Source organism: Arvicanthis niloticus, unplaced genomic scaffold, assembly GCF_011762505.2.
Source record: "Arvicanthis niloticus isolate mArvNil1 unplaced genomic scaffold, mArvNil1.pat.X pat_scaffold_954_arrow_ctg1, whole genome shotgun sequence".
NCBI lineage: Eukaryota > Metazoa > Chordata > Mammalia > Rodentia > Muridae > Arvicanthis > Arvicanthis niloticus.
In genome coordinates, this window is record NW_023046519.1 from 1 (window position 1) to 51,537 (window position 51,537).

At 51.3% G+C, this 51,537-nt stretch overlaps 1 pseudogene across 1 annotated transcript; it reads right to left on the reverse strand.

The window, feature by feature from the left end:
- Positions 1–8,563: 8,563 nt before the first annotated feature.
- Positions 8,564–43,609, reverse strand: LOC117702541 (tenascin-N-like; annotated as a pseudogene). The gene is made up of 12 exons (XR_013070439.1): positions 43,419–43,609; positions 36,702–37,143; positions 35,141–35,515; positions 34,082–34,345; positions 29,577–29,762; positions 28,363–28,452; positions 19,882–20,171; positions 16,597–16,863; positions 15,619–15,883; positions 12,959–13,222; positions 10,749–11,012; positions 8,564–8,847 (listed from the first exon to the last, which is right to left on the reverse strand). The product of XR_013070439.1 is annotated as a tenascin-N-like (transcript).
- Between the last annotated feature and the right edge of the window lie 7,928 nt (positions 43,610–51,537).

A 51,537-nucleotide genomic window follows, 5' to 3' on the forward strand; every position in this document is an offset into this window, starting at 1 on the left:
ATGAAGGACCCCCCCCCCCCCCCCCCCCCCCCCCCCCCCCCCCCCCCCCCCCCCCCCCCCCCCCCACCCCCCCCCCCCCCCCCCCCCCCCCCCCCCCCCCCCCCCCCACCCCCCCCCCCCCCCCCCCCCCACCCCCCCCCCCCCCCCCCCCCCCCCCCCCCCCCCCCCCCCCCCCCCCCCCCCCCCCCCCCCCCAACCCCCACCCCCCCCCCCCCCCCCCCCCCCCCCCCCCCCCCCCCCCCCCCCCCCCCCCCCCCCCCCCCCCCCCCCCCCCCCCCCCCCCCCCCCCCCCCCCCCCCCCCCCCCCCCCCCCCCCCCCCCCCCCCCCCCCCCCCCCCCCCCCCCCCCCCCACCCCCCCCCCCCCCCCCCCCCCCCCCCCCCCCCCCCCCCCCCCCCCCCCCCCCCCCCCCCCCCCCCCCCCCCCCCCCCCCCCCCCCCCCCCCCCCCCCCCCCCCCCCCCCCCCCCCCCCCCCCCCCCCCCCCCCCCCCCCCCCCCCCCCCCCCCCCCCCCCCCCCCCCCCCCCCCCCCCCCCCCCCCCCCACCCCCCCCCCCCCCCCCCCCCCCCCCCCCCCCCCCCCCCCCCCCCCCCCCCCCCCCCCCCCCCCCCCCCCCCCCCCCCCCCACCCCCCCCCCCCCCCCCCCCCCCCCCCCCCCCCCCCCCCCCCCCCCCCCCCCCCCCCCCCCCCCCCCCCCCCCCCCCCCCCCCCACCCCCCCCCCCCCCCCCCCCCCCCCACCCCCCCCCCCCCCCCCCCCCCCCCCCCCCCCCCCCCCCCCCCCCCCCCCCCCCCCCCCCCCCCCCCCCCCCCCCCCCCCCCCCCCCCCCCCCCACCCCCCCCCCCCCCCCCCCCCCCCCCCCCCCCCCCCCCCCCCCCCCCCCCCCCCCCCCCCCCCCCCCCCCCCCCCCCCCCCCCCCCCCCCCCCCCCCCCCCCCCCCCCCCCCCCCCCCCCCCCCCCCCCCCCCCCCCCCCCCCCCCCCCCCCCCCCCCCCCCCCCCCCCCCCCCCCCACCCCCCCCCCCCCCCCCCCCCCCCCCCCCCCCCCCCCCCCCCCCCCCCCCCCCCCCCCCCCCCCCCCCCCCCCCCCCCCCCCCCCCCCCCCCCCCCCCCCCCCCCCCCCCCCCCCCCCCCCCCCCCCCCCCCCCCCCCCCCCCCCCCCCCCCCCCCCCCCCCCCCCCCCCCCCCCCCCCCCCCCCCCCCCCCCCCCCCCCCCCCCCCCCCCCCACCCCCCCCCCCCCCCCCCCCCCCCCCCCCCCCCCCCCCCCCCCCCCCCCCCCCCCCCCCCCCCCCCCCCCCCCCCCCCCCCCCCCCCCCCCCCCCCCCCCCCCCCCCCCCCCCCCCCCCCCCCCCCCCCCCCCCCCCCCCCCCCCCCCCCCCCCCCCCCCCCCCCCCCCCCCCACCCCCCCCCCCCCCCCCCCCCCCCCCCCCCCCCCCCCCCCCCCCCCCCCCCCCCCCCCCCCCCCCCCCCCCCCCCCCACCCCCCCCCCCCCCCCCCCCCCCCCCCCCCCCCCCCCCCCCCCCCCCCCCCCCCCCCCCCCCCCCCCCCCCCCCCCCCCCCCCCCCCCCCCCCCCCCCCCCCCCCCCCCCCCCCCCCCCCCCCCCCCCCCCCCCCCCCCCCCCCCCCCCACCCCCCCCCCCCCCCCCCCCCCCCCCCCCCCCCCCCCCCCCCCCCCCCCCCCCCCCCCCCCCCCCCCCCCCCCCCCCCCCCCCCCCCCCCCCCCCCCCCCCCCCCCCCCCCCCCCCCCCCCCCCCCCCCCCCCCCCCCCCCCCCCCCCCCCCCCCCCCCCCCCCCCCCCCCCCCCCCCCCCCCCCCCCCCCCCCCCCCCCCCCCCCCCCCCCCCCCCCCCCCCCCCCCCCCCCCCCCCCCCCCCCCCCCCCCCCCCCCCCCCCCCCCCCCCCCCCCCCCCCCCCCCCCCCCCCCCCCACCCCCCCCCCCCCCCCCCCCCCCCCCCCCCCCCCCCCCCCCCCCCCCCCCCCCCCCCCCCCCCCCCCCCCCCCCCCCCCCCCCCCCCCCCCCCCCCCCCCCCCCCCCCCCCCCCCCCCCCCCCCCCCCCCCCCCCCCCCCCCCCCCCCCCCCCCCCCCCCCCCCCCCCCCCCCCCCCCCCCCCCCCCCCCCCCCCCCCCCCCCCCCCCCCCCCCCCCCCCCCCCCCCCCCCCCCACCCCCCCCCCCCCCCCCCCCCCCCCCCCCCCCCCCCCCCCCCCCCCCCCCCCCCCCCCCCCCCCCCCCCCCCCCCCCCCCCCCCCCCCCCCCCCCCCCCCCCCCCCCCCCCCCCCCCCCCCCCCCCCCCCCCCCCCCCCCCACCCCCCCCCCCCCCCCCCCCCCCCCCCCCCCCCCCCCCCCCCCCCCCCCCCCCCCCCCCCCCCCCCCCCCCCCCCCCCCCCCCCCCCCCCCCCCCCCCCCCCCCCCCCCCCCCCCCCCCCCCCCCCCCCCCCCCACCCCCCCCCCCCCCCCCCCCCCCCCCCCCCCCCCCCCCCCCCCCCCCCCCCCCCCCCCCCCCCCCCCCCCCCCCCCCCCCCCCCCCCCCCCCCCCCCCCCCCCCCCCCCCCCCCCCCCCCCCCCCCCCCCCCCCCCCCCCCCCCCCCCCCCCCCCCCCCCCCCCCCCCCCCCCCCCCCCCCCCCCCCACCCCCCCCCCCCCCCCCCCCCCCCCCCCCCCCCCCCCCCCCCCCCCCCCCCCCCCCCCCCCCCCCCCCCCCCCCCCCCCCCCCCCCCCCCCCCCCCCCCCCCCCCCCCCCCCCCCCCCCCCCCCCCCCCCCCCCCCCCCCCCCCCCCCCCCACCCCCCCCCCCCCCCCCCCCCCCCCCCCCCCCCCCCCCCCCCCCCCCCCCCCCCCCCCCCACCCCCCCCCCCCCCCCCCCCCCCCCCCCCCCCCCCCCCCCCCCCCCCCCCCCCCCCCCCCCCCCCCCCCCCCCCCCCCCCCCCCCCCCCCCCCCCCCCCCCCCCCCCCCCCCCCCCCCCCCCCCCCCCCCCCCCCCCCCCCCCCCCCCCCCCCCCCCCCCCCCCACCCCCCCCCCCCCCCCCCCCCCCACCCCCCCCCCCCCCCCCCCACCCCCCACCCCCCCCCCCCCCCCCCCCCCCCCCCCCCCCCCCCCCCCCCCCCCCCCCCCCCCCCCCCCCCCCCCCCCCCCCCCCCCCCCCCCCCCCCCCCCCCCCCCCCCCCCCCCCCCCCCCCCCCCCCCCCCCCCCCCCCCCCCCCCCCCCCCCCCCCCCCCCCCCCCACCCCCCCCCCCCCCCCCCCCCCCCCCCCCCCCCCCCCCCCCCCCCCCCCCCACCCCCCCCCCCCCCCCCCCCCCCCCCCCCCCCCCCCCCCCCCCCCCCCCCCCCCCCCCCCCCCCCCCCCCCCCCCCCCCCCCCCCCCCCCCCCCCCCCCCCCCCCCCCCCCCCCCCCCCCCCCCCCCCCCCCCCCCCCCCCCCCCCCCCCCCCCCCCCCCCCCCCCCCCCCCCCCCCCCCCCCCCCCCCCCCCCCCCCCCCCCCCCCCCCCCCCCCCCCCCCCCCCCCCCCCCCCCCCCCCCCCCCCCCCCCCCCCCCCCCCCCCCCCCCCCCCCCCCCCCCCCCCCCCCCCCCCCCCCCCCCCCCCCCCCCCCCCCCCCCCCCCCCCCCCCCCCCCCCCCCCCCCCCCCCCCCCCCCCCCCCCCCCCCCCCCCCCCCCCCCCCCCCCCCCACCCCCCCCCCCCCCCCCCCCCCCCCCCCCCCCCCCCCCCACCCCCCCCCCCCCCCCCCCCCCCCCCCCCCCCCCCCCCCCCCCCCCCCCCCCCCCCCCCCCCCCCCCCCCCCCCCCCCCCCCCCCCCCCCCCCCCCCCCCCCCCCCCCCCCCCCCCCCCCCCCCCCCCCCCCCCCCCCCCCCCCCCCCCCCCCCCCCCCCCCCCCCCCCCCCCCACCCCCCCCCCCCCCCCCCCCCCCCCCCCCCCCCCCCCCCCCCCCCCCCCACCCCCCCCCCCCCCCCCCCCCCCCCCCCCCCCCCCCCCCCCCCCCCCCCCCCCCCCCCCCACCCCCCCCCCCCCCCCCCCCCCCCCCCCCCCCCCCCCCCCCCCCCCCCCCCCCCCCCCCCCCCCCCCCCCCCCCCCCCCCCCCCCCCACCCCCCCCCCCCCCCCCCCCCCCCCCCCCCCCCCCCCCCCCCCCCCCCCCCCCCCCCCCCCCCCCCCCCCCCCCCCCCCCCCCCCCCCCCCCCCCCCCCCCCCCCCCCCCCCCCCCCCCCCCCCCCCCCCCCCCCCCCCCCCCCCCCCCCCCCCCCCCCCCCCCCCCCCCCCCCCCCCCCCCCCCCCCCCCCCCCCCCCCCCCCCCCCCCCCCCCCCCCCCCCCCCCCCCCCCCCCCCCCCCCCCCCCCCCCCCCCCCCCCCCCCCCCCCCCCCCCCCCCCCCCCCCCCCCCCCCCCCCCCCCCCCCCCCCCCCCCCCCCCCCCCCCCCCCCCCCCCCCCCCCCCCCCACCCCCCCCCCCCCCCCCCCCCCCCCCCCCCCCCCACCCCCCCCCCCCCCCCCCCCCCCCCCCCCCCCCCCCCCCCCCCCCCCCCCCCCCCCCCCCCCCCCCCCCCCCCCCCCCCCCCCCCCCCCCCCCCCCCCCCCCCCCCCCCCCCCCCCCCCCCCCCCCCCCCCCCCCCCCCCCCCCCCCCCCCCCCCCCCCCCCCCCCCCCCCCCCCCCCCCCCCCCCCCCCCCCCCCCCCCCCCCCCCCCCCCCCCCCCCCCCCCCCCCCCCCCCCCCCCCCCCCCCCCCCCCCCCCCCCCCCCCCCCCCCCCCCCCCCCCCCCCCCCCCCCCCCCCCCCCCCCCCCCCCCCCCCCCCCCCCCCCCCCCCCCCCCCCCCCCCCCCCCCCCCCCCCCCCCCCCCCCCCCCCCCCCCCCCCCCCCCCCCCCCCCCACCCCCCCCCCCCCCCCCCCCCCCCCCCCCCCCCCCCCACCCCCCCCCCCCCCCCCCCCCCCCCCCCCCCCCCCCCCCCCCCCCCCCCCCCCCCCCCCCCCCCCCCCCCCCCCCCCCCCCCCCCCCCCCCCCCCCCCCCCCCCCCCCCCCCCCCCCCCCCCCCACCCCCCCCCCCCCCCCCCCCCCCCCCCCCCCCCCCCCCCCCCCCCCCCCCCCCCCCCCCCCCCCCCCCCCCCCCCCCCCCCCCCCCCCCCCCCCCCCCCCCCCCCCCCCCCCCCCCCCCCCCCCCCCCCCCCCCCCCCCCCCCCCCCCCCCCCCCCCCCCCCCCCCCCCCCCCCCCCCCCCCCCCCCCCCCCCCCCCCCCCCCCCCCCCCCCCCCCCCCCCCCCCCCCCCCCCCCCCCCCCCCCCCCCCCCCCCCCCCCCCCCACCCCCCCCCCCCCCCCCCCCCCCCCCCCCCCCCCCCCCCCCCCCCCCCCCCCCCCCCCCCCACCCCCCCCCCCCCCCCCCCCCCCCCCCCCCCCCCCCCCCCCCCCCCCCCCCCCCCCCCCCCCCCCCCCCCCCCCCCCCCCCCCCCCCCCCCCCCCCCACCCCCCCCCCCCCCCCCCCCCCCCCCCCCCCCCCCCCCCCCCCCACCCCCCCCCCCCCCCCCCCCCCCCCCCCCCCCCCCCCCCCCCCCCCCCCCCCCCCCCCCCCCCCCCCCCCCCCCCCCCCCCCCCCCCCCCCCCCCCACCCCCCCCCCCCCCCCCCCCCCCCCCCCCCCCCCCCCCCCCCCCCCCCCCCCCCCCCCCCCCCCCACCCCCCCCCCCCCCCCCCCCCCCCCCCCCCCCCCCCCCCCCCCCCCCCCCCCCCCCCCCACCCCCCCCCCCCCCCCCCCCCCCCCCCCCCCCCCCCCCCCCCCCCCCCCCCCCCCCCCCCCCCCCCCCCCCCCCCCCCCCCCCCCCCCCCCCCCCCCCCCCCCCCCCCCCCCCCCCCCCCCCCCCCCCCCCCCCCCCCCCCCCCCCCCCCCCCCCCCCCCCCCCCCCCCCCCCCCCCCCCCCCCCCCCCCCCCCCCCCCCCCCCCCCCCCCCCCCCCCCCCCCCCCCCCCCCCCCCCCCCCCCCCCCCCCCCCCCCCCCCCCCCCCCCCCCCCCCCCCCCCCCCCCCCCCCCCCCCCCCCCCCCCCCCCCCCCCCCCCCCCCCCCCCCCCCCCCCCCCCCCCCCCCCCCCCCCCCCCCCCCCCCCCCCCCCCCCCCCCCCCCCCCCCCCCCCCCCCCCCCCCCCCCCCCCCCCCCCCCCCCCCCCCCCCCCCCCCCCCCCCCCCCCCCCCCCCCCCCCCCCCCCCCCCCCCCCCCCCCCCCCCCCCCCCCCCCCCCCCCCCCCCCCCCCCCCCCCCCCCCCCCCCCCCCCCCCCCCCCCCCCCCCCCCCCCCCCCCCCCCCCCCCCCCCCCCCCCCCCCCCCCCCCCCCCCCCCCCCCCCCCCCCCCCCCCCCCCCCCCCCCCCCCCCCCCCCCCCCCCCCCCCCCCCCCCCCCCCCCCCCCACCCCCCCCCCCCCCCCCCCCCCCCCCCCCCCCCCCCCCCCCCCCCCCCCCCCCCCCCCCCCCCCCCCCCCCCCCCCCCCCCCCCCCCCCCCCCCCCCCCCCCCCCCCCCCCCCCACCCCCCCCCCCCCCCCCCCCCCCCCCCCCCCCCCCCCCCCCCCCCCCCCCCCCCACCCCCCCCCCCCCCCCCCCCCCCCCCCCCCCCCCCCCCCCCCCCCCCCCCCCCCCCCCCCCCCCCCCCCCCCCCCCCCCCCCCCCCCCCCCCCCCCCCCCCCCCCCCCCCCCCCCCCCCCCCCCCCCCCCCCCCCCCCCCCCCCCCCCCCCCCCCCCCCCCCCCCCCCCACCCCCCCCCCCCCCCCCCCCCCCCCCCCCCCCCCCCCCCCCCCCCCCCCCCCCCCCCCCCCCCCCCCCCCCCCCCCCCCCCCCCCCCCCCCCCCCCCCCCCCCCCCCCCCCCCCCCCCCCCACCCCCCCCCCCCCCCCCCCCCCCCCCCCCCCCCCCCCCCCCCCCCCCCCCCCCCCCCCCCCCCCCCCCCCCCCCCCCCCCCCCCCCCCCCCCCCCCCCCCCCCCCCCCCCCCCCCCCCCCCCCCCCCCACCCCCCCCCCCCCCCCCCCCCCCCCCCCCCCCCCCCCCCCCCCCCCCCCCCCCCCCCCCCCCCCCCCCCCCCCCCCCCCCCCCCCCCCCCCCCCCCCCCCCCCCCCCCCCCCCCCCCCCCCACCCCCCCCCCCCCCCCCCCCCCCCCCCCCCCCCCCCCCCCCCCCCCCCCCCCCCCCCCCCCCCCCCCCCCCCCCCCCACCCCCCCCCCCCCCCCCCCCCCCCCCCCCCCCCCCCCCCCCCCCCCCCCCCCCCCCCCCCCCCCCCCCCCCCCCCCCCCCCCCCCCCCCCCCCCCACCCCCCCCCCCCCCCCCCCCCCCCCCCCCCCCCCCCCCCCCCCCCCCCCCCCCCCCCCCCCCCCCCCCCCCCCCCCCCCCCCCCCCCCCCCCCCCCCCCCCCCCCCCCCCCCCCCCCCCCCCCCCCCCCCCCCCCCCCCCCCCCCCCCCCCCCCCCCCACCCCCCCACCCCCCCCCCCCCCCCCCCCCCCCCCCCCCCCCCCCCCCCCCCCCACCCCCCCCCACCCCCCACCCCCCCCCCCCCCACCCCCCCCCCCCCCCCCCCCCCCCCCCCCCCCCCCCCCCCCACCCCCCCCCACCCCCCCCCCCCCCCCCCCCCCCCCCCCCCCCCCCCCAACTGTGGGAGCTATTGGCAACTGATGGGTTCTGAAAAAGGTCTTTAGGAGTGTGGTGGTCAACCACAGATGGCCCCATGCCCATGAGTATATGGGTAGTATAAAGTGGACTCCGTGGGTTATAAAGAAGAAGGAAGAAACAACAACCCAATCTTGGGAGGAGGTGGAGAGAGTGGGGAATGATCACAATACATTGTGTGCATTATGAAATTCTCAAGAATAGATGAAAATATTCTTTTTTTTAAAAGATCCATCCAGAGCAGAACATCTATAGAGACAGACAGCACTTGTCACTTAGGGCTGCAGGGGATGGGGGTGGAAGCTGCTAGTGATGGATAGGAGGCTCCTCTTGCTGGTGATGTCACCAAGTCAGTGGCAGTTATTGTGCAATTCTGGGACTATGTCAAGAAAATACTAAATCCCCTGAACTGGACTCATCAAGACAGTGAATTGTAGTGTGAAAAGGCATCTTGGGAAGGCTGTTCTTGATGAAGAGGAAACACAGATGGAAAAGCTTTAGAATTATCAGCTGTTCTTAGATATAATTAGTCACAGGATCTTTAAAGGAGAAAACACAGTACTCAAGAGGTTTTCTTTTCTAAGAACCAATGTCCTTCTCTGTCCCAAGAGAGCACAGCAGAAGCCATTTGTTTCAATAAAGTATTTGGCTCATAGATCACAGCATATGTTTTTTCTTTTCAAGAGGATCCTTTTGAGACTGACCACAAAGGAAACACACATCTTGATAAACAGTGGGTGGATGTGTCAATCGCCATTAACCTTGAAGAGAAGAAAAAGAAGAGAATATGGGCTCCTTACTTTGTACTAACGTGTTAAATAGCATGGAGGGATGGTGTGGGTGTTATGACAAAAGTGTACCACTCTGGTCTTCTACAATCATTAGTTTCTTCCAGGATCAGAGAAGGAAGAGCAAGTATCCTCCCTAAGGCTTACAATGAAATATGTCACATCCTCAGGCTATGATGTTCATACCTGTGGGAGCCTTGGTGTTGGCCTTCCGGCTGTCCTGGGCCCCCTTCTGGGCCCACACATCCACCTTGTACTCCATGCCTGGCCTCAAGCCCCTCAGGACTGTGTTGCGCTTATCCTTTGGCACAGGGACCTCCTTGGTCTCTCCATCAGGAGAGGTGTAGCGTACCATGTACCTATCGATGTCAGCCTCCACTGGGTCCCAGGAGACACTAAGAGTGGTCTCTGTCACCTGGTCAGTCACCAGGTTTTTGGGGCCATCAATATCTAAAAGAGAAAGAGCTGATCAATAAATACTAGTAACAGGCACCAGAAAATGGGACCATTTGGCCTGAGCTGGGAGAGTTTCCAGTCCTTAAGGTTTCCCCATATTGTGTGTGCATCTTCAGTGCTTCATGGACAGAGATCTTGTCTCCACAGCCAAACTCAGAGCCTCAGAGAGGCAGCACAGGACAGTAGAATGAACACTGTATCCAAAGGGACTGTGTTCTACCTTAAGAGGCAGAGCTGAGAGGCAGGGAGCTTCTTGGGTTCCACTCAGCAGACCAAAAATCTTATTCAAACCCTGCCATCAGTCTGGGTAAGTGGGTAATAACCTGACTATTTTCTCATTTGTACATATGGGCCTAGGCAAATACATTATGAGATACATCAGTATTGTGTGAGTACTTGTGAAATGAAACCCACAAGGTATCAGCCGTGTGACTTATAGAAACTGCTCACTTCACAGAACTGAGGGATTCTAAGACTTGAAATTAAGGTGTTGACTGTGTCCTGCTCTTACCAATTTAGCTAATACTTCTAAGGACTAAGTGAATGTACAAAATAATCATTTGTTGCTAGTCAGCATGTAGAATCCTATCTCAACTTGTGCCTAATAAATTAAAGCTAGAATTGCCAAATGATCCTGTAATTCCACTCTTAGTTATATAACTAAGAAAAGTGTTGGCATATGTATGCAAAAACTTGTACACAGAAGAATGGGAATATAGAGAAGTACTGGCCTAGCATGGATCCAGTTTCTAGGTTTGATCCCCAGCATCACACACACACACACACACACACACACACACACACACACATATATATATATATATTACATATATATACATACATATATGTGTATATGTACACATGTCCTTATAACATTATTTATCACAGACTTTTAAAAGAATAAGTTAAAATAATCCAAATGTCAAACAAGTAGCAAACTGAAAATCAAATGTGCTCACATGTACTATGAAATGCTAATTTACATACTGATACATGTTATAATACAAGAAACCTAAATGAATAAGATCTCTCCAGAGGCCATATAGATGATAAATTCATTATAAACAATGTCCAGAACAGAGAACTGTAGAGCCAGACAGCCATTGTTAGTAGCATTGGAGGTAGTGAGAAGGGAGACTGACTGGCACTGGCTGTGAGTCTGAGCTTGATTCTTTACAGAGGTGAGAATAGACTATAGTAGTAGTTACAGAACTCTGTGCGTAGTCTAAATTAATCAAATCATACATATTAAAGGATGAATTTCAATATGTAAATATCTGCTAATACCGTTGCTCTCACAAAATGTGCAAACAGACATGAGAAGGCCTTACAATTATCAAATGTTATATGAAATAACAATGTACAATTCCCAGAACAAAACACAACACTCAGGAGAGGATTTATCACTAAAAACATAACATTCTTTGCTTGCTCCAAAGTGATCACAGCGAAAGCCATTTTCCTAAAGTACTTACCTCACAGACCCTAACATACATCTCCTTTCTATTTCTTCACTAAGAGAAATATTTTGAGATTAAACACAAAGGGAAAACACAATTGGAAAAACACTGGGCAGAAGTCACCTGTCACTGTTGCTCAGTTCCAACATGAGATCAAACCCAGGGCTCGTTCATGCTGTCCAAGCATTTATTACTGAGTTATATCCACAGTTCATCACAAACCTCTATGAGGCTGAAGTGTAAGGCTGAGCATGAGATCCTTATTAAAAGCCATGTGTCAGAGGCACTTAGAGATGGTGCAAGCTGTACAAAATGATCTGCCACCTTGATTCTCTCGAAATCATTGAGCATCATAGCAGTGAAAGAAACCCAAACATGACTTCCCATAGGTGTAAGATGATAACTGTTACCTTCTCAAGGAACAATGTCAATTACCTGTTGGGGCCTTGGTGCTGGTCTTCCTGCTCTCCCGTGTCCCCTTCTGGGCCCACACGTCGACCTGATACTCCACACCTGGTCTCATGCCTGTCAGGACGGTGCTTGTTTGGTCCTTCCCAATGAGAAATTCCCTGGTCTCGCCATCGACAGAGGTGTAGCGCACCACGTACCTGTCTATGTCAGCCTCTACTGGGTCCCAGGACACGGTGGCAGTGCTCTCTGTCACCTGCTCAGTCACCAGGTTTTTGGGGCTGTCAATATCTAAAAGGAAAAGCTTGATCAATAACCACGAGTAAACTGAGTGTGGTGTCTCATGTCCATAGTCCCGGTACTCAGAAGGCTGATGAATCATAAGATCGTGAATTTGAGATCAGTATAGGCTGCCGCAAAAGACTGTCTGTCTAAACCAGTGATTGTCAACCTGTGGGTCACAATCCCTTCGGGGATTGAACAACCTCTCACAGGAGTTGTCTAAGAACATTGGAAAGCACAGATATCTACATTACAATTCATAACAGGAGCAAAATTAATGTTGTAAAGTAGCACCAAGAATAATTTTAAAGTTGTGGGGATCACCACAACATGAGTAACTATATTAAAAGGTTGCTGCATTAGGAAGGTTGAGAACCACTGGTCTACACACACGCGCGTGCGCATGCACACACACACACACACCACGTGCACACACCAGACATCATTACTCATTAAGTCTGGGCTGAGCACTCATTCCTGTCCTTACAGTTTCTCCTATCTCCTATACTGGTGTTGATTCATGGACAGAGATCTTATCTCAACTAGACTCTTGGAACCTCAAGGAAGTAGCCTAGGACAGTAAAAACATTCCCAGTCCAGTGGCCTTGGAGACTTCAACTTCTAACTAAACCTCCATCTCCTCACCTGTAAAAGTAGATTTTAGATACATGTACAGTAAGATATTGCAGTATTCCATGAGTATTTAATGAGTCAGGCACTGATTCCTACTTTATGGGAATTATAGATATCATGTACTGCACTAGACTGAGGATTCTCACCTATGAATGGAAGCATGGACTTCTGCTTTACCAACAAAACAAATTCTCCTCAGGGCCAAGTAAATGAAAAAATGTGCCCTTACTTTTGCTTGTGGGTATGTAAAAGGGCACAGCCACTTTGGAGATTAGTTTGGCAGGAACTCAAAATTAAATACATAGGATTAACAATTTATTTCTAATACATCCACCTAAGAGAAATGAATGCCCCAGCATTATTATTCATGATGGGAACAAGCCAAATAGCCACCAAGAAAATTAGTAAACAAATATATATATATATATATATATATATATATATATATATCCATACAAAAATATTAATGTTAATAAAATAAATGTCAATATATTATAACATAGATGAACCTGAAAATTATGTTTTGTAGAAATAGTAAATCACAAGATGCCACATACTGTGTTACTCTATGTGTTACAACTGTCCAGAACAGAGAAATCTAGAACAGACGGCTATTGCTACTGACAGAAAGGGAAAGAGGACATGCAACAAATGGTAATGCATGTCATGTTCCTTATTGTGATGACAATATTCTAAATAGTGTTAATTGCTGGGCAACGTTGTCAATATGTGATACTAAGTGCTGAACTGTATATGTTAAAGATTGAATTTTATATATACACACATCTTCATAAGGCTGTTCCTTGTAAATGAAACAGAAACAGGAAAGCCTTGAAATTACCAACTGTTGTAATGTGTGTTATATATGTCCTACAACTCTAGGACTGTCAAAGTGGAACACACAGTATTCAAAAGAGAACCTACTCACTAACAGGACAATAATTTTTCCCGTTCCAAGGTAAGCCCAGCAAATGCCACTTTCCTAAAGCACTTAGCTTCTAGATCCTAAAGCATATGCTTCTTTATGTCATTTTATCTTCAAGATGAAATAATTCAGTGTTTGACAGTGATGGAAATACACAATTCAAAAAACAGTGTGTTGATGTAAACAATCACTAACCTTTGTAAGACCAAAGTATGAGTCCATATTTCTGGATTAAATGTAAAGGTCATGTGGGGGTGGTGTCAGTATTATGACAAAAGTGTGCCACTCTGGTCTTCTACAATCATTAGTTTCTTCCAGGATCAGAGAAGGAAGAGCAAGTATCCTCCCTAAGGCTTACAATGAAATATGTCACATCCTCAGGCTGTGATGTTCATACCTGTGGGAGCCTTGGTGTTGGCCTTCCGGCTGTCCTGGGCCCCCTTCTGGGCCCACACATCCACCTTGTACTCCACGCCTGGCCTCAAGCCCCTCAGGATTGAGTTGCGCTTATCCTTTGGCACAGGGACCTCCTTGGTCTCTCCATCAGGAGAGGTGTAGCGTACCATGTACCTATCGATGTCAGCCTCCACTGGGTCCCAGGAGACACTAAGAGTGGTCTCTGTCACCTGGTCAGTCACCAGGTTTTTGGGGCCATCAATATCTAAAAGAGAAAGAGCTGAACAATAAATACTAGTAACAGGCACCAGAAAATGAGACCATTTGGCCTGAGCTGGGAGAGTTTCCAGTCCTTAAGGTTTCCCCAGATTGTGTGTGCATCTTCAGTGCTTCATGGACAGAGACCTTGTCTCCACAACCAAACTCAGAGCCTCAGAGAGGCAGCACAGGACAGTAGAATGAACACTGCATCCAAAGGGACTGTGTTCTACCTTAAAGAGGCAGAAGCTGAGGGGCCAGGGAGCTGCTTGGTGTCCACTCAGCAGACCAAGAATTTCATCTCAGCTCTGCTGTCATCCAACTGTTATTAGCCAGCTTCAGGCAACTCAGCTGCCTGTCTGTAAGTTCTGCTTCCTCACCTCTAAAGTTGTATATAGACTCTTCTATAGACTTTGAGGTACTAATATTCAACATGTATGTCTGTTTTCATCAGTTAATAGCTTTGTTTTAATACTTGGACAAGTTGCTTTACTGTGTTCTGCATTTGTAAACTTGAAAATTTTTAGGGGTGTGTGTGTGTGTGTGTGTGTGTGTGTGTGTGTGGTGAGCTCTGTCAACTAAGATAAAAACAATGTTTATAGCTTTAGGACCACAGAATATTCATTCTGAGATTCAAAATTTAATAAAAGGCATTCCAGCCCTTGGGGAGATATTAATTTATATCTTGTAGAGGTGTTACATCATAGTGTTACATCCTATGAGTTAATAACATGCTAGGACTCTCCTTAGCACCAAGTAGAATGTACAAACTATTAACTACATTACTATGATGAAGTCAATTCATCGATACTTTATAAATCCAAGAAATTATTGTTCTCCATGCCACATAACAGAAAATAATTGAAAATATATTTTATCAACAAAGCTAGTAATAAACTATTTTTTAAGAAGTTCATTGCAAAAGCCATTTTCCTAAAATAATTTTTTCAAAGGTTTATTTCATATGTTGCTTTAGGCTATGACCTCAAGAAAACTGGTATCTTAACTTCCCACCTAGAAGCCCACAGGTAAGGAGGAATCGATATTTCTAGGATCCTTGGCTGATCAAATATGTCCAGATTATTAAGGAAGGTTGGAGAAGTCAGTGTGTTAAGGACTCAGAAAATGGAATTATTTGAAAAAACTTTGAGTACCTTGGGTGAGGTCCTAAACTTTATCTGTTTCCCTGGGATCCTGATAGAGCTTATTGTGTTTGCTATGGAACAAATGATCTTAGCAGGGTTGATTGGTGATGCCTGAGACACTCTGATTGCTACAGCTCAGCAGAGGGAGAGGGAGACACGGGGCGTGCTAAGCAATCTCCAACACAAAAGGAAGATCCCTGCAAACAAAGGATTGTCCTGACCAAATGTCTTCAGTGCTAAGGTTGAGAATCCCTTTCTAAAGCATGGGGAACACATCAGCATGTGTTTGACATGTGACTAAAATTCTTCATTGGTGAGAAAACGGCAGGCTGCTCTCACAAAGAGCAAGAGAGGCTTCAGTGCTACACACAGACAAAAGAATGGATGTGTGGCTCCCATGAACTAAGCATCTGTTGAAAACTGGTGCTTGGGGTTGCGTCGAGAGCTGTCCTGGAGGACTAGCTAGAGGGGTGCCATGATGCCATCAGAGCAGTTTGGATCCTCAGCTAGCCAACCTTGGTCAACCAGCCACTAGAGGAAGGGTGCTAGGGGATAAGAAGGAAGGAGTGCTAATGGGTCAGGATGGAAAAAAGGATAGTTAGCCATCTGAAGAACAGGACCTAACGTTCAAGGAGGAAAGCATAAGAAGAGTTGAGCCATACCACTTCCCTCAGCAAGCAGTTAGCATGCAAACAGCTAGCTGCAAATGAAGGATGGACCCATACATGGAAATGGACATTTTCATTACTAAAAAATCAACACCAAGGGGACTAGACACCGGCTTGTTTGTAGATAACAAAACACCGCAATTATTTCTGCCTAAAGCATTCACCCGAAGGGCAGAAGCAAGAACAAACTTCTTTGGAAGGGTCTAAACAAGTGCGGAATTTTTAAAAGACAAAGTTGTTTGTGGGTCACCACCGATAAGGCTGGCTCTCTCAGCCTGACAGTTACTTGTGCTTCTCTCATATTTGCTTCTTGCCAAAGTGAGACGTTCGGTTTTAATAAACAAATAAGCTTCACAGGCAAAAGAAGAGGCAAGCGGGGGAGGCTATGAGCAGTGTCAGTCTTTAAAGACCACAATTTGGGGACTACAGGATGAGGCGTGCATTGTAAGAAAGGCGGTACACAATTCTCTGAAGTGCATCATCACTTCTAATCAACAAAATCATGCTGTCTGCCAAAGTCAGAGAGGGGGGAATCAACTTAGCCATCCCATGCACTTAGAAACAACATAGTGCAATGCATGTTCCATCACCTGTGGGAGCCTTGGTGTTGGCCTTCCTGCTCTCCTGGGTCCCCTTCTGGGCCCATACATGGACCTTATACTCCATGCCTGGCCTCAGGCCAGTCAGGACAGTACTGCTCTTCTCCTTAGGCACTGGAACTTCTCTGGTCTCTCCATCAGCAGAGGTGTAGCTCACCATATATCTGTCAATGTTGGCCTGAACAGGGTCCCAGGAGACACTGAGGAGTGTTCTCTGTCACCTGGTCAGTCACCAAGTTTTTCGGGCTGTCAATGTCTGAAAGGTAAATGTTTGAAAAGTCTAAGCTTAACAGTGGAAGCCACACCACCACCACCCTTATCTTGCTTTTTATCTTCCAGAACATTCAGCACAAGGCCAAGTCTCTGCTGGGAGTCAAGGGACAAGCAGTTTCTGAGTCTCAATTTTGAAGTCAGGCTAGCTATACACTTAACATCTTTTCTTGACTTTCGGCTCCCTAAAATGTAGAAGGAACAATATCTTCAACAGTAACATATGGTACATCGAGACAACCAATTAAACACCTGCCACACTGTCAGGGTACCTAATTTATCATTTATCAAGGCTGCTTCCTCGGTGAGCACTCTGAGGTATCGTCACAAGTATTTCCAGAACCAGACCCTCTACACACAACCACTGAGTCTGCTAAAAGCATCAACACTGTGCGATTGTATTTCTCTCAGAGACCTGAGGCTGACTAGGTTAGGCTGGCTGGCCAGTGAGCCCCAGGGATCCACCTGTGTGCCTCCCCAGAGCTGGAATCACAAGTGTTCACTCCCACATACAGCTTTTTGCTAAGGATCCAGACTTAGATTGTACGGCAAGCACTCCACCGGCTGAGCTACGTCGCACGCATCTTAACATTCTAGTTGTAGTCTCTGGTTCAGATCCCAACCTGTGGTACCGTGCACACTCAAATTCATACTTTCATACTCCATTCTAACCATGCATCTCTCTCTCTCTCTGCTTACCTGTGGGAAGCCTTGGTGTTGGCCTTCTTGCTCTCTCGATCGCCTTTCTCCGCCCACACGTAAACTTGGTACTCCACACCTGGACTCAGGCCGGTGAGGACAGTGCTCCTCTGGTCCTTTCTCACTGGAACCTGCTTTGTCTCAACCATCCATGGAAGTGTAGCTTACCACATACCTGTCGATATCAGCCTCTTACTGGGTCCCATGAGACAGACAGAGTGTTCTCTGTCACCCGGTCAGTCACCAGGTTTTCTGGGCTGTCAATTTCTTTAAGGAAGATACAAAGGAAGAGGGTAAGCTTTATTACTTTCTAGTTCCTAAAGAGGCCAAAGGCATGGCCAGAATAATGACTCAGTTAACTCCACAGACAGCTATATGCCAGGGATTGAAAGATCTTAAGGCTTTAAGTAGACAAGTGTTAGGTATTCTAAGAATAAACTGCCAGTATGCCTGGAAGGAAGAGTTCAGACCCATGCCAATGTATGGATCAATTCTATAAACTTTTCTTTCTTTAAAGAAATGGCTTTCATAAGCCATTTATATGTAATTTACCATAAATTCCATAGCACTCTCTTGCAGTTCCCTTACCCTTGTATCTGAAAGTGAGTATATTTCAATAATCTTTTCCCCCATCCCCCGCTCTGTCTATGTTCTTTTGAAATGAAAAATGTCCTGGAAGTAGGAAGCTGTCAGTGCTTTTTCTATTGTGTGTCCAGGGAATGGGGTGAGCTTTAAACTGGTGGTACTGAGGTGTAGGACTCATGAGAAGGAGCCTAGTAGAATCTGAGTACGAATAGGCCAAGCCTGCCTCTGGTTGTCATGGTTCCTCACTTAGGACAAACAGGCATAACTTACGTTTCTGTCTCTGCCCCTCTACAAAGAAGGAAGGAGCTGTCCTTCCTCATAGATGAAACTACTGCATGGTGCATGCTTGTAAGGCTTGCTATATAAGAATGGCATATAAGGTATGGGATATCCCTTTTTCCTCAAAATGTAAGGCCTTAGAGTCAAACAAAACTCTATTATATTCAACAATATTATACAAACAAAAAGGCATTCCTAGATACGATGTCTTTATCACCCTGCTCTAAGAGTCAGCTCCTCGAGAGTGTTCCCAGAAAGAAAGGAGCATCTCAGCCTGCACCACCACAACCGGCCAGGCTAGCAGTGACCTCAGTAAAGCAAGTAGCCCCATGAGACAACTGGCCTTAAGGAGCATTGAGATGCGGACTATACTTTGTCTGCCATGGAAGAATAAAAGGTCTAACTCCTGGGACATTTTAATGTCCAGCCCCATCCTTGTTGTTGTACCACTTCACAGACATGCCTTACCATAAAGGACACTTGAAATTATCAATTGCCCAACCTCATACCTGAGGCCTTTGCACGTGGTGACTTCCCTATTAGCTCCCACCCATCCTTCCAGGCTCTCTTCAAGGATCCCTTCTTAAACACTTTCTGCCTCAAATTGGTTTTTGGTCAGTGTTTTATCACAGCAACAGAAAGCAAACTGGGACACTCGACATGCATCAGTCGCTTTATATGAGTCAACCCACTGGGCTGGACAGTTTCCTGTCAACTCGACATAAGCTAACGTTATCTAAGAGGAGGAACATCAATTAAGAAAATGCCTACGTAAGACTGGGCTGTAGGCAAGCCTGTAGGGCATTTCTTAGTTAGTTACTATTGGAGGAGGACCAGATCACTGTGGGTAGTGCCACCCTGGCCTGGTGGTTCTGGATTCTATAAGAAAGCGGGCTGAACAAGCCATGAGAAGCCAGCCAGTAAGCAGCACTTCTCTGTGTCCACTGCATCAACTCCTGCTCCAGGATCCTACCCTGCTTGAGTTTCCTGCTCTGACTTCCTTTGATGATGAACTGTGATGTGGAAGTATAAATTGAATAAACCTTTTCCTCCCAAATTTGATTTTGACCATGCTGTTTCATATCAGCAAAAGTAACCCTAACTAAAACACTTATGCAACCTTCCCCATATTCCTATAACCAGACACTCCTGAGCCATTTTATAAGCCAGACACTGACCCACCACCACTCAGCTAATAAATGGCAACACTGAAGTTAAATTTTTAAATGGCCAAGGGTCTAAAACTGTATTCCTAATTACTACGCATGCTTCTCTGAAGTTCTCTGTATTCAGTGATTGTATAAACACAATCAGCGGATCCTTTCCCTCTGAGTTCTTATTAAGTGCTGTGAAAGAGCAGGCGGATACCAATTAGACTGTTGTGAATTCAGAGATGACCAATAGAGTGTTCAAATACAAAGATTAGCCATGCTCTGTCCCAGTATGCCTCAGAACATCTGAAGGCCTGAGCTGAGCAGAACAAGCAGATGCAGTTGGAGATCCTTGTGTTTCTAAACATTTAAGAGAAGTATCAGTTCGTTTGGCAAATGATGATGTGGGATGCAAAACCATTTGTATAGTCTGAAAGAGAGCTCCTGATGCATGCATGCAAACTACTTCTATCACCACTATAATCTGAGATAAGCATTCAAATTTATAGTTGGTCCAATGTCTTCAGTTTTCATTTAAAAGTAAAAAAAAAAAAAATTACATTTTACTCTACTCCAAGACAGATGTATATGGAATTCCATCCCAAATAAATATGACTAGTTCTATAAAATAATCTTATAGCTCAGTCTAAGGTTAAATATAAAATAAATCATAAATGTGGACATTTGAAATTTGCTTTGGGATAAAAATCTCAGCATTGAGCAGGGAAAATAGATGCAAAGTTCCACCCTTAACCGAGGAGTTAACCTGCAACTCACATCTGCTGGGAAGTAGGAAATCTATTTCCCGTGGGGTGTCACTAGGTATAACAGTCATACTCATACTCCAAGTAGCCCCTATGCCCAAGGATAAAAGCCAACACAAACAAACTCCATCGTTTTTGTGAGCTTTGTATATATTTTTTAGTTTGTTTTGGCTTTTGATGTTTTGAGTTTTTTGTCTTGTTTTATTACTTTGTGGAGGCTTTTAGGAGAGAGAGAGAGAGCAGAGAGAGAGAGAGAGAGAGAGAGAGAGAGAGAGAATGGGAGTTGAGTGAACAGGGAGGTGAAGTGGTATGGGTCTGAGATTAGTTGGAAAGGGAAAACAATATCATCCAATAAAATCAAAATATATTGTATACAAATTTTTAAAAATAATAAAGGTCTTTTAAAATTGCTTTTGTAAATATTCTCCAACCCACCAATAAAAGAGTCGATGCCAAGTGGCAATGATCTTCACCTTCAAGGCAACTTCCTCCTCACCTGAGGAAACCTACCTACCTCCCATTCTCCCGTTACCCTGTGAGGGCCTTGGTGTCTGCTTTCTTGCTTCCTTGGTTGCCCCTCTCAGCCCATACAAAGACTTTGTAGGCCTCTCCTGGCTTCAGGCCCGTGAGAACGGTGCTGCTCTGGTCCTTGGGCACTGCCTTCTCCTTGGTCTCCCCTTCAGGGGAGATATAGCGCACCACATACTTGTCTATGTCAGCCCTCACTGGATCCCAGGAAACAGATGCTGTGTCTTCCGTCACCTGGTTGTGACCACATTGGTCGGTCCATCGATTTCTTCATACATAAGAAATAAAATTTAGAGAAACCAGTCACCTGGTAAAATCCACAATCACTTTAAAGTCTAGGTCAGTGGTCTTTCCACAATGCAAAGGGGTCTCTCCTTCAACCATAACAGGTGAATATCAAGCCTCTGCTTAACCTGAAACTGAGAATAGGTCCCTGGTAGATTTTTAAAAGATCTGTTCTAGTTTCAGATCACTGACTACATTAGAGGAAACTCCGTTAGGTGCAGCTGATAAACAGACTAATCAATGCTATCACTGACAGTCGTTTCTGTGAAATATCCACTCCTTTAACGTGTCTACCTAAGTACAGGTGGGATGCTCTACATCATTTCCAGGAGACCACTCAGCAACTATTCAAGAACAGTTATCCCTTCTCTTCTCAATTTCCCCGGAATCAAAACAACTGACCTCTTTGTCTATTTATTCCTTTCAAATTAAAGTTTCTTGACAGGGCATTTATCATCAATCTATACAATGTTTCTTTCTTTTTTCTTTCCCAAAATAAATGTGCCAAAAATTTAACTTATTTACCCCACAACAATGTATGTGGCCAGGAATATGATGGCATTCAGTAATTATCAATAAATAAAACAGCCAGGAGTCTTTGTTGAGGTCATTGGTGTTCAGAACAATTTGCCAATGGTATCCTGGACACATACATGCTTCTCAAAAACACACCCTGTACCTGTGGTCTCAGGAAGCCCCTTACCAAATTCTGCCAACACTAAGTCCCTGCCAAGTACAACCAGCAGAGATTCTACTTCAGGAAGTGTAAAATAAGCCCAAGCATCTCTTAGCTTCCTTCAGGGACTTTTGTTTGCTTATTTGGTTGGTTGGTTGGTTGGTTGGTTGGTTGGTTGGTTGGTTGGTTGATTAGTTAGTTGGTTTTGTTTTATGCTTGGGGAGTTAAGAGAGTTCTTTAGAAACAGAATCTTACTATATAGCCCAGCCTGGCTTGAACTCACAATCCTTGTATCTCAGCTTTCTGAATGCTGGGATTAAAAGGAGTAAGAAGAGGAGAAGAAGAAAGAGAGGAGAAGCTAGGTGAAGAAAGAGAGAAAGAGGGGGGAGACAGGGAGGCAGAGGTTCAAGTATCTCCCCCAGTCAAAGATAGATGTTATATCTAGGTTGGACAGTGGGTTACACCTCTGATTGAACAATTCCAAACTTATAAAGCCTATGATTAACATTATTTTAAAAAATGTATAAATGCAAAAAGGAAAAGGGGGCATGGGATAGGGGTTTCGTAAAGGGGGGTTGGGGGGGGAATGGGGAAAGGGGATGCCATCTGAAGTGTAAATAAAATATCTAATAAAAAAAGAAAAAAAAAAGAAAGAAACAAGTATCACCATATATACACATACCTCCCTGCCTGTGGTGGGACATGCCTGTAACTCCTGCACTTAGAAGCAGAAGGAACATGAGTGCAAGATAAACCTGGACTATGCATCAAGTTCAACACAAAACTGAACCCACTGAGTAAAACCTTACCTAAAAAATATAGTAATTTAGTAAACACATAAACAAAACTTTTTTTTTTTTTTTTTTTTTTTTGGTTTTTTCGAGACAGAGTTTCTCTGTGTAGCCCGGCTGTCCTGGAACTCACTCTGTAGACCAGGCTGGCCTCAAACTCAGAAATCTGCCTGCCTCTGCATCCCAAGTGCTGGGATTAAAAGCGTGCGCCAATAAAGAAAACTTTTAAGTGATTCCAATATACATCAAAGAATGAGGACTTCCACGTTAAGTCCAATTATCTCCATTCTATGCATGTTTAATAATGCCCTTAGCCAACATTTATACTTATTAGTTTTTACCTTCTTAAAGTTCCGTCTATAATTTAATCTTTTGTCTAATATGCCCCACTTTTCTGTCCATTTTTCTGTCACTGGAGAATTTTATAAGCAAGCCATCAATACACATTCATCAAGGTCACTGATAAAGATGTCAAACAGAACAATGGTAAGACATGACCCTAGAATGTCCTCTGTATATGGATATACATCTTTTTAACTGAAAAGCCACAGAACAACTTCTTGGTCTAAGGCAGCTAAATTCTTCTCCTCCCTGTGCCCAATCTATTCCTGGTCTCTCAACCAAGGATTTTTCAGAGAGAAGTTACAATTTCACATAGTCCCATTTTTCAACCTTAGCTACAGTGCACCTTTACCAAACATAAGGGCAGTGTTTTATTTTCAAGGAAAGATGAAATGTGTTCCATTACCAGAGGCAGTTCATATTCATTTAGTAAGTCTACTGCCATTTACTAAGCATACACCAAGGGTCATGGTGCTTTCCTTTCATTAGTTACCAAATCTCATGGTAAAAACATAAGGCATTCACCAGGTCCCTCAGAAGTTAGGAAACTAATAAAGTCTTCCCCCTCTTAAAGCATAAGTATATGCTAGGCCCAGATCCATAATAATAAATATTAGCGACTGTCACTCCACTAACAATCTTTGTCTATTTGCAGCTGTTGGAGTGCTAGGCATATCTCACAGGCAAAGGGAGCTCCATGGAATGAGAGAGGGGGGATCTGGATGCAGAATCCTGCAGAACCCCAATGCCAACTTCAGGAGGCTCTAAGAGATTGTTCAGAAGTTATGCACACAACAGAGAGGATTTCCTCTTACCCCTTTCTCCAGTGTCTCTGTGCTTGCTAGGGAGACACCACCCCCCAAAGCTATATAGCTCAGTCTGGGCAACAGTGATGAAAGGTGACCCACCCACATCTACAAAGTTCAGCATCCTAGCAGTGCCTCTTACTCTGGCACCTTGCCCCAGTCAGTACTTAGCCTGTAGCATCTGGCCTCTCTGCATAGGCCAGTGAATGGGTAGGGTCAGAACTGTCTATGTGCACTGAGAGAACCAACCTGGCTAGCCCTGGAACTTGTGTTCCCTTAGCATCAGCCTCAGAACGCTGAAGAGGTTACCTGAACGCTGAGTCGTTACCAAGGAAAACCCTAAGCAAACCCTCTAGAATCATTTGCCTTTCGTTTAAAAAACATTAACTTCATAAGTCACATAATCTAGCTAAAGACACTGTAGTTTTCCATTGGCTTTGCTGTAGAAAACATCCAGTGCGTTGCTGTAATGCTAACAGCTGCCTAGGTGGCTTTGCAAGGACTTGCGGAACACTTTGCTGGCAACACTGACTCTCTGCTCTTCTGTGCACATGTCTGATGGGTGACTGAAATAGGTTGGAGCGTCTTGCTATATCTGCCTTCATTCTGTGTTTGTCTTCTTTTTTGCTTTAACCTTTGAGTCAGATTCTACTCTGCTCTGCATGTAGACATGTTGATCAGTTGAGAGATGCTTTGCCTAAAGTTATAATGCAGGATTAACTTGACCTAGACCTTGCTAAGTCTCTTTTTCTCCTTCAGGATTTAAAAACAACAAACAACAACAACAACAAAAAGACCTATCAGATGATGCCACGTCAAAACATGAAACAATGAAAGAGGAGGCATCTGGATTTCTGAAAGAGCTCCACTTGTTCAGAGAAAAGACAGTAGCACCTCTTTTCTTGGTTGGGGGGGGGGGTTCTCTCTCCCTCATCGGTCTGGTCCTATGTATGTAACTCCTCACCTCCCTAGCCTCCTGAGTGATTTTCAAGTAAAAATTCCTATTTCCTCATCCTTCAGTCACTGAATAAAGCCTTTCTTTCATTGTAGTACCCATCTTCCCAACATTGGATTTTCTTCAGGGTGAGCTTCCAGACCTGAGTTAGGGAACAGTAGAGCCCAAAGCCTAAATAAATAAATAAATAAATAAATAAATAAATCTTGGTTATGAACACCAGGAAAAAAATCAATCTAGATCTATATCTAGAATAGGTCTAGATCTAGAAGTTTAACCACAGAAGTCCATCTAGAGACAGAACCAGCCTAGAACTCAGTGATTTCTGCCTCCTTCCCCAACCCCTTTTCTCTCAACTCATTAGCAGCGTAGACTAGAAGGGGGTAATCCTCACAGAGCTGTGATCCCTGATCATTCACAGGGCGGAACAAAGATAGCAGCCAGATACTGACATCTGAAATAAGAAGTAGACCCCATGGACGGACCCCACACACACAAAATTGCATGAAGCCAGCACTGCCAGACCAAAACCTCCCTGTCTGCCAGAAGGGATGTGGGGAACATTGAGTCGTTTTTCCATGCAACAAAATCTTCCAGTAGCTGCCATGGTGGGCCAAATCCTAGATGAACTACAGCTGTAGCCTCATATACAAAACAGGATCTTCTCCAACCTGGTCCCAGAGTCCTCCTTCAGCTACTACTTCCCGCCTGCTGCACACTGGCCTCTATTGGCCTTGTCCTTTTGTGATATGAGTTCAATAAAGGGATGACTGGAGAGGAGGAGGGAGGAAAATGGTAATTTGTTGACAACTGTGGGTGAAACTAATAGTAAGATCTCTCCCTCATCTTGAATGCCACATAGAAACTTTGACTTAAATATAGTCACTGACAAGAGCCACCACACCCTGTCTCCTTGAAAGCTTTCAGAAGTATTAAAACTAACTAATTCAGAACAACAAACACTGCTCTCTTACTCCAAGTATTCCCAACTCTGCATAAGCCCAAAGCAGGACAGGAAGACAGAAAAACTTCTGGGCATGGGAGAAGGGAAAGGCGCAGTCACCACACACCCCTGTTGTAAGGATTGCCTGCAGGGAGACAATATCGCTTTTCCTGAGAGAGATATGAAACTGGAGAACTGAAGAGTTCAAACAACAAATGAACCATGTTTAAGGACAAAATGTAATGGCCTTTGAGTTCAACCATATCCTATTGTTCATTATCTGTAAACCTGAGGGTTTAAAAAAAAAAAAAAACTCTCAAAAGAGTTGTGAACAGAGTTTACAACCCAAAGGTCGTGATTTTGTTTTGAGCTAAGGTACGGCAATACTTTCTTGGACCTTTTTGACTTAAACTTTTCTTCTCAGCTTTCCCTTAACTCATCTATAAACCTGTAGAATACACTCATAGAACAGCTTATCATCTCATTGAGAGATAAGACAGTTCTTGAATTAAAAAGCAAGTATACTAGAACATTTTGATTCAATGTTTTAATGTTAGATTTTTAGATTTAAAAACAGATCATGTTCTTTGACCAATCTAACCTCAAATTCCTTTGTAGATACAGTTAAATACTTATTATTCTCTGTCTCTTGAGAAGCCTATACCTATCCCTTTTAGTACGTTCTATCCTTTCCCTAATAAAGCTTAGTTTGCTCCATTGTTTTGTCCTCAATTTTTTTTTCTTCAGGATAATTCAAAGTCCTGGTTGTAGCAGAAGGAGCAGAGGTTCTTGGGAGAATGCCTCAAGCTGCATAACTATCAGTGTGGAATTTGATCTCCTGTTTGTTGCCTGTGATAATCCAATCTCTCTTACCTACTGTCAGTGTAGACTCAGTGTTAAGCACATATGTGTTACTTCCCAGAATTTTATAAATGTATTCTTGGCTCTCTATGTTCCACCCACACACCTTTGATTGCTATTTAGCCATGTTGCTAATAGTCAAAGGAACTTGTCCAAGAACCTGGTCAGGGTTTTGTTTTGTTTCTGTCTAGCAGCTGTAACAGCTCAATAAACTCTTTTATTTGGAGACCCTTCAGTTTTAAGAGTTTTGTTTTAACAAGTGCCACTGGTTGACTTGTTAAATGGAAAATAACTGAGCTGCATTTTTCTTTTCCTGTGTGCGTATATGCTGCTCTTAAATCCCAGTACACTTTCTCATCTTGCAAAAAACAAAAATATTTGGAGAAAACAAAAATTTTATCTCCTAAATTAACTCATCGTCTCAACCAGGTCTGGCCTGACCTCAGAAGCTATAGTATCTTTTTCTTTTCTTTATTTTTAGTAGTGCACACACCATAGATTTATTTCAAATCCAGTAAAGTATCTCATCCTGATGTTCAGATATAATTGACAATAAAAACACTTCTCAGATGCTAATAGTCTAGTTGGGATAATATACTTGAAAGGTTAACTACCAATTCAATGTCACATGCAATTAATTGCTGTAAGAACTCAGAGGCTGTGACATTTAATGTGACTATAAAAGGCGTTCGTCAAGAACTACAAGTTTTGTTACCAGGATAAGTTGCAGTGTAGGCCAGTAAGGGTGGATCCTCCCTCCTGATCATGCTTTGGACTTTACATCCCCTTGTCCCTGGGTAACATTAGGAAGAAAAGCTTCACAATTAACCTCATTAGGGTTTAAAATAACACATGAAAAGATGGAGGTATCAGGACTTCTCTGGATCCCATTAAGGGAAAGCATAGCACGCTCCCCTGGTTAAAAGAATGGAAACTGAGTTTCACCTCTTTTCCTGTGTGTTCTAGGTGGAGACTGACATTCTTATGGGCTGAAAAGATCAGAGCATGCTATTGTTTTTCCCCTAAATGTTAATTCACTGGACCCCATGGATCTCCTGACTAAGAGTTTAGCCCACAGGAAAGCTGATTCAGCCCAACATATAAGGTAATGAGAGGAGTAATCACCTATCAGCCTTTGCTAAATCTCTGCCTGTTTTTTGAGTTCAGACTTTAAAAAAAAGAAAAACTTTTCCTTTTTCATTCATTCATTTTCTTTTTTTAAAAATTACTTGTTAATACCAACCAACGTCTGGCATTATGGGCTTTCTCACCATTCCGCTGAAGCGCCTCTCTCCTTCTACCATGCAGCTGCTTGCCAGGGTGCACTGCTGAATATGCCAGCTCTCTTAAACCCGGACTCTCTTCCTCTTCTCCATCCACCTCCTCCCACAGCTGTTGAGGTTTACAGCTGGCCTCCCTACTGATGTTGTTCCTCCAGTTTCCTCCTGAACCCACTTTTAAATTCTGATCCTTCAGTCCAAATCTAATAGTGTTTTTAGTAGGTACTATCAGAAGTGAATTGACTTGTATGATACCCAGTTGGTGTCTGATGGAGAATTGCTAGCTATATGAAGAATAATCCAAACACACACACACACACACACACACACACACAAATGACTAGCTGTTGTGTGTTGTGTTGATTGTGTAAGAGGAGAAAACATATTCATCTCTCAACTGAAGGATCAACTAGAAAGCACTTTGCTTCTGTGGCTAAGCACCAAGGCTTAGAGGTGAGCATCCTTTTTTCAAACCCAGCTTTGCCATTTCCTGGCTGGGTGATCTTGACCTTCACCCTTTCAAGTCTTAGTTTTTGTAAGCCTATGACCAAGAAATAACAGTAGTAGCTCATCCATAGACTGACTGTGAGAACTAAATGACAAAAGGCATGAAAAATGCTGAGGGAATTTGCTGCCTGACATGTAGCAACCTTTCAATTGATCTACAACCTCTCAATCAAGCCAGAGAGAATGCCTTCAGAAGTAAGGGAGGCACTTGCCATTTTCTGACTCACTCAAATGTCTCATCAACCATTTAGGCAGGCTACCCAGTCCGTCTTGTCTGGATCATAAATTAAATTACAACTCTTCATTATAGTTACCCAGCTCTCTAACCCCAGACATTCCGCCTCACTATATCAGCCTAGATAGCTACTTCTAAGACTGGACTGGAAAGAAAAAAAAGCACCCTTTAAGAAAAACTCAAATTTTAAAGATTCCTGTTTTGTGGGCTCAAATTGCCAGCCTCTTCCAGGTCTCAATCTGTGTAGGCAGGAGGTGCACAGTTCAATATGCATTTAAGCCTTCGATGTTTTCAAATTCCATTCTGGTTGATATCTGACAAATGATTGCCGCACAACATCTTATAAGTATTCTCATTAGACAAACTATACCATGACTCCCGTGTGTGGGTCTTAAACATCATCTCCCATTTCAGAACAGACTGCTTGAGTGTGGCCATTAGGAACAAATACATGACATATAGTCTAGCTCTTCTGTCTTTGGAGAATTCAGTTCTGTATGCCTATTAAGTGCCTTGAGGCAACAATGATTCAGTGATTGAAGAAATTAACATCAGAAGAAAGGCATCAGGGATAGTCTCTCCCCTTGACTCCAAGATCCCAAGGAAGGTTTTTCCCAGGACAAGAAAAGAAGTAAAACAGGAGAGATTTGCTTTTGTTCTTTGGCCCCTCAGTATAGATGCCCATCTAGGGAGCTGTAGCACCTCTCCATGGAAATCTTGCAACTGTCACACCGAGACAAGAAAACCTGAAAGTGTGAAGATGATAAACCCTCCATACCTGTCCTGCCATTCAGAATAATTGGCTTTCCCTCCAGATCACCTCTTATGGGCACAACTGTGATTTTATATTCTGTTCCAGGCTGCAGACCTAGAAAAAAAAAAAAAAAGCAGCCAACATGAGTGTGAAGGCAGGTTCCAGACCCCACTCCCACTCAGCTTCTACCTGGGTTCTCTTGTGAAGGGTAAGATTTATGCTAACCCCAAAGCTAAAAATCAAGGCAAGTAGCAAGCCTTGGGATTAGCAGAATCTAGTGTGATGGGGAACAGATGTCAACGAGTCCTTGGGGCTCCTGCCCTTTGTTGGCTATTGAGTATTTATTTCCCAATTTTATTTATAGTCCAAATGTTTTCCAGCTCCTAACAACCAGATTCACTCAAAACTTCTTTCTTATAATAGAAGAAAGAAGAGAATCTGGGCTAAGTCATCTCCCTGTGGAAACAACTTGAGTGGTGTTCCTCATGACACAACTATTCAGACTCCACTAGCAAAATGAAAACAGACAGTCACATCTATGAAGCCTGCACCCTGATTCTCCTCTCCACAACATGAAGAGGAGATCTTTTCTCAAACAGAGCTGAGGAAGTAGGCCGCAGAGTGAGGACACAGAGGATGGACCATGAAGCTAATGAGTCTGAGCATCTTTTGCTTAGATGGCTTCTTATAATGACCTGTGGTATTCATGACTGTACTGTGCTAACAGAAGACCTTGAAAAGTGTAGAAACTTCAAGTATTATGAAACTTAGTCTATCCTTGCATCCCTATTTACTGAGCTCTAAGTCTCAGTAGAGCTAGTTCAATCATCTGAGAATCTGAGATTCCCTATGATACTCACCAAATCAACACATCAACTCTCTTTTATTCTCTCTCTCTCTCTCTCTCTCTCTCTCTCTCTCTCTCTCTCTCTCTCTCGTATCTTCCTCAACCCTATCCCAGCATTCCTCCAAAAGAAGCATGTATACACCAACAAATATAATATACATAGGCCCTCAAAAAATATGCTGACTTGGAAGGACACTTGAGACATATACTGTAAATGAAGTGTCCTGGGATTGCAGCCCTTAAATGCTGGCACGGAGACAGCAGACCACCAGAGCAGGCTTATATCTAGGTGTCTAGAATCAAGTGTGGTTCCTAAGGCCTGGTGTGCACTGTCTCCCTCCACCTTTGCTTCTACAGTGAACATCTGGAATCTCCCAGTATAGACTCTTACCAGTGATGTCATATCTACTCTTGGGATCACGGCTCTTGGGCACAGTAACCTCCGTCACTTCCTGCCCTGTTAAGGGGCCATACCGAAGCTTGTAATAGTCCACCTCAGTCAGCGGGTTCTCCCACTCCACATCAAGGGATGTCTCGGTCTCTTCATTTACCCAGGCTGTGCCCACCACAGCAAGATCTAGAACAGAGATCATAGAAGACATGAGAAAGTGGTTGAGTACAGAGGTCACAAAGGTCTGAAACAGTCCACTGGCCACTAGTCAGCCCCCGTTCTTGACACACTGAGAGGTGGCTTCCATTAAGGACATAGTCTTGGAGCTCCCCCGGGTAACAACTGGTTGTTGCTCTTGGCAATCTCTACAGAAGGCAGAATCTTCCTAGAAAGACTCCACTTCTCATCCCACTGTGCACCATGCAGCTCCTTTCATATAGACTCTGACCAAGCTGGAGCTGCTCCTCTCGAGCCAGTATCCAAAATGTCCAGCCCAAGGCTCAGCTGCTCTTAACGGGTATTCTCCCTTTAGCGACAGCATCCCTGTCCTTGGCAATAGTCATGGAAATAGATGCATGTAAAACTGGGGTAATACATTTCAACTTTTCAAAATATAACATTCCTAATGCAACTAGATCCTTCCTCTAACTCCCAAATTAGAGTGCATGGTCTCATATGTTCTATACATTAACCCAAAACAAAACCGCAAAGCAGGTGATTTTTAACTTGGTCTCTCTCTTCATCTTCCCCAAACTTTCTATCAAATTATAATGCTTTCACAAGGTCCCCAGTGTATTCACGCTGCCTTGTTGCTCTATTCTTTAAAGGACACTCATCATATGCCTTTGTTCACAGTTAAATACATAAAGCTAAACATTTGTTTTACCAATTGGGAAATAACCCTAAAATTTTAATTCAAATGAATGGCACTCTAAGGGAAAAACCTTTGGAAGGGGTCAACTGAGGGCTTTTGTGAACATTTAGAATTGCAATAGCTGTATCCTGGGCTGATAGAGTTTGCTCTTAAAGTATAAGACAGAAAAAAAAGAAAGAAAGAAAGAAAGAAAGAAGAAAGGATGAACAGAAAGAAAAAAGATAGATAGATAGATAGATAGATAGATAGATAGATAGATAGATAGATAGATAAGGAAAGGAAAGGAAAACTCTCAAGACTCCCAGCCTTGGCCCCTTCCAAGGTCTTGTCACCTTTACCTTGGAGGCACACCCACCCATTGTGGCTGACCACTCATCAAGGATGCATGACAACGAACTTTTACATTAGGTAGAGTATAAACCCTGTTATCCCAAGGTCCCACTGTTCTGAGAACTCTGATTCTCTCATCTACAGACAAGAACTTCCCAGAGCCTTTCTCCTTACCTGCTGCTCCTACCTGCTAGGCCCAGGCTCTGCTTTAAGACTTCTTTCAAAGAGCGAATTAATTCCCCAAGTGAAAGCCAATAGAAAAGTAATGAAGGTGACTTCAGGATTATAGAAGAGGTCCTACATGGCTTAAGAGAGTTGGGAAATAGTCACAATTAAAAAAAAAAGCAAGAAATTAAGGCGAATGTTCAAGATGGGAATAAGAATTAGTAGGTCTAAAGTTCCCTGAGGTACAAGGAAGATGGATTTGAACTTGAACCAGCTTAGACAGAAAGACACACTTCACAGTAGCAAGATTTTACAAATCCTCAGAGGAAGACTCTAAGAAGAGCTGCTGAGGCTTTCAAACAGATGTTCCAGCCCTTCCCTGGGAGTTTCGGCACTATCCGGTCTGTAGCAGATGTAGCTACAGACAAAAGCAGCCCCTACTGTTCAGAAGTTGGCCTGGCTCTCACAGCTATGCTTAGTATTCTCCAGTGCTCACACGCCATTCCACAGAACATTAGCATTAGCCAAGGACACTCTGCATACATGCAAGACTGAGACAAAAACAAAGTCATTCTATGACCATGTCTGAACACAGACAAAAGCAAGACTATTGACCACAGAAATGACAAAATGTCCCCTCTCCTGACTAACAGGCAAGGTGGTTACTTCTTCCCAACCACAGCTTTGGCTGCTTCTACTGAGCCCACTTTCTAGAGAAGAGTCCCTAAAATGCCCAAGCACGGTTACGCCCTTCTTCTGCCCTACCCCCACACACTTCTTAGCAATATCCCAATCAAAGCAAATCCCCGTTCCCCCAGATTATCTAATTGAACCCCATATTCTAGAACCAGTCCTTCTTTACGTTCTCACTGAGACACCCCTGGAGTTCCCCTATGATGTATGTTTTCCTAGGATAAAACGAACAACACAATCCCATTTGTTCGGCTAGAAGGGTGTTTCAAGTGATTGCTAACAAAGGCCTTCCCTAAACTATCTACAATAGTTCACCACATTCCTACCAAATCAGGAGAGGCAGCCTTCTGTTTCCACAAAGATGACTACAAGCCAACATCTACCCATTCAGATCTTCCCCAGGGATTTAGAGTAAGGTAAGACTGCATATTTATCAGCGCCTAGAACAGCACCTGGTGCCTGGTGGGTCCTCAATGAGTTGGGTAATGGAAGCAATCAGTCACTCAAACAGCTAGGCTGGTCCAAACTCTCAAAAGTCAAAGCTGCTAACATGAAATGCCCTACAGTGGGGAGAGGAAACCTGTAGAGTCCATATCCAGTACAAAGACAGGGCATCAAGTGGAGGGATGGGGTTGCCATCCCACAGTCAAAAATTCTGACCCAGAATTCTACCTGTCTAAAAGAACTTCAGGTACAAAAAAGGAGAAGAGACGAGGGAAAGGAGGTTCAGTGACCAACCCAAATTGGGATCCAGCCAAGGAGAGGCTCCAAGGCCTGACACTATTACTGATGCTATGATGTGCTTACAGACAGGAGCCTAGCATGGCTGCCCTCTGAGAAGCCCAACCAGCAGTTTAAAGAGTTAGATGCAATACTTACACCCAACCAATGGGCAGAAGCTAGGGACCCCTGTGCTTGAATTAGGGAAAAGCTGGAAGAGGGTGAACCTATGGGAAGACCAGCAGTCTCAATTAACCTGGACCCCCAAGATCTCTCAGACACTGAGTCATCAACCAGGCAGCATACACGAGCTGATATGAGGCCCAGACACATATACAGCAGAGGACTGCCAGGTCTGGATTCAGTGAGAGAACATGCACCTAACCCTGGAGAGACCTGAGGCCCCAAGGAGTTGAGACGGGGATGGGGAGAACGGGGTAAAGGAGAAGTCAGAGGGGGGTGGACAGAGAGGGGATAATGACTGGACTGTAAAAAAAAAAGATTTAATAGTAGTAGTAGCAGTAGTAGAAACTTAAAAAAGAATATTCATGAAAAACTGGATTTCTAAGGAGTGTTATCTGCTAGGCAGCTACATAGTGTAGTTCCTCCCCACACCTAGAGGAAAACAAGCCACCTTTTAAGATGACTTAATATACTGACAGGGTCTCACAAGGTAGCTCAAGCTGGCCTGGAACCTGTGATCCTTCTGCACCTTTCTCCTAAGGGAGAAAGAGCATTGTGCCACTACAGCTGGTAGTGATGGTGGTGGTAATGGTGCTGGTATTGGTGATGGAATAGTGGTTTTTGCAGCTAAAAGCCTTTAAAGCAACTAACAAGGAACCAGTCAGAATGGTCCAGTCAGTCTGATTCATTATTTGCATTATAATTCCAGATTCTTTACACAGAAGTGTTAACATTAGCCACTGTGTGTCTTCATGGTGTGCGTATGTATGCACATATGCAATTATACGGATGTGTGGAGGACAGAGGAAAGCTTCAGGGATTCTTTCTCAAGAACTGTCCACCTTGGTTTTGAGACAAGTCATCATGTTGGGTCACATTGGTCTGGAACTCACTGATTAAGTTAGGATGGCTGACCAGTGATCTGCCCGGCTCCTCCTCCTTACTCAGATTCTAAATACCTACATAGAGACCACTTTTAACATGGTTTCTAAGGACCCCCAAGTCCCTAGCCTTTTTTTTTTCCATGCTCAGGATTACATGTGATGGGACAATTTGTATACATTTCCGAATAGAAGTCTCCGCCCATGCCACCCCACCCCCGCTTTCTTTGTTTGGAGAACACTGCTTCAAGAGTTATTCCCAGGGCTTTCCTTATTTGTTGCAAGTCATAAACCCCTCTCTACTGTTTTAATTCCCTGGTTGTTCACCGAGACATGAACCTGTTGCATTAGTGACATAAGCAGTGACGTTGATTCTTTCTGTCAGTCTGGTGTTGTCTGATGATGCAGGGGAGACTGTGCCCCCGCCCCTCCCCCCCCCACACAAGCCAGTCTAGCCAGTCTAGCCAGTCTCCTGCATCCCCTACCCTGTTCTGTATCCAAGGTTTTGGGACTCTGTGAATTAAGTCTGCCAGGCCCTTCACCTTGGGTTCAGCCAGAAGGAACCAGCAACAGATCAGAGAACAGGAGAGAGTTCCCGCCACTGGCCTTTGCTCTCCCTGCAGGGGTGTAGCAGACAGCTGTGTCTGGATGCTCCTCACCTGTGGTGGCAAGTAGATGCTGAGGACTGCTAGAGATGTCTTTCTTCACGTTACGCAGGGTGACTATGTACTTGGTGCCAGGCATCAAGCCGGTAATGTCATAGATGTGCTGTTCCTTGGGCACCTGGACCTGTTTTGTAGCTTGCTCCTTCCCCAGGGGGTAGTAGCTGAGCAGGTAGTGGTCCACCTCACTGGAGGGCTCCCAGCTCACCAGCAGGGAATTCTCTGTGCTCTTGAGTAACTGCAGGCCCTGAGGAGGCACCACTGCAGGCGGAAAAGAAGCAGGAAGTGAGGATAGAGAGGGGAGACTTGGTAGCCAAACGTCTACTATGCACTTGATGCTGTGGTGGTAGGTTTGCAGGATGCAGACCAAGCATCACTCCATTCTTGACACGGTTCCCCTGGAAGTTACTGTCTGGTTGCCCTGATGCCAAACATGTGCAATCCATCACAACCAGGACCACCACCGCCACCACCAAGAATAGCCCCTGGGGAATCTGTGCAAATGCATATCCTCAGAACCTTCCCAGGAACCTCTCCGTACCTCTCCGTGGCAAACTCTGGCAGTAGATCCAGGACTTTATTCTCTTATGTCTTTTATTTAATTCGTTGGAAATTTCATACAAGGATACAATGTATCTCGATCACGTCTACCCCTCACTTCCTCCCCTCAGCACACTCCTCAGCTTCTTGTACTTCTCTCCCTCTTCCCTGCCCCTTCCCGACCTCCTGCCTCCCTTTCCTTTCTTTCCACATATACCTGGTTAATCCAGTTAGCACTTCCTATTTGCATTTAGGTATGCGGCCTGCCCACTGAAATGTGGACAACTTACTAGAAGCCATACCCAGCAGCCATCAATTATATAGTTCCTCAAGTAGGACTGGGTGAGACCTGGGCCCCCTTCCCCACCAGCCAGCTCTAGTGGTTGGCTCTCCAATTGGATCATTATTTAGAGTAAAGGGCAAGGCTCCTGAGTAAGACAACGTGTAATAGAGTTAGTGCAACTGAGCCCATGAATGGTAGGAACAGTGGCCCTCAACGTGCATCTTGGCTCTCACCCTGGGAACAGTCGGGGCCAGTAAAGCCCATCTCGCAGTAACACTCGCCAGTGTCACAGAAGCCATTGCCACTACAGTCGCCAGGACAACGCTGCTCGCTGCAGTCCTCCGCAGTGAAGTCCTCATGGCACTGACAGACACCCTGCACGCACACGCCGTGCCCACTGCAGTCCTGGGGACAGGAGGCGTAGGCGCAGTCGACCCCCACATAAGGCTGATCACACACGCATTGCCCGTCCACGCAGCGCCCGTGGCCGCTGCAAGCCCCAGGACAGGTGGGCCGCTCACAGTCAGTGCCCTCCCAGCCCTGGTCACAGTGGCAGCTGCAGGTCTCAGGGAAGAAAGTCCCATGGCCACTGCAGTGACGGCTCAGATCTGCCAGGAAAAGAAGATGAAGACAGACGTGGGTAAGGAGCAGGGTCTCCTTCCTTGGAGACTAGGCAGAGATGGCTGACATTTACTTGATCTTTTGTGTCTCTGAGGAAAATGTTTTCTACTTGAGCCAAATCTCAGCTTCCTGTTTGTTTGCCTAAAAGAGGGTGCCTTCCTCTGTGAATGGTGGTGACTAGCATTTGTTTTTCCATAAAGAGACTTTAAATGGTCATCATTGATTGTTGGGCTCTAGCCTCAAAGGACAGTGCTTCAGGGAGAGAGGCAGGTGGGACCTTTTTCTCATCCTAGTGAATGAAGCTGGACCCAGCACGGCTGGTTGTGGACTCAGTCTACAGAAACTGCAGGGTAGCTCCCAGGCTCGGTGATAGGTGAGCCAGGGCATCTGATAGGGCTGTCCTCCACAGCTAGGGGAGCTGGAGGTCAGGCCAGTCAATGCAGTGCCTTCTGCCTCTTGGAAAGTCATCTTCCCTTCCTAAGGAAACTTCCCTGCTACTGGCAGGTGTTGGGGCAGGGGGAGAGGGGTTCGTGCTGCCTTCGTCACAATGGTGTGTCCCTGGTCCCTGGTTTTATATCTGGCACTTCGGGGTACTCTTAACCAAAACAATGAAAAGCACCACTCACTGTCACCTGGGCAGACATGTTCTTAAACGATGGAGCTGGGAAAAGTCGTTCTTTGTGCTTTATTACTAATGCAACATTTACAGTTTTCTGAATACCTACTATGGACCAGGCCTCTAATATACACCTTCTCTAGTTCACAGAATTGTGCTAGCTGACAAAACCAGCCTTGCTGGACAGTTGAAGAAACTTCGAGAATTTCTCAACATCAAATTCAGCTTCCTTTCTATAGCTTCATTTCCCTCCTCAATAGCAATTTGGCCTATCAGCAAAACAGCCCTGGGATCATTCCCATCTGGTACCATTAGTCCTGGAGACTAGCCTGCTGAACCCTCCCTGCCTAGGCTTCCAGATGCCTCTAGAGCTGTAACAGAGAATAAACAGGAGGGATGTGGCCTGTTCCTTGAAAACAAGCAAGTGTGAAAGGGACATGCAACAAGATCTCACAGTACCCATGAGCCTAGTGAAGGACCCAGCATATAGTACACACTAAGTGTTTGTAGATGGTAGATGTAAGATGTAGATGGTAGATGTAAGATGGTAGTCTTACCAGCAGCTCCCTGGCAGCAGCGGTTAGTACTACACTGCTCCTTCATCTCTGCCATCTCTTCCTCCAGTTTTTTCACCCGGGCCAGCAGATCCTGGACACTGTCTGCCAAGTCACAGTTCTTCTGCGGTGTCTGAAGACGGATGTTGTGCCTGAAGATAATGTTCTGCTCCTCCCCCTCCTCCCCGGGAGCCAAGAGTGATGTCCCATCATCACTGAGTGACTGTGGGTCAGTTTCTACTTGAACCAGAGCAGACTTGGGCACGTCGATCTTGTAGGTGTGACTGACTGTAACCTGTTGCTCTTTGTTGCTACAGCCAGAAGACTCTGAAGTGGCTGGGGCTGAAGCCACCAGGAGCACAGAAGCAAACAGGAATCCCAGAGGGAAGGCAAGCATCCCCCAGAGACCCATTCTCAGAGAAAGGGATCAGACACTCCAGGAGGCCTAGATCCAGAGGAAAAAAAAACATAAAGAAAGCCATGAAGGCTGACTGAAAGGAACTTACCCTTTTTAAACTGAATCTAAGAGTCCACACACTGTCCACACTATCAGGAAGGGCTCCTATTCACATGCACCTAAGCCAGCCTTTCATCTCCCTAGTCCCCGGTGTTTATAGGAGCCTGAAAATCAACCACTTCTCTGATCAACAGTTATAGGTGCACATAGAATGCTTGCTCTGAGACAGGAACTATTTTGAAACTTCATATCCCCTAACTGGTTCAGTCATCACAACAACCCAATTGTTAACCCCATTACGGTTTCAAGTCTTAGAACTGAACTTGACCTTGCGTACGCTAGGCTAGGGTACTAGCCTAAAGACAGGGAGACTGAAGCACATTTGCAGGCACACAGCCAAGAGTGTTGCAGTTTTTTCTTTCAATGCTTAGAAGAGGGTCTCTTGCTTACTATGTATGTTTCTATCACTAGGTTACGTCTACGTTTTGAACCTGAGCAATCTGACTTTCGGATCCTTGCTCACCATCATGCCATGCTTTTGTGCACAAGTAAGGAGGGGTTGAGAATGTTGTCTGAGTACCACAGCTAGGAAGTGCAGAGATTGCTCAGTTCCTGCTCAACATCCTTGCATACGAACCCCCTGGAGCTGGAGTATCCTCATGTGCTTGGTCTACATCCATATGCATTGCTGATGCAAACACCTCCATCCCCAAGTGCTACCCTCACTTGATCAGATGTACTGACGGGATGTGTCACCACAGAGGACTAGCCAGAATGGCACCATGCTGGTGCTCTTTTGTTGTCACATTTGTACTTCTTTGTCTGGGACAATATGGTAACTCAACACATGTATGTAGTATGTAATGATCCAATAGAGGAAGGAAGCACTTTCATGTCCTTAAGCTTTAGCTATTTTGTGTGGTGGGAATTTCATATCCATTTAATTATGTCGCAAAAGAGGGGTCTTCATTTGTCTCATATGTGCTGTTCAGTCCTTACTCTGCCTGTCGCTTGAGGCATGTGTTATTAATAGCAGTAAAACTAGGTCCCCTCTTCCAAGCTCTTTCTATATTTCAGGTACAGGGACCCTCTACAGATGAAATGGAATGGTCAGGAGACATCTCTTACTGTCAGGATTCCATTAATGAGTAGGTAGCAAGCATCTATGCATCTACTGAAAGTTTGGAAGGTTGGCGAGGCCAGGATGAAGGGAATTGGGTGGCAGGCAAAGACATGGGTACCTGACTAGCCAGGGGCAATTTAATGATAGGGCCTTGGTAGAGGGGCGTCCTTTTCCTCGTGTAACAATATACCTCAGAAAGCGACTTGACAAAGCCAGAACAGTTGTACAAGTTAAGAGAAGGGAGTACATCCAGGTATACATAAACCCACCACAGACATTCATCCCATGTGGATCCTAGCAACCTAATCCAGGGGGAGAAGAAAGGATGGGCACTAGAGAAGATAGGGGTTCTGTCAAGAAAACGGATTTGGGTTCATGAACATGATTGAATAGGAAAGCCCAGGACTCTGCTTGAGACCTCTGTGAGTGAGAAGGTGGAATGGGGGGGGGGGAGCCAGCAAAATGAGTTGGGGGGTAGGTGTGAAAGAGAAATACGGAATAAAGATTCGCTCAAAAGTTTATTCCAGTGATAAAGCAACCAAACACAAACTGTCCACTAGACTCTGAAGCTGGAGCTGAGGAATGGCGGCCTTAACAACTTGCTGCTGGTTATGTTACTACCAAGTGCAACACCACAGATTTGGACCTGGGGAACAATGGAGCCTTCCCTTCTGGGACCTGCTGTACCCATTCAAGCACCTACTGTGGGCATAGCAAGGCATGATCTATACTCCAGCAAATCCCCTCTGGTCAGCAATAGAGCCAACAAAGTCAACTTCTCTGCTCACTCCTACCATCCAGCACCACCCTCCACACGCTCACTGCTCCTGGGCCCTAAATGGAATGCAAATGGGTTTTTTTTTTTTCTAAAGAAGTTTCTAACAAATGAAAAAAAATGGGGAACTCCTGCCATAAACCACAGCAAGGCTGTCCAAAACCCTGTCTTACATTGTTTGTTTTTGAAGCCTGGAATATGAGAAGGCCCAGAAGCTCTTGCAGGAGCCCTCTGTGTCACTTGTCCTAATTGTAACAAGATGTCCTTGCTAATCACAGCCTCTCAGATTGCACATGTTGAGCTCAGATTTTCCTGGGCAGAGTGATTGCTCGAAAGAAGACGAGCAGGGGAAATCCTCAATCTAGCTCTGTGAAGTGTGAGCAAGAAGGGATGCTGCTGGCTCTGGCTCCAACATGTGGCAGGAGAGAGCCTGTCTTTGCTGAACAGCATGAGGAAGGCATGACTTCATCCTCTGTATTAGTATGCATGGCACACCACAGACGGTTCTCAGTATGGCGGGAGGGGGCTTGCCAAACTTCACCAGGAAAAACAACAGATGATACATTTCTGAATAAAGATGATTATGACGTAGCTCTTGATGGAAAGTGGGGGAGATGCTGGGGGAATTCACGAGGCAAACAACATTTATACACAGGAAACCATGGAAACCAGGGGTCCCCCAGGAACCACTGTCTCACTGAAGCTGAGCACCATCACAGGAGGAGGACTGAGACAGTGACAGGAATAAGTGCTGCCACTGTGGCCATGAGAAAGGCTTTGCTCAGGATGTACTGCTCAACATGACCTGCGTGGATGATCCATGGATCTGCCTGAGATGCACTGACGTCACAGGGTTCTATGCTCTTCCATGTTCTGCAGCTTCTCCTGTGGCTTTAATTTCTAGCCAAAATGCACCATGTCCAAATCCAAGTCTGTTCCCAGCCCAGAATGCCTATCAGTTCATGGATGGCAATGGCTAGGATGACACAGGTCCATCCTGCTTTCCTAGCCACATAGCATAGCTTTGGCCAAATAGTTTGTGAGTTATATAATAAGGGACAATAGATCTGTGTGTGATTACTAGATGGTGGGAACTGGGCCAAACAATTAAAAACCATTAGCTTGAATTAATCCTCAAAGTGATGACAGTCAATCAACAATTTTATTTGTCATTAAGTACTCAAAATGTTAAATGATTTGGTCAGGGCATTCAAGTAGTTAAGCAGCAGAGCTGAGATCACACACTAGGTCTATCCTTTCCTCGTGTCTGGATTCTTCATCTTTTTGCAATATAAACTGTAGATGTGGAAAGAAAAACATCAAATATCCTCTTTCCTGCTATATTTCTTTCAAGAGAGAGCAGCTCTGAAAGGAAAGGAAAGCCAAGGCATACCAGGTATTCAACAAAACATTAATAAATCAGGAACGGAAGCCTGGACTTGCTTGGCCTTTGGCCAGAGCGAGCTGATGCTTGGAGATGAATTGTGTTTTCCTCACAGGGCGTTTAGGTCCTACACTTCCTACCACACGGCAGGAAACAGCAGAGAATATCAAGACCTCTATCCACTAGGGCATACGTCAACCAAGCCTTAGTAGGAGAGAATGTTTCTCAGTTCCCAAGCACTTCTCATTAGGGCTGTGTGGACTTTGTGTCACCTCATTCTCTCCAAAGAAAGACATACACTGAGTCAGGAAAAATACTACTTACATCAAATAGAACACTTGCCAGCTTCTAGCCACTGGCAAAAGAGCTTTGTACTTAAATTCAGGTCTTTCTCTGTTCCTTCATGACTTCATCCTGCCTAACGGTTAACCACAGCAAATCAGTGTACTGCTTTGGGTCTCAGAAAAGCTGCATTACGTTAGATTTCCAGTAGAGTCACTAAGAAGATATTCTTTCCCCCAAATAATAGGGTAGACCTTGTTGAACTTTGAAGACAAATGAAGGAGTGAGTGGCTAAGGGTGTCTTGATGTCACAAATGTGATTGGCAACCTTCACTCCTTCCCTTACTCTTCTTGAACATCGGTTGCCAGCAGTCTACAGCCTGGCCCCTGAGTGGCTCTGAGTCTTATGACTAGAATGCTTAGTCTAGGAAATAAAGTTCTCAGGGAGCTGAACTACTGTGGTATGACCCATCCTGGATGTGAGACCTCAGATGACCCATGCCCCCCTTCCCCATTCTTCAGTTTGCAAGAGAATCTAGTTTATGAGGTAACACTGTTCCCTCTACGTCAGCCTCCAGTTGAGCCAAATGCATACAAACATTCTTAGTTGTGACTCTAAGCTCTCTGAACAGGCATTCCATACAGGATGAGAGACAGGTCGAGGATGAAGACACAACTGCATGTTCCAGGCTGTGTGCTCCTATGCTCCTGGTTCACTGAGTCCATCTAATGAGTCCCCAGGAAGTGTTTTTAAGAATTGTCACACCTTATGTAACAACCCCTCTGACTATATATGTTGCCTACCCACCAGAAAAGACAATGAATGAAGCACTCAGCTCAGCCCTGGAGCTCAACTACTTCTTCACCAGTTTCGACAGGCTCATTTTCTTTTATCAACCTAAATCTTCATCTGCCTTTTGCAAAGGGTCCAATGAATGATGATAATAGTAGCTACCATTTTCTAAATGCTCCTTATATACCAGTTTCTATGTCAAGAGCTTTAAAGGCTGTCTGTGAACAATCGGCAAAGATGATCATTTATCCCTGTGGGAATGAATTAATTTCTCACAGAAAGGTTTTCTGTTAGACTCCAAGGACCAGGCTCATCCACAGTGTGAAGATAAAATAGACATGAGATCTAAATTTGGGAACCTTCTTTTACCAACCAACTCCCCAGAATGATAAAGTGTTACCTGATCGACAATTACCCCTATTCTCCACAATCATGATGGGCACTCACTTCAGGTGCATGCCAATGAGGAGAGACTCATAACAAAAAGTTACAATTTCTTTCTTAGTTTAATGTAGTTTTCCACACAATGAAACAACTTTAGAATTCCAGCCTTCTTCTATGGAGCTGAAGAACCAATGCTAATTTCCAGGAATTTACACTGTTCTACCCACATTGGCTATGCACATATTTAGACGGCAGCTGGTTGGCATCTGCCTGAGTCGTCGGTGGTGGAACCAGGCCAAGCTGCTGACCATCAGGAGCCAGGCCTGATATCACAACACCATCAGCTTGCTGACTGGTGGTTCCAGACACTCCAACAGAACCTAAACCATGACCTCATGTCTGCAGCCAGATCCTATGGGAGCCAGGGCTTTGGAAGGGGCAGAGTTTCCATGGGCCTGGGTATAATTTCCTCAGGCAACATTGCTGGTCTACCCTCCATGTCAAACCACAGCACGGCACCAGAATGAAAGCCAGAAGCCACAAGATGGGATGGAAATCATCTGTCCCAGTTTCCTTGCTTTGGGAATCAACGCACTTGAAGACATTAAAAGAATTCAGAGTAGCATAAGAGAAAATCAGGCCCTGTTTCTCCTTTGTTTCTGAGGGAAAGGACCCTGGTATTGATACTTGCTACCTCCTCTTGAGTCTTCTCTTGACACTGTCACTGTCACCCTGAGTCTGCAACAGGGCAGAGCCATGGCTCACCAGCACAGATGTGGATAATCTGTTATTTCTATGTTCAAGTTATGATTCTGTCAATGCTTATATAAGCTAATCGGGTCCTTAGGGGTGAAACCTTGTCTCCCTCCTCCCTCTTCACCCAGCCCTCTCCCAACCTACATCATTATAAATAAAAAGTCATATCTTCAAAAAAACCAGTCTCCCACATCACTCTTGAAGTGATTGAAAATGCCCACTTCAAGGCACTGTGAGGGTAACCATATGAGAAATAGGGGGGAAGACAATCTCCTCTCACACAGAATGATTAAAACATGTACAACTCAATGAGCCCCTTCATGCAAGTCTTCAGGCATCATCTTCATCGGCTCAAAAACCTCAAAGATGGAAAAGTTAGATAGAGTTTCCTAAACACAACCAAAATGAAAGCTCTGTTTTAAAAGAACAAGCTATAACATGTAAGAAATCACACGGAGAGAAGTGGTCTTTGTAAGAAGAAACACAAATAGAACTAAAGAAAACACTTCATCTAAAATACATTGCTCCATGTGGAATCTGGTGCCCACACTGAACTTGGCAGGTAAGGGGGTGGTGCCTCCTGGCATGGGAAAGGCAGAGTCTAATACCAGCTGAGGACTTGGGTCACAGGTCCTGGAAAATAGTTTGAACTTAATCTACATTACCTTGCCTAGATTTCCAACAGTGCACTTCAGCGTACAATCTCACTCACAATGGCCATCCCTCTCCCAATTAATGATAAAGCCTCAGGAGCTGGCACTCTTACCTGGGAGGCTGCTGGGCACCACTTCCAACCCTCCTGCCGCCTGTGAGCTGGTCCTGGTACTGTAGACTTCAGTGCTGCTCTGTCCCTCAATTTCTTCTCCCTCTTCTTCCCTCCCTGGGTTTAAATCAAGGCTATGACAGAGGAGGAGCCAATCAAGGGGACTCCGGGATTTTCCTCCCTTCCTGGACTCTGCTGAGAATTGAGCAATTCATTCTCTTATTCTAACTAGGAGAAGGAAAAAAAAGTATACATTCCCCCTTTCCTTCTTACTTTGATTACACAGCAGCTAAAAATACCAGGGGCTGTTTCCATTTAAGTAAATGCAGAACAAGGATATTAAAAGGTTTGCATGTCTCCTGGCCAGGCGCTGAGTCTTGGGTTTGAAAGTATATTTATTAGGTTTCTTTTCATGTTTCAGACATCCTGAAACTTGCTGCCTACTGCTCTTAAAATAAAAAAGTCAGCAGAGGCTCCCAAGGGAGTCCCTGCTTTGACACCCCCCCCCCAATCTCTTTCTTCATCACCTCACACCTGTGAGAGGGCTCTGAAGAGGGCTGAGGACAGGAAGAGCAACCTGGGGCTATGGGGACCACTCTGCTGTACACCTTCCCAGGTGCCTCCCACATGCTGGCTACACAAGAACTCTTTCCAGGGAAGGAGAGAAGAGCACATCCGAGCCACAGTTTTCTCTTGCCATCAGACACTCGGAAGTTCATCCTTCCCGTTGTGCTCCAGTAGGTCACAGGCCAACTTGCTTCATCCTCCCTGCCAGGCTGGCCTCTCCTGCCCTGCCCAACACAGATTCCAGGGGGCTGATCCACAACACAACAGAGAAGGCCCAGGCTTTCCAGCCTCTGATTCTGCCGTCACAGATTGCGGGAGGGAAAAGAGAGGGGTGAGAACAAAAGAAAAGAAAGTTCAAAGAGTTATCTTTAGTTTTGTTATTGAACCGGGCCCATTCTGCTCATCCGTCAGGGCTCTATACTGGAACAAGGAGTGTTTTCAAAAGAGAAAGGGCTGATGTCAAAGTCATCATGCTTAACCTTGATGAAGTTTAGAAGCATCTTGGAGATGAACTGCTGCGTGTATCTGTGAGGGTATTTCCAGAGAGGTTTTAATGGAGGAGGAGGGGAGACCTCACCCTGAATATGAGCGGCTCTATCCTATGGCCTTGGGTCCCAGATTGAATGAGCGACAGGAGTGTTTGTCTTTGTCTGTTTCCTGATCACAGATCCCACATGACCAGGCTCCATACACTCCCACTGCCATGTCTCTCTTACCATGCTGGACTTTACTGCTGTGAGCCAAAATAAACCCATCTGCCTTTAATTCTCATTTGTCAGACATTCTGTCATAGCAACGAGAAAAATAATTAATGCAACAGTTAAGGATGAAGATGAGAGAGGAAGCCTCAATCCTACCGAATCCCTCAAATGGAACTCGGTGCTATTTAGGAGGTAAGGAAGCAGGGTAAGGCAAGGAGGCATGGGGGCAGGTGTTATTTAGAGGTAAGCAAAAATGAGGTAGTCAGGGGTCAACCTATGCGTAACCAAACATTCTTGCTCTTCACGACATGTTCAGAAACGATAGCATAAGCAAGATCAAAAAGCCAGACATTCAAAGGGTCTTACACTTTGCACAGGCCCGGGCGGAGGGGTGTCACTAGTTTCTACTGGTTTGAGCTAGCAAAAGTGACCTCCAAATTCTAAAATAAAAAACTTAGGCAAGTTTTCCCTTTTGACTCACACAGCACAGGTGATCTACAGACAACCATGCTGGATATTAATAATATATCCCTTAGCTACATGGTCTCTAAAAAGATGTCATAAAAGTGAATAAGCTAACCGTGAGTGGAGTGTGTTAAGTCTAAAGTGGTCACTTGGGATTCCCCTGGGTTTCAGTTTAGAGGTGAGCCCAGGGCCAGAGACTGAAGCATGAATCTGTAACTGGAAGATGACCTTTGGCTTAACCTCATCGCGCCTCAGTTTACTCTGAAATAAGAATGTTGAACGTACTGTGCCCATTGAACAAAATGAAACACACTATAGTTGTTGACTAGTCCAAAGGACAAGATGAGGGTCCCTCCCGTATCAGCTGCTGTCGTTCTGTGGTTATTAATCCAGTTTGATTCTTGTATACCCCACAAACTACCCTTTGAGGATCTCTACACCAGTCCAGATGTTCCCTACTCTTCTGTACTGCCAACCACGACCAATTCTGCTATGTGGCCCAGGTATTAGGACCAGACATTCACAAAAGTGACCAGGGTGGTGAAATTGCAAATGGCCAAGAAGCTCCCACACCCAAACATCCTTCTTCCTCCTTGGATCTTCTTTTCTGCTTCTTAACTTTGCAAGCCACCTTCGGGAGGTTCTCCTGTTGCCAGACGCCCCCTAAGGCATCACCGTTCTTAATTCCCGTTTGCTAGTTCTCCATCCATGAGCAGTCTCTTCCTTCTCTCAGCACTATTCTACTTTCTACACCTTCAGTAGATGGGAATCAGTGAAGGAAGCTCCTTGGTGCCCCCACTGCAGCAGCCTAACAAAAGATAGGGAGAGCAGTGCTACCATCTCTAGGACCATTGCTCGCCATGGTGACAGGGGCAAGCACAGCAGCAGAGGAGTGCACAGTCATCGATTGCACAAGTGGAACTACTTTATATTGTAGTCGTTTCAGACTTAAAGGAAAATAGCAAACTAGTATAAAGAGTTCCGATCTACCCATGTTCTTCTAAAGCTTTTGAGACTAAGTTAAGGGTGTGGCTTGCCCTTTCATCTTCTTCACTGTAAATGATTTCAGTGCATAGTAGTTTCCCTGAGCTGAAACATACTTTCCCATAACTTCCTCATGATGACAGAAATCAGGAATTGATACTGACACAATCGTGTTGGTTATCAGCCTTATACATTGCATTTAAACCAAAACATTGTAATGTTCTTTATATTTTTTTAAGTGTTTTTTTATTTGGTTTTTTTTTTTTTTTTTTTTTTGGTTGGTTAGTTGGTTGGGGTGTTTTGTTTTGTTTTGTTTTCTGGAGGAGTTTTTATTTGTTTTTTTTTTTTTTTTTTTTTGGTTTGGTTTGGTTTGGTTTGGTTGTTTTGGGTTTTTTTGAGGGGCTTGTGTTTTTTTTGGGGGGGTTGGGGTTTTGGGTTTTGGTTTTGGGTTTTTGGTATGGGGGTTTTGGATTTTTTTTTAGCCTAGGACCCAATCCAGGATAATTCATGGCATCCATCCTTCTTCAACCTAGAGTAGTTCTTCTGTCTTTATCTACTACAGACTTGGTAGCTGTGATGGTGGAGCTATGAGAGTGGAGTCAGTTACCCTGCAGAGAATTCTCAGTTTGCTTTTACCTTTATGTCTAGAATTAGGCTTCAGTTTGGGCGGTGTGCTGGGAGTCCTCACCGTGTCATATCAGAGGGCACTGATATCAAGCTACCTTGCTTTTGGCAGCGTCACCTTGAGTCACTTACTTCAGGTTGTCTCCACCAAGCTTCACCAAGGTGAATGTTTGTCCCTTTGTAATTAGATATTTTGAAACCTTTATATAGCCCATGTCTTATACTTTAACACATAGCTTTTGCTAACTATTGTTGATTCCTACTTGAAGCAGTTGTCATGGTGACAGTTGATGTAGATTTCTCCATCTGTGTTTATTAGATGGGATGATGTCATCAAGAACAGTCTTTAATACAGTCAATCATGGTGGTGAACACTTTTATTCCCAGCACTCAGGAGGCAGAGGTGGCAGATTTCTGTGAGTTCAAGGCCAGCCTGGTCTACAGAGCAAGTTCCAGGCCAACAGCCAGGATTACACTGAGTAACCATGTCTTAAAAATAAACAACAAACAAACATAAAAAGTCAAATTACTTTTAGAACAAGAATGCCTATTCAGTATTAGATTACTTATATTTTATATAAGTTTCTCTTCATTGCCCCAAACTTTAGTGCACCAACCCCAGGTCCAGCATCTGGTACTCATGATGACATCGCCTGTGGTTCTTCCCTTCAATCTGTTTCTTTACTTGGTGCTTCCTGCTTTCCCGGTAAGAGCACCCGTATTTGTAGCATCATCAGTATTATGAGGTCTTCAATACAATGTAGACTTTGTCTTCAAAGCTTCATATATGGTCTTCCTTAAGGGTTTCATGTGAGAATCCTAACCCGAGGCATACTGCCTACCCTAAGCAGTTTTTAAAACCCTGGCACAAGCCTCTAAGACCCCATAACACCTCCATTTTGCATGCCTGTAAAAATAATCCTGCATGAATGACTCCAGGTTATGTAGCCACCTTGGACCAAGGTACTTTGTATGCCTTTGAGACTGAACCTGGGAAAATATTTCTCTGGATGATTATATTCCAGCAGGGCACCTTGAAGGCTCTCTTTTCAGACATCCTTCTTTCAAATTAACTTGCATTAGAATAACTCTAAACCTTTTCAATGGGCAGAGTCTTGCCTTCAAGGCACCTTTTTTATTTTCCCAGTGCAAAATCCAAGTTTCTCCTTCCTGGCATGAATCTCTTCAACAATTATAGACACTTGTCCAAATAAATGCTGTTCACAACTTAAACTGGGTTTGGACTCTTTTCCTTGCTAAGCTGAACATTTTGCATATTTTTCTGTCTCATTTTCTGCTTTCTCTATCTCTCTTTAAATTATGGCAAATAAAGCACACAACAGCTGCTCCATGGCCTGGGTGTTATTTTGTCTTAAAGTTCCTCTCACCAAACAACTTAGTCCATTAGTTTTAATTTAGCCTCAGTCAGTATTCAGGACACAAAGCATAGACAAATTCTTTGCCAAACATAACACAAATGGTCTACAGTACAGTTCCCAATAGAGTTCTTGCTATCCCCTGAAACCACATGAACAACCAACGTCTTCAGTATTTGCATTTCTATTGGCATTCTAGCCTTTCAGACTTCCATGATTGGCTCCATTGAGTTCAGCAGTAAGCATTCCAGAATGTCTCAGGCCCACAGCTCCAAACTCTTCAACATCCTTTCCATAAAACAGTTCAGAATACCTATGAATCACATGCTAGAGGTTTGTCACATAAATATCTCCATTTCTCAGTACCAATTTTCTATATTACTATTTTTTCTCTTTGCTGTGGTTAATACCTGACAAGATGAACTTGAGGAGAAGAAATTTATTTTGGCTCATGGTTTGAGATGGTAGGGTCCAGCACTATGGGGAAGGAGAACATCAGAGTTCCTGATAATGTGTATATGTGACTGTAATTCTTCCTATCTTGATTCAGTCAGAAGCAGAATAGGAAGTTGTTTTTTACTCCTCTAAGCCAACCAGGATAATTACATAGCAGTTTCTAGCAACCAGTTCAGTCAAGAACATGAACTGCATTCAGAGTAAACTAGATGTAAAGGTGAATATATTGGCGAGGCTGCAATGAAAACTGCACATACATACATACACTCCCACCTGTATAGAATGCTTTAAGCTGTGGCATATCTAACACCTTATAACTGGCCAGAAGGAGTACTGGCCAAAGCAAAGACGAAGTGTCAAGGAACACAGAACAGAAAATGGAAGGAGCTCTTGGAATCACAGCTGCAGTTGGGAAGAAAAAGGAGAATCAGGAGTTCAAGGACAACCTTTACTCATGAGACACTGTTATGAAAGAAAGGGGGAGGGGGAGGGAGAGAGAAAGTAGAAAGGGTTTTAATGACATTGCCGAGCTACTAAATGAATGACCCCTGTTGTTTTCCTATATCAGAATTTTCTAAATTCAGGATTTTGTTTCTTAGAGCCACAACTATTCTAAGAATTACAAAAAAAAAAAAAATCACATTTCCTAGTTGCAACTGGGTTTATTGATGTGCTGCAAAGAACACAGACTTAAGAGGTGATGGAGTCATGTCTAGTAGTAGGTCCATAATTTAGACACAGGAAAGTCCAATCCCAAAGTTTATTGTTCTTTTAGGTCCACTGTGTTCTCTGCAATTAAGTTCACAACTTCTGAAAATGGACTCTCCACTGTTTCTCCTCACACAGAATGAGTCTATTTACCCACTGCTTTAACCAGAATTATTAGCTCTGTGGCTTCTCTTTCCCAATAGACTGAAGCTAAAGGATAGGTACGATAATTCTTTAAGATTTGTGCTCCTTGGCCCTGTAGGTTCAATTATCCCCTGAGGAATGGAAGGAAAAAAGGAAGAGATGGCCCACCTGACCATCCCGACTGAGACATGAGACATCGTCAGCCAGTACCTGCTGGACAATCCCAGCTCAGCTCAATCCAACTACCAAACACAGAACAGTTAGAAAGCAATGATTATTTGAAATTTCTACATTTTAGAGATGGTTTCAATGTAACAATGGAAAAATGACATTGGAACCTATCCCGAGAGCTGGGATTGAAGACCCATACTTGTAATGCCAGCAATTAGAAGGCAGAAGTGCGGATAGTGCACAATGAAAGTCAGCATGGGCTACATAGTGTCCGGTCTCAAACAACAACAACAATACAGCACAAAACTACTACTGCTACTACAATACACACAACTAGGAGATAACTTCAACATAAAATCATTTTGTCTCGCAATACTAAAAAAAAAAAAAAACCCAGCTCATTCTAGAAGAACCTGGAAAAACATCTCTGGTTCAAGTGACTAGACCAATATGTTATTATATCATTTCTTTTATTTAAGAAGTATGTAGAAGAAAGCATTCCAGCTACAGTCATCTCCCCCATTGTATTTGTCCTAAGAACTCACCGTAAACACAATAGACTGATGCACTGGCTTTGAGGGAGACTAAACCACTTATGTCTCGCTTGGAGACTTGAAGCTGGCCTGTTTGAGATGGTGGCTATGCTCCATCTCATATTATAGGTATAATGTCTTAACTAGTGTGCTACTGAACCCAACAGAGCCGAAGCCAAAGCTGAACAGACTTTATTGTCAAGATTTCTTGGCATACATTCTCTCTCCCATTCTGTAAATTATGCTTATTCTGTTTCTACAAGATTGTCTTTTTCTTCCTTGTTTCCTACCTAGTAAACTCTAAATTTGAGCTTCTCACAGTATTTCCCAGGATGGGCAATCTTTGTCTTGAAATGTGCAATTGCCTGTAAAAATGAACAGAATGTGGAATTCAGCAAAGTGGAAGGTTTCCTATTCTTTTCAAGGCAATGCAAGACCTTGATTCTTTTCCCATCAATATTTTTTCTTCCTAGGCCAATATGTTCTGATAGCCATCTCACTGGAAGTCAATATCTTCTTATTAATCTCTTTTGGCAATAACACTTGCCACAAGCCTGAGGTGTGTGAGGCCAGAGAACTGGATTTACAGCTAGGGTTCTAGAACCCAGTGGGGATGACAGCTTTCTTTAGGAAGCTCTCTCTTTGTGTATCACTTGCACCGTGGTTGCTATTTTCTAAATATTATTATTTTCATTATAAATGCAATTTACTGCTAATCTAAATAGGAAATGCAGAAAAAGAAAGAAGAAAATTAATATTTCCTATAATTCTCAACATCAGAGATAATCACTAATGTTTTTCCTGCAAATGAATACATGCATGGAGAAATACATGTATCTATGAACGTGTTCAATAAAGACTGGAAAAGTTAACATTGCAGTATATGAAATTTTTTGCTTCTTTTACTCTTTGTATAGCAGTTTTGTCCTGTTTTTACCTATATTTTTAAGACTTGCTTTCTAATGTTGTTTAACATTCTCAAATGCATATCTAGTACATAGCAGAAAAAAAAGACTACCAAGGACCACAGAAATTTGGGTAGAATATGGAAATCCTCTGTGTATTGACCATAGACGTTATTACAGAACTGTTTATCTACTAATATTTATCAAAATGTGTACTTGAAGGGTTAGAGAGATGGCTCCATGGATAAGAAGAGTTGACACCCTTCCAGAGGACCACAGTTTCAATCTCCGCATTGACTCCAGCTTCAGGGAATCCTATACCTTCTTCGGGACCCTGGTTTCTGCGGGCACATGGCAGGCATCCAAAACACATACACATGAATGAAAATAGGCATTTTTTAAATGAATACTTTAAACAAATAGAATTTAACACATACAAATTATCACATGGCTTAAGAAGAACATAAGGGTTCATTAAAATAGTCCCC